This window comes from Impatiens glandulifera, chromosome 8 (assembly GCF_907164915.1).
Source record: "Impatiens glandulifera chromosome 8, dImpGla2.1, whole genome shotgun sequence".
NCBI classification, from domain to species: Eukaryota; Viridiplantae; Streptophyta; class Magnoliopsida; order Ericales; family Balsaminaceae; genus Impatiens; species Impatiens glandulifera.
In genome coordinates this window covers 10,620,854-10,692,942 of record NC_061869.1, presented here as the reverse complement: position 1 = coordinate 10,692,942, position 72,089 = coordinate 10,620,854, and the positions used below count along the sequence as shown (strand labels likewise).

Genomic DNA, 72,089 nt, shown 5'->3' with positions numbered 1-72,089 from the left:
AAGAACTTTCGGTTTTACCCGAAGAGGAAAACCGAGAGTTATTTACAAAACTTTCGGTTTTCCTCTTCGGTTAAAACCGAAAGTTTTGTAAATAACTCTCGGTTTTCCTCTTCTTGTAAAACCGAGAGTTTTCCACTAACTCTCGGTTTTCTCCTTTTCAAGAAAACCGAAAGTTATATTAAAACTCTCGGTTTTTACCCGAAGAGGAAAACCGAAAGTTTTGTAAATAACTCTCGGTTTTCCTCTTTAGGATAAAAACCGAGGGTTTGTCATATAACTCTCGGTTTTCTCTTTGGCTTAAAACCGAGAGTTTTCTAATATCTCTCGTTTTTTCCAAAAAGAGAAAAACCGAGAGATTTCAATATTACTTTCGGTTTTTTCCCCTAAATTTTTAAAAATGTGCGGATTATTTTGCTCGCAACCAAAACCTAACCAAAACTTGTTCAGCCAAACCAATATATTAATGATAAAAGAAATGCAGCATACATTAAACGATCACATTAATTGATCGTGAACATTACAAAATTCGAAACCAAACAAATATTCCGAACAATCTGTTATAAATTTAACTACTATAATGAAAACATGTTCATAATCGAAACAACCTTAGCTTGTGGGGGGAGGAGGTGGTTGTTGCGTCATATATAATTCGATTCTCTCCATTCTCGCGTTCATCTCTAACTTCTCCCTCTCCATTTTTTCGGTAATCTCTGACTTCTCCCTCTCCATTTTTTCGGTAATCTCTAACTTCTCCCTCTCCATTCTTTCCACAATTTCTTTCTTTTCCGATTGCAATTCTTCCATTTTCTGCCTTCTTTCTTCATCTCTCTTCTCCAGTTCCTCCAGCTTGAGCTTCATTATTTGATTCTCTTCTAACAATCGCTCACTGTTTCGCTGTGAACTGTTTCCACTACGACGATCCTCACGAAAGTGTGTGGGCTGGACGCCTGATCCCATTCCGAACACTACCCCGTGTTTTTGTTGTCCGAACACCCTCTCCGTCAATTCAAAATCCGATATTCCCGGTTCGTTACTAACAACCTCTTCCATCTCAGCCTGCACAATTCAAATAAAATATCATTTCTATAATAAAAAACTAGACTTATTCAATTCACTTACAATTTTCTCTTGCACGTGTTCGCCCGGGACGGGTGTTGGGTTTTCTTGTGTCGGTTTTGGTGTACGGGTCCTCTTGAATACTTCAATTACAGACGGTGGCCGTCCCATTTCAATCGCCTGTTGAAATAAATGATTTATATAATTAATAACAATCTACATATTAAGTTATTACAAATAATGTACTTACCAACTCGTCTTCAATTTGTGCAAACGGTCTACTTCCCGTTCGATGCGGGAATTTTAGATTCTTCCGATTCTTCATATTTGTAGAACTGTGTCTCTGTATTTGAAATAACAAATGAAGTTAGATTAATTAATATCAACTTTTATTTGAATTATGAAACCGTACCTTAAACGTTTCTGTGAAGAAATGGTTGCGACACACAAACTCCCAATCATCTCGATCGTAGTCCGGTGGAGGATTAGCCAGTACCGCCGCCTCGTCTCCTTTGTGGACGCGGATATAATTCTTGTTCAAATCCGACCGCCATCTATCCCATATCTGATTGGCGTGTCCCAACCCGGTCTTTCGAAAATACTCAATGTCGCCATTAGTCGCTTCGAACGGATCCTGAAAAAAATAACATCCAAATGTTACAAATAATTATTTAATGACGTAATGTATATTAATCAAGTTATAAGTATTACCTTGATAGCAGTCCACAGTGAATCCAATTGGTCTGCACTTAAAGCCTTCCACTTGAGAAGACGGTGTGAGACGGCTGCGGGGTCCCGGATAATCGACCCCACATGTCTAGACCACCTTGTCCTTCCCACGTCTGTACCGCCTGGCCTCCCATCCTTCTCTCTAAACGTTAGAGGGATCCTCGTCCCCGCTAGCCTCTTAGACAGCGCAATATTCTTGTTCTTCCCCCGTCTTTTACGGGCAGAAGATTCTTCAAAATTATCAAAATCTTAATTAAATATGTCAATCAATTGAAACACTAACTAATTTGTAAACGAAATACCTGTCGATGATGGGTCGGGAGTGGTCCCGTGCTCCTCCTCGTCATCCTGCTCCTCGATAGGCTCCTCAAGACCCTCGTCTTCAGCCTCATCGGTAGGCAGGTTATCAGCGAATGTGCTCTCTATATACTCTGCGAAGTCATCAATATCGTCTTCAGTCTCGTATGTTCGGGGAGGCGCAGTAGCTATCGGGACCACAGGAATCGGTGGTTGGTCTCTCGAAGACGATCCTCGTTGCTTTAACGACTTAGATTGGGCAAGTAGGTTTTGGTAACTCTTATCCAATTTCTTGGGTGTCTTCCTCATACTCTTCCAAGTTGTTTTAGGACCTTCTGACATTCTTAATTCACACCATTAATAAAAATGAGTGAATAATTGAAATAAAGTAGTAATAAAAATGAATATAAAGTTAAAAACATTATTAAATCTACCTAATTAATTAATCTGAACTATATGTTTGTAAACCGCGGTTTTATTTTTGTCACAATCTTCCAACCGGGTCGGGCTGACATATCAGGGGCGTAGAATACTTGTTTTGCTTGACTCGCCAATATATACGGGTCTTGACTTTGGGTTTTCAAAATTCGGTTTACATTTACACTTACGAAGCCATATTTGTCCACTTTCACTCCTAGTTCCCCCGAGTGTGTATCAAACCACTTACACTTGAATAAAACAACTCGTTTGTGAGAATAATATTGTAATTCGATTATATCCGTCAAAACTCCGTAGTATGACATAGTTTCAGATCCGTTGTACCCCTCAACAACCACCCCACTATTTTGAGTTGTCAAACCTTCGTCGTGTTTTTCTGTACATAATTTGAATCCGTTTACTTTACACCAAACATACATAGACGAGTACATACTTGGACCTTCTCCTAAGATCTTGAGGTCTCTTGATATGTCGTTCATTTCTGCTAAATGGGCGACCTATATACGTATCCGAAATGAAGTTGTTAATATGAATAAAAAGAGTTAGGATATATGGTTTGTAATTTACTCACTCGATGCTTGAAATATGCGGCAAACGTTTCTCCACTGGACTCGTTGTTATAATCTCTGCAAATAGATCTCATGCTAATTAGTAACACTCTTTAATTCTAATTAGTAACAGCAACATTGAATCTTACATGTAAAAAGGTTCTGCTTCGGGACAATTTTTCAAAATGTAAGAATGAGCTGTCACTCGATCGATATAATCCAAGTTGTATACTTTTCCGTTAGATAGGTCTTCCAATGATGCAAATATTGAAATGCCCGAGATTTCAGGATGTGCATTTTCTTGATCTTGTTCCTCCATATACCGGGCACATAAACTAATACTTTCGTTAACAAGATAGCTCTCGCTTATAGAGGCTTCTGGGTGGTTATTATTCCGCAAATATCTTTTCATTGTACCCATGTAATGTTCAAACGGATACATCCATCGATACTGAACAGGTCCTCCAAGCAAAGCCTCAAATGACAAGTGAACCGGGAGATGCATCATGATGTCGAAGATTGACGGCGGAAAAATCATTTCAAATTTGCAAAGTGTCAATGTAATATCCATGTACAATTGTTCCAGGTCCTCTTGAATCAACTCTTTGAAGCACAACAACCGAAAGAAACGAGACAAATTTACTAACGCATCATACACATACTCTGGAAGCAATCCACGAGTTGCTAAAGGAATTAGATATTCCAAAAAAATGTGACAATCATGACTCTTTAATCCCGAAAGTTTTTTCTCTTCCAAATTTACACAACCCCCGATATTTGAGCAAAACCCATCAGGAAACTTGAGATCTTTCAAGAAGTTACAAAGACGTTTTTTATTTTCGGATGTCAAAGTGAAAGGCGCTTCTGGATAATGAACAACTCCTTCATCATTTATAGGATGTAACCATGATTTTATGCCTAAGAGTTCTAAGTCTTTACGAGCTTTATGACCATCCTTAGTCTTCTCTTTCACATTCATTATTGTTCCCAACACGCTATCACAGATATTTTTCTCAATATGCATCACATCCAAATTATGTCTCAATAATAGCGATTTCCAATAAGGTAGACGGAAGAAAATGCTAAGTTTGTTCCAATTGTCTCCCCGCGTTTCATGATATATCTTGGTTCTCTTGCTCATATCCGCACTAAGAATAATGTCTTCTAGGTCTCGTGCTTGCTCATAACTTTCTTGCCCCGTTAACAATCTAGGGGGATCCCTATAATCAGTTCGACCATCAAACGACTCTTTATCCCTTCTGTATTTGTGCTTCGGTGGAAGGAAACGTCTGTGACCCAAGTAACATTGTTTGGAACCATGAACCAATCGAAGGGATACCGTGTCGTTGTTACAACAAGGACAAGCAAATTTATCTTTCGTACTCCAGCCTGATAAATTCGCGTATGCGGGAAAGTCGTTAATGGTCCACAACAACGCCGCTCGCATGTTAAAGTATTGCGAGGTGTGTGCATCAAACGTTCTCACACCTGTTTGCCACAGTTCATGCAACTCTTCGATCAATGGCTGGAGAAATATGTCAATTGCATCTCCCGGACTCTTTGGACCCGGAATTAACATAGATAAAATGAAATTGCTAGAATCCATGCAAGTCGTGGGTGACACATTATAAGGTACTAGAATTACCGGCCAAACACTGTATGATTTTTTCCCATTTGCAAATGGTTGAAACTCATCGCTTGATAAACCAAGTCTTACGTTTCGAGATTCTGAAGCAAAATCTGTATAATTTTCATCAAACGTCTTCCAAGTTAAGGAATCAGCGGGGTGTCTCAACGTATCACTGTCAACTCTTCCTTCTTTATGCCATCTCATCATTGGAGCCGTTTTTGAGGACATGTATAGTCTTTGCAGTCTTGGTATTAAAGGGAAATATCTCAACACCTTTTTTGGAATGAATTTCCCGTTTTGCTTCTCCCGAACTGTCCCACTTGTTTGGTCGACTTTCCATCTTGAAAGACCGCAAACTCTGCACGAATCTTCATTTATGTCGTCCTTCCAAAATAGCATACAGTTGTTCTTACATGCGTCTATCTTCTCATATTTAAGCCCGATATCAGTAATGAATTTTTTACTTTCGTAGTACGAGTTTGGCAATTGAGCGTCAATCGGTAATATGGAGTCTTTAAGCAGACGCAGCAACATATCGAACGAAGAATTCGTCCATTGACATACATTTTTTATGTGAAGTAGTTTCAGTAGTGCCGATGATTTCGTTATTCGAGCACCTTCATACAATGGCCGTTTGGAATCATCAAGCAATTTATAAAATTTTTGCGCATCTTCGACTGGTTCATCGTTGCTCGGGACGTCATTAACGTTGGGGAACATATCGTTTATAAATTCGTGCATATAACGTTCTTCGTTGACCTGTTCATTAACTGTATTATTCATCTCCTGTCTCGGATCGTTGAATTCCGGCACGGCATCCTCCGACTGATCATCGTCGTCATCATCATCGTAGTCATCGGCATCTTCATCGACATCTTCATTAACCACTTGAGTAGTACGTCTCTTTTCTCCATGAAAATACCAATACTCATAATGAATATTTATTCCATAAACGATGAGGTGAGTCTTCACTTCGTCTATTTCCATAAACGGCGTGTTCAAGCATTTCACGCATGGACATTTCACGGTTTGTCGGGATGTATTCCTAACAGCATACTCGAGGAATTTGTCAACACCTTCCTCGTAATCTGGATGATCTCGACGTAAGGTCATCCAGTTTTTATCGGGTACTTCCATATTTCTAATAAAATGGAAAACAACCCGCATTATTAATTACTTATATTTGTCTAAATTAATTAGGCATACATAATGTTAACATAATTTCTAACTTATCTTTCATTATCAAACCAAAATTCCACATAAACCAACAATAATAAAACCTAACATAAATCTAACTTAAATCTAACATACATATATTCTAACATTATTTCATTCATACACATTTCAAAACAATAAATTATAATTCAACACGTTAATTTGATACACATTTCAAACCTCATCTAACCTAATCTAACATAAATCAAACATATTACCTAATCTAACATACTTCAAATCAAACATAAATCTCGACTTAAATCTAACATGAAAATCTAACATGAAAATCTAACATAAATCCAACATATTACCTAATCTAACATAATACCTAATCTAACATAAATCAAACTTAAATCTAACATGAAAAGCTAACATAAATCTAACATTAAACTAAACCTAACCATATAATAAACCAACAACAACTAACCTTGCACAAAAAGAGCAACGAAGAAGCGAAGCGGATGTAGATCGACGGGCGGGCAGCGGGCGGCTGAAATTCGTAATCCAAACCTAATAACATTAAATTACACCCAAATCAAACCAACCACAATCAAACCAAAATCAAACCAAAACCTAAATTAAACAAAATCTAACCTAAATGAAACCACAATTAAACCCAGATCAAACCAACCACAATCAAACCAAAATCAAACCAAAATCAAAAACCCAAACCTAAATTAAACAAAATCTAACCTAAATCAAACCTCAATTAAACCCAAATCAAACCAACCAAAATCAAACCAAAATAAAAAACCCAAACCTAAATTAAACGAAATGTAACCTAAATCAAACCTCAATTAAACCCAAATCAAACCAGCCAAAATCAAACCAAAACCTAAATTAAACGAAATCTAACCTAAATCAAACCAAAATCATTTCCAAAATCAAATCCAATAACACAATCCAATACAATTTCTAAACTTTTTTAACAAAAATATAAACCTAATTATCCAATTCTAAATTCAAATCCAATTCATACAAATTCCTAAAATCAAATCCAATTCAATTCTAAATCAAATCTCTAAAGTAAATCAAATTCAAATCATACCTAAATCAATTCTAGCATAAATCAATTCATACAAAATCCTAAAATCTAACCTAAAACCAATCTGTCCTAAAATGAAACTAATATATATAACTGAAAATAAAAAACTAACTAACCTTCAAATGTCTTCGGCGGCAGTCTTCAAACAGCGGCAGAGGAGGTTGATTCAATCGGCGTCGCGGCGGAGGAAGTTGCTTCAATCGGGCGGTCTTCAATCCGCGGGATGGTCGTCGTCTTCGGCTGGAGAGCGGACGGTCTTCAATCGGAAGGCTTCGTCGTCTTCGTCTTCGGAGGTCTTCAATCGGCGCGGGAGGGACGGGAGGGACGGCGTGGAGGAAGAAGAGGATAGATGAGAGCGGGGAGAGAGAAAAGGAAACGGGGAAGAAAGAAGGGTTTTATTAATTTAAAGGTGATTCCCGAGGGTTATAACAAAACCTCTCGGTTTTTTATTCAAATAAATTCCGAGAGTTAAATATAAAACTCTCGGTTTTTGATTGTTGAATTCCGAGAGTTTATACTAAAACTCTCGGTTTTATATATTTTTTTGTTATTTCCAATTAAATTTAAATGCCCAAAACCGAGAGTTGTATATTAAACTCTCGGTTTTTATTTTTTATATTTAAATTTAATTGCCCAAAACCGAGAGTTGTATATTAAACTCTCGGTTTTATATTTTTATAATTAAATTGATTTTTATAAAAACCGAGAGTTTTTGGTAAATCCCTCGTTTTATATGCATATTTCCGAAAGTTATATATTAAACTCTCGGTTTTACAACATCACAAATGATTTAAATTATTTGGTTTCTCACTTTCTAATAACGTTGAAGATCATTAATTTAACACATTTGATATCCTTAAAACATTTCTCAATCCATATGATCAAACATTACACAAATACATATGATAATCAAACATAAAATTCATATATATACACTTCTATATATAATCAAACACATTCATAAACATTTTAACATTAAAGACAATCTAAAATTTTAAAATTAAAACACACACTTGATTATATTACTTAGGAGTCTAGATTGGAAGGTAGAAAACCAATTAATTTAACAATTTTGTGAAATGATAATTCCGAAAGTTATATAATTCACTTTCGGAAATATCATCAAAACCGAAGGGTTTATATAAAACCCTCGTTCTTGAGGATTGTCAAAACCGAAAGTTTATATAAAACTTTCGGTTTTGATGGTTTATTTCCGAAAGTGAATTATTTAACTTTCGGAATTAGCACTTGAAAAATTGTTAAATTCTTTGGTTTTTCACCTTCTAATGACCTTTGACAACATTAATTTAACACATTTGATGTCTTTAAAATATTGCACAATCCATATGATCAAACATTACATACATTCATAAGATAATCAAACATGAACATTCATATAGACTTCTCTATAATAATCAAACACAATCATAAATATTTGAACATGAAACACAATATAAATTTTTTAAATACAATACAAAATTGATTATATTAGTTAGAAGTTAAGATTAGTGGGTTAAAAACAAAATAATATAACAAACTAGTTAGTGTTAAAACCGAAAGTTATAAAATTAACTTTCGGTTTTGATGTTTATTTGCGAAGGTTTTAAATATACCTCTCGGTCTTGACCTTGATCAGAAGTTTTTTGGGAATTCTTAAAACCGAAGGTTTATTTGAAAACCTTCGGTTTTTACCCTTCCCCATACTTAGAAAAAAATTAAATTTTTTCACACATGGGTCAAAACCGAAGGTTTATTTGAAAACCTTCGGTTTTTACCCTTCCCCATACTTAGAAAAAAATTAGATTTTTTCACACATGGGTCAAAACCGAAGGTTTATTTGAAAAACCTTCGGTTTTTACCCTTCCCCATACTTAGAAAAAAATTAGATTTTTTCAACACATGGGTAAAACCGAAGGTTTATTTGAAAACCTTCGGTTTTTACCCTTCTCCATACTTAGAAAAAAATTAGATTTTTTCACACATGGGTCAAAACCGAAGGTTTATTTGAAAACCTTCGGTTTTTACCCTTCCCCATACTTAGAAAATTTTCAGATTTTTTTAATGTAAGGTAAAAACCGAAGGTTTATTTGAAAACCTTCGGTTTTTACCCTTCAGATTTTTTTAATGTAATGTAAAAACCGAAGGTTTATTTGAAAACCTTCGGTTTTTACCCTTCCCTATACTTAGAAAAAATCTAATTTTTTAATGTAAGGTCAAAACCGAAGGTTCATTTGAAAACCTTCGGTTTTTACCCTTCCCCATAGTTAGAAAAAAATCTTATTTTTTTAATGAAAGGTCAAAACCGAAGGTTTATTTGAAAACCTTCGGTTTTTACCCTTCAGATTTTTTTAATGTAATGTAAAAACCGAAGGTTTATTTGAAAACCTTCGGTTTTTACCCTTCCCTATACTTAGAAAAAAATCTAATTTTTTAATGTAAGGTCAAAACCGAAGGTTCATTTGAAAACCTTCGGTTTTTACCCTTCCCCATAGTTAGAAAAAAATCTTATTTTTTTAATGAAAGGTCAAAACCGAAGGTTTATTTGAAAACCTTCGGTTTTTACCTAAAAAAAATGGGTCAAACCCGAAGGTTTTCAAATAAACTTTCGGTTTTGGCGATGCGGTTTTTAGAAACAAAAACATAATTAATTAATAAAATATATTCAACCAAACCAAACAAACATAATAACAATAATTCATAAATATTAAAACATAACTGTCATAAACCCATAATAAATCCATAATAAATCTACAAATTAATTATTAGATGGGGTGGAAGGAGCGGGTGGTTGATTCAGTCGACTCCTCAACAAGACAAGTTCTTGTTCGAGATTCTCTAATCTCTGAGACATTTCGGCCCGGTCCGCTTTGATTTCACTCAGCAAACGACCTCTTTCGGCATCCCTTAGTCGGATTTGTTCCATTTCCAGCGTCATCTTTCTGACCTCTTCCTCACGTGCCGCAATTTCTGATTGTGTTATCAGATTCTGGTAACACAGATGCAGTTTCTCCGGTGTACGCCGAAGTCTCTTCCATGTCGAATCATCACCCATATCCTAAATGCATTTCAGATATATGTATATATATATATATATATTCATCAAACAAAATAACGTAAACTAATATAAATCTAGATCTATAATATATATATACAAACTTAAGAAAAATCTAAATCTTACAATAAACAAAACAACAAAAACAAATCAAACAAATTACCTGAAGAGAGGAGAAGAACCCGCGGCTTGGCTTGGAAGAGGCAGGCGGCGGCGGAGGCGGAAGAGAGAGAAAGGAGAGAAGCGGAATGAAAAAGAGAAGGGTTAGGGTTTGTATTTATAGAGGTCGAGGCCGAAGGTTTTCATAAAACTTTCGGTTTTGATATTAGTCAAAACCGAGGGTTTATTATAAAACCTTCGGAAAAACCAATTTCAAAAATTTGATTTTTTTTTTAATGAGCAAAACCGAAGGTTCTTTGTAAAACTTTCGGAAATGAAATTTTCAAAAAAGGCAAAACCGAAGGGTCTTTGAATAACGTTCGCAATTAAAAAAACCAAGGGATTTCAAAACCGAAGGTTTTTCCTAAAACCTTCGCAAATAACCCACACCCAACACTTAGAATTTTTTTGGGTTTTTTGGGAAGGTAAAAACCGAAAGTTCTTTGTAGAACTTTCGGTAATAATTAATAAACCCGAAGGTTTTACACCCCACTCGGAATCTATTTTTAATCCCGAAGGATTTGTTCCTCTCGGGAGTATTTAGGAGAGGTTTACAAAACCTTCGGAAAAAACCGTCGGTAAAGCTCCTTTTTTTACCAGTGTTATCTAAGTGTTGTAACTTAGACAAATTACTACCTTAACTTACTAAGAATCTAAAATTAATTATTTCCCAAAACTCAATTATTAAAATAATTTTCTTTAAAATATCGTGAATGAACCCGAAAAATTATTGTGAGAAATTTGTATAGGCTTAGATTTATTAAAAGTATAAACTATAAAATTGGGGTGGGGAGGGCAAAATGAATGTCTACAGAATGCCCATCTTAGACAAAATTTGTAGAAAATAAAGCTAAAGAAAAAAAAGATCCTAACAATTGTGGTTCATTCATCAATATGCCAATAAACAACTAACTAAAATGAAATGTTAAGGTTAGGCCAATTGAATATGCTAAGGTTTGCACGCATCCTGGACTTATTTAAGAGATTGTCATATACGGTTCTTATAAAAACAAGGCTTCTTTAAGTCATTAGGCGAACCCAAATTCATTTGGTGTATGGCCATTGTTTATAAGTGGCAAAGTGTAGGCCATACACAATATCTTGATCAAATTAAAGTTCTAAATCTAATATCATTCTTGGCCGATAATGAAATGTGACAGTTTAAACTCCAGCTAGCTGAAAAGAAAAGACAAAAAAAATTCAAACAAATCTATTAGTCCACAACAAATTTTCATTATGTAGTTCAAAATGTTTGTCCTACTTATGCACCATTTGAAACTTTAGTAGGCAGGCGTAAGGCGTAAGACGATTGGATTTCTTCCCACTAGGGTGAGCATTGGGTGGATTAATTCGTAATTCAATTCAATCCGAATCTAAAATACTAATTCAGATTGGATATTTCAGATTGGATTGAGATCGGATCGGATTGAGTCTGAATCGAATTAAATTCGAATTATATTAGGATTATCCAAACTATCTAAATAAAAATTTATTTTTTAAAATTATATTTCACCTCGATATAATATATTTTTTTTACTTATTTATACATCATTTGATCATATTTGTTTTCTTAAGATTCAAATTATAAATAAACAAAATTAATTATAACATTACAAATTTAATACTATTTTTCTTATAATTAAACATATTGAACATTATATATAAAATAAATTAAGTAATTAGATTTTCTTAATCCAAGAGGTGAGCATTTGACGGACTAATCTGAACCGAATCTGAATTACAAAATTGGATTAACTATTTTTGGTTTGGATTAAATTCGGATTGAGTCCGACCTAAAAGCAAAAGGAAAAATAAAAGGAGTATGGAGAAATTGACTGAAAGGGCTGCCACTTCTTCAAGTTTTCCGACCGGTCACAACTTTGCTGATGCAAATGCGTTGCCTTCAATCCAACTGTTGCATCGAGTAATCACATGGCTAGTCTATCAACCGGTCGCGCCCGTCTCCCGACTCATCTCTCAACCGGCCATGACTCCCCTCCCCTAACTGGTCATGTAGCCTCCACCCCGACCAGCCTAACTATAGTTAACCAAACCAGTAGCCTCCACCCCGACCGACCTGGCTGTAGTTAACCAAACCAGTAGCGCTACTCTTTCGACAGGCCATGTCGCTGCCACCCAGACCGGTCACGATATAGTTTTTTCAGCCGAACTCACCTCAGCCACTACGACATGTCACAACATCCCCACCCTGACTGCTCAAATCCCCGATAAATCGTGGACCATGAGACAAAATGAAATCGCAAATCTGGAGGGCATTCAGAACCAAATTCTTAAGTCCCTCGCCCAATTACAAAATCATAAACTTATCATGACCAATGAAAGGAGCGAGCAAATCATTTTCTAATTCAAAATTCGATTCGAGCAAGATTGGAATTCATTCGACAAAGTCGAATATGAGGAACTCGTTCTATGGTCGGTTAATGTCATGAAGGAGTTCTACAAATGTCCCCAAACCTATGCCTACACTACATAAACAAACACAAACTGAACATGGCAAACCAACAAAGTTTGTGGCAAAAACGGGACAGTTTATAGAGGTAATCTCAATGTAGATCCTAGCCTAAAAATTAAAATGCTCGAACACCCGCTCTAAATTAAATTCCCCCTGGAAATTGAAGAGGGATGCGTCAACGATTGGAAGCGAGTTGTCGTCGGTCACTTCATGGCACCCACAAGTCCCTATTCCGAGCAATCAAGGTCGCCCTTTTCCGACAATGGAGCAAAAAGGGACTCAAAAAAATCAAAGTCAACAACTTTGGTTATTTCTCTCACTTTTGGCACGGAGCCCGAAGCCCAAGCCATTGCCGACTTAGATTTTACCTTCATGTTCAGCTAATGTTTCAAGCTCGCCAAATAGAAGGAAGAAATGAATATCAATAGCAAACCGCCACAATCCGAACAAGTATGGGTGAGACTGAGAAATATCCCACTACACCTTTGTAATGCTAAAACACTTGCCTACCTCACCAGACTCATTAGAAAGCCGCTTAAGCTCGATCCCGACTTTGAATCGTTTGAATGGGTCACGTTTTCCCGCATTTGCATTGAGATCGACTCAACGAGTACAAAACCATAAAAATTCGAGCTAAGATGCCAGAATGGAAACATGACTACCATTGAGGTCATGTATGAACAATCGGAAAAAGAGGACGGAGAAAAACAAAAGAAGCCCGTGGCCACCCCCGAACAAGAGAATGACAAGGTGGTCAAGAAATCTTATATCGAAATCCTTAAAACAAATGAAAGCCACAACGAACACGTGAACGAGAACCAAACCGATCCCGATCCCGATCCCACCAAGCCTAAAACTAAGGCCCTTTTCCCACTAATTGGGTTCGAAAAGCCTAGCGTCGACGTGAATGATATCGAAAGCCAAAGCATCTCAAAAAGCATGAGCTACAAAACCAAAGAAAGCTGCAACGTTGTCAAAAACCACCTTAAGGGAAACAACTTATACGCTTAACTCCAAACTAAAGCCCAAAAGGAAAAAAATAACAAGAGAAGCTAGCGAAGACGAAAAAGCCGGAAATTTGTCCAGAAATATATCCCCAAAAGACCCAAGGGTGACATGAAGTAAGGAAAGAAAGAACAAAGACAAAGACAAGAGAGACAAGTCCGAGGAAATCAACTCATATTGTCTTGTTTTAGTTGATTGATTGCTAGTTTCATTTCTTGTTCACTTTTGTACTTTGATTTGATGTCCGTGTGCGTTTCTTAGGCCAATTGTGGATTCCTCATGGCCATCGTGGGTTGACTTTGAACAAATTATTGTAAGCTCAATTTCAGCTTTTGTACTCCTTTTACCCTTTTCGGGTCTTTTTAATTAATGGCGTAAGCTATTTCTCAAAAAAATTAATTCGGATTGAGTTTGTTTCGGATTAAATTTGAATAATCCAATTAATTTAAAATTATTGAATAATTTCAAGTTAACATTTACATATATAAATATTTTTTAGTTTGGATTGTCCAAACCATATTCAATTCAATCCATATTCGATCCGTATTAATTAGTAAAATGGTTTGGATTACGGATTGGATAAATTTAGTTTGAATTTCATACGAATCGGACAAAATGATTGGTTTTACCTGTTTGCTCATCCCTACTTCCCACATGTGATTGATACAAATTTCTTAATATGCATATAAAGATTATTATCTCTTAGAGTTTCAGATTTCATGGAAGACATTAAATTATGAAGAAAGATATGAAAAAATAGATGTAGGTCAATTAGGAAGGTCAAACAGTCTCCAACAAGTTTTGAGATCTAGAACATACTCCATCTGTCCCACTTTATGTAATTTCTTTGACCAAAATATATGGTGTTTTTATCAAAATTATTCACTTGAAGTGGGATAAGGAAGTATTTAAGAAGAGAGCAAGAATAATAATTCAGAAATAAACCTTCAACATAGAGTCTTCAAAACTTAACCATTGGATTGTAATTTCTCTTCCAAAGGGAAAAATGTCATCATAGTTAAAAAAAAAACAGAAGAAGAAGATTTGTAAACTTCAATACCTGTCATCATCGTTCATTGTGAACTTTGTTTGAGAGTGGTCGAAGTAAGAAGACAGAGTTGTGGTCTCGAGACTCGGCTAAATGTCAAGGTTCGTCGTGGTAGGGTTTTGAGATTTGACGCAATGGGGCTCGGCTAAACATCAAGGTTCGTCGTGGTAGGATTTGAGATTTGACACGATGAGGCTTCAAGGTTATGCAATGAGAAATATCCAAACATCTCTCGTAATATCCTCTCCCATTGCCCTCAATGCTCTCGCCAACTCTTACTCGTCTTTCGTCGGTTCCTTTCGACTCGAACTTATCGAACCCGCTATAAAACCACTACTCCAATTCCTCATAAATTCCTTAGAAAAATCGAATCCTTTAGAGAACAAGAATATTGGGCTTAGTGAATTATGGCAACATGTAAAAGAAGTAAATTATTAATGTCTCTCAAAAGGTAAAGATTTTGTTATTTAGAATTTTAAATAAATATATAATATATATTAATTTTAAAATAATATGACATATCAATCACACATATCATCTCATTTTTAATAGAAAACTTAACGGGCTTGAATGTTTTGTCCAACAGTGACATAGATAACATTAAGCTCAACTACAATTGTATGAATAAACAAAAATTAGTTCAATAATATACGATTAAATAATAAAATTGACATTCTTCTTCAAAGCTTGGTCTTTGGTGGGCTGCCTTAATTGGCTATGATTATGCCCATGTTTGATTAATACAATAATTTTATAATAAATTATACAAAATAAATAAAATTAAATGTACATGTCTGTATAACAAATAAATTGGACTAAACTAAATATTAATCGAACTCATTATAAACAATTCAAATAAATTAAATATTTTAAGTTTAACTAATGAATTGAAATAAATAAATTTGATATGTAAATTTCATATTAAATATAAAAAATATTTTAATAGTTTATAAAATCAAATAACCCAAATCAAATAAGTATAAGAAAATTCTAGAAATCTAGCTGACGAGTGTCAAAATTAAATAATAATTTTGTGTTTCATATAAAATACATTTTTCTTTGTATCTTCTTTTCTTTATTAATTTTCACTCTCACCCACCATCACTTCATCTTCTCTCTATTCATTTTCAGTCTCTCCATTTCCCTGAAGTCTCCTCCTTTTCAGGTATCCCTAATTTGATTTTCCTTTTTAGCTGTTCTATTCAATCTTCTGTAGAATTCATCAAAGGGTTTCTTATTTGATACTATTATATGATAAAGTACAAGATCTGTGTCACAATTTGGTATGAACACTAGTTCTTTTGTTGAGTAGGAGATACCCTTTGATTAAAGTTCGTGTATTTGTTTGTTAGTGGTGGGTGTGAGAATTGTGATGGCTTCCAAGAGGATCTTGAAGGAGCTCAAGGATCTGCAAAAGGATCCTCCTACTTCGTGCAGTGCAGGTAGCTTAGTTTTCGTTTTGGGTTTTCTTATGCACTGATTCTTGTTGTGTTTGAGATGTTGATTTCTCACTTTCTATTTGAAGGTCCTGTGGCGGAGGACATGTTTCATTGGCAAGCAACCATTATGGGACCAAGTGATAGCCCTTATGCAGGTGGTGTCTTTCTGGTTTCCATTCATTTCCCACCAGATTATCCATTTAAGCCACCCAAGGCAAGTTCTGTTTCTTTGTTGTTCAAGTTATCTATCTTAGTAGTCATTGTTTAGATCTGTAGATTCCTCTGAAAACACACATGAAACTATTTCTAGCTTTCTAGATAGAGTTTTGACTGATTTAAGTTTCATTGAAGTTTGTTAACAAAAGACTAGAGATCTGTATAATAAATGCTCTTGTTTTCACAAGCAACTTAGTGTTTTCTCATGTGATAGAAATGATTTCTATGTGATGGGTTATATAATTGTTAAACTTAGGAACTAATATTTGTTTGCTTTGTTCATGGTGTCTTAACAGTGAAGTAGTAATGATTTGGTTTCAAAGTAAACAGCATGTCAAGATACTTCAAATTTCTATATTAGATGGTTCAACTTTGTGTTCTTGGTGGATTTACTTTTGGATTGCTTTTTATAAGCATTTGTGTTATATATGTATGAATCTGCTGTTGCATTGAAGATGCATGGACATAAATTTAATTGACGTTTCAGGTTGCTTTTAGAACCAAGGTTTTCCACCCAAACATTAACAGCAATGGAAGTATTTGTCTTGATATCTTGAAAGATCAGTGGAGTCCAGCATTAACCATATCTAAGGTATATTTGCATCTTCACTTGAATCTAATTATTGTCAGGCTTATAATTTATTTTGTCTTTGTTTTATATTTTAGAGAAAAGTTAAATTTGATAGAAATTAGAGTAACACCAAACTCTGTTTCCTGTATAAATGAATACAACCACTCAACCAGAAATGCAAGAACAATTCTAAATATCAATGGAAAAAACTAGAAACAATAAAGGGTGAAAAAACATCTCCACTACTAACCCATAAATAATTGAGAAGAAGAATAAGTATAAAACTGAAATTGTGTTTTTGAATTGGATTTGAAAGTTACATCTCTGCCTTGTATATAGCATTTTCAAAGTAAAAAAAGTAATTAACTGCTACAAAACTAAGTAACTGATAATCGGGAGGTTCCTCAAACCATAGCAATTGCATGAAGCACCTAATAAGGGCAAGCCACAAATATTTCTCATGCTGTTTGGAGATTCTTCAAACCATATAAATATTTTGCCAATCCTTGATGTCAAGAACCATAAACCATTTTGTATAAGATATTCAACGTTGAGAGGTACCAATCAGTTTTTTTTAGGGTCTTTTGATTGTCATCCTTAATCATAGGTTTGTCTAGTTTTGATTTCTAACCCTCTCACTTTTGGGATTTTAATGAAATGGTTCTAACCGTTCCCCCCCCAACCCAAAAATAAATAAAATTGAGTGGTACCATAAACTATTTTGTATAAGATATTCAACATCGAGTGGTTCCTCTTACCACAAAAAGTGTCCTAAAATTGGCCTTGAATCAAGACATGACTGAAACATAGGTTCGTTAACTAATATTCGGCCTTCAAGACTCCTGAAAAGCATCAACTGTAAAAGTGACGTGAACTATGTCTCAGTTTGCTTGACCACATACATTAGTATCAATGTAGGTTGATTGGTCTTCCTTCTAGTCACCTAAGGAAAGCGCAATCTAGTTTTCCACGATCAACTTTGGGGTTTGCTAGGGAATAACCGATAAAATTGCACTACCATAGATTTCTACCCCAAAACCGAGGTCGTCGCATTTTGTCTCATTTGTATGTAGAGTTTCAACTTCTTCACTGTAACCATAGTTGTCAAGAAGAGTCTCATTTTCTTCTGATTTTCAATCTCCCATTGGTTCTCTTATAGACTTCTATTCTTACCTTGCGAATTCCTTATTGATATGCAACACAATCTCCCATGGTTCTCTTAAAGACTTCCAATATTGCCTTGCGACTTCCTCAGTGATTTGCAAGGACATAATCACGTCAGTGATTTGCTTACAACACTAACATTCAAATCTAGCTTCAATTTCTTTTGATCATTCAACGGATCACCAATTGCACAGGGCCCGAATTCACGAACACTAATTGTTTTAACTCCCTCCATTTCATTTCTTTATACGGGTTTCTCTTGATCAAGTGTGAGCAGAACCATCATCGCGCATTTCCCATCGGACGAGTTGTTGGAAGCTGAATCTGTTTCTTTAGGCTTATTGTCAGTTTGAAAAAACCTTTCCAATCATGGACATCTCTACTGTCGAATTTAGGAAACTCCCTCTTTATCAATCTCATTGAGGTTGGTACAGGGTTTTGTGGTTATCTCTTTGCATGTTCACTTTGTTGTTTTTCCTATTATGTCATAGCTTTTCCTTTTCTCTCAGCATCAATCAAGATTTTAACTTTTTCCTCATCATCAGTTGAGACTTATCAGCAAAATAAGGTCTTATAGAAGATGAACAATGTGCCCTCTTGTTCTCGTTCGGTTGTGTCGTCTTCTATCACCAATAGTCTGGTAGTTTTTCGGGGTATCTCGCCACATTGACTTTTCATCATCGGTTAACATAAACAAACCTGTCCCATAATAACTATTTGGGAATATCCAATCAATGACATCTTTAGGTTTTAGCTCAAGCTCATGTTTGAGATGGAGATCTTCATTTGTAACTTTTTTTCTCTTCCTTGTGTTGACCTACAATACATAGGCATGATAAATATTTTTGTCGCTTAATTAGCTCCATTGTTTCTTCTATTGTAAACTGATGCATTTTAGAATCAAAATCAGATTTCATCACCTTAAGTTCCTTGAATGTCTACTCTATTCGGTTCAACCTTCCAACATCATATCCTTTGTTGTTGAAACCCCTTGCACATCATTTCTTTCTAAATAATAAAAAAACTAACTAAACTCATGTACCACAGAAAAAAGAATACAAACTCTATTCATGGAGATTTGACTAAAATGTTACACATGATGATTGTATATTGATCTGATGATGCCCATGAATTCTTTTGATTTGTTTTATTGGTGTTTGTATTTAGGTTCTGTTGTCCATCTGTTCCCTACTAACGGACCCAAACCCAGATGATCCTCTTGTTCCAGAAATTGCTCAAATGTACAAGACCGACAGGACCAAGTACGAGGCCACTGCCCGAAGCTGGTCTCAGAAATATGCCATGGGATGAAACAGTAAAAAACCTATGTGCCTGGTTGTTTCATGTCTATCTGTCCTTTAATATTTTGTCTGAAAGACTTGTTGTTTTGTCTCTGCAGCCTAATTGAGTGATTGCCTTGTTAAATTATCTTTTGTGTTGGTTATGATTTGTGTATATTGATTCAGTATTTTAGAGTATTAATTGAAATGGTATTAAATCTATCCTACTTAAGGTGCATCATGCCTGTGCAAAATTTTCAATCTTTTATTCAAAGTTCAAAATTTTCTTAAAAAGATTTTAGGTGAAACATGTCATTGTCTAAACAATTCAATCTTATTGTTAGTTGTTAAAAATATGACAAATTGTTAATTTATTTAGACAAACAGAGCATTACTGTTCTTTATTCAAAGTATTTATTTTCTACATTCATTAGATATTTTCTAGTCAAGAATATACCTTCTTTTTTTAAGTTGTGAATAAGGAAATTTACAGATAATTTTTATATATTGAAATTACTGTACAAAAAATATTTGATTTTTTTTTTGATATACAAAAATAATATTTATAAATTAAAAATATATAATACATATAAATAATTTCATTTTATTTTAAAAATTAGATTTACTCATTTTTTTCAATAAAATCAATCTTAATATTTTAACAAATATAAACCTTAAATCTAAAATATTTATTTTGTTCTCTAACTTTAATATATTTATTTTATTTTTGATGTTAATTTAATTATAAAAACTTAAATTTTAAAAATTAAATCAAAATATAATTTAATTTTAATATTATTCGGTATTAATGGTGTAATATCAATATCGTACCGAAATCATAATATACCATTAATATTCGGTAGAATCGATATGTTATTTGTATCACACTAAAATAACGGTACGATAATGATATATTTTTTCCTATAGAGAAATTTTCGATACAATATATGATATGGATAAAAAGATTACGGTAGTATTCGTATTAACTCACCTGGTTGTAAATTTATATAAAATAATATTTTATATATTGAGATATAAATTTAATTCATATTTTCTCGTTAAAATACATTATCAACTTGTTTTTATATTTAGTTAATAATATTTTTATGGGTCTTGAGTCAATTATAATTATAATAATAATAATTATTATTATTATGAATGGACATTATAATAATATGTTATATCTTAGCCTCATTAATGTTTTGAGTTCGAACATCTAGTTTGACTATAGGTTTAATTTGTGGAGATGAGTTGATTTTTCTTTTAAACAAAATAAAAAATTATAACTAAACTTTAAATTTAGACGAAAAATGTTATTGAATATATACGGTTTAAATTGAAAAATGTTATTAAAAATATATGAATATGTAAATTTAAAAATATTATATTTTTTAAATTAATATTAGAATAAAATATTTAACAATATGTTATAGATATATAATTTTTTTCAAATTCAAATTTAATAAAAGTCAAATATTTAAAAATTGACAAATCTATTAAGTTGATTCTCAACCATAAAATAATAAATTTATTAATGGAAAGAGAATATGTATATGATTATAATTGATATATGTGAAATTTGAGAATAGATATGATTGATGCAGTATTTAATTATTATAGATAATGTCTAATTGATTACATAGAAATTATTACTATTATTTTAAAATTGAATATTAATATTTTATTTTTTATTATTTTATTTAATTAAAATTATAAAATATTATTATTTTTTTACATAATAGTCATTTTAAAATGTACAAAATATTTAAGTATGTCATCATTTAATAAAATATAAAAAAATTACAAATAAAAAATAAAAAAGTATGAATCAAACATAATAAACACATTCAAATTAAATATTACTTTACTTAATAACATATATTATAACATTTTTAATAACATGTTTTATTAAAAATTATTCATATTTAACTTTTCTTATATATAATGTGATTCATTTTTCCAATTTAGAGAGGAAAGAATAATTTATTAGTAACCGATATTCTAATTAATATTCTGAAATTATACCCATGAACCAAACATCATACTTTATTTTACTTTGTATGAGCACAAAAATCACATATTAAGGATGACCTTGGTATATTTGATTTCACGTCCAAACATCTTTAATTGTATTTTTTTTTTAATTGAACATGTACTAGTTATTTATTTCAAAATGCAATTGTACTTTCCTTTTTCCAATTAGTGAAATTTCTTTTTAATCTATATATCCTACAATTTGTACTTGAATTATTTTTTCATCCTTTTCTTTATAAATATTTTTATTTTTTTGAATGATACTATATTTTTTAATTATCCAACAATTAAGGGCGAATATTGAGTTACTATTTTAAAATGTATAACTATAGTAGTACTACTATTTTTAAAATATAGTAGTACTATATTTTTTAATTATCCAACAATTAAGGACGAATATTGAATTACTATTTTAAAATGTATAACTATAGTAGTACTTAATTAGAACATTTTTAACCTAATTTGATTCCAAATGAATATTCACTTAGTATATATAAGTAAATCCAATCTAATCCAATCCAAAAAATAATACTAATAAATAAATAAAACTGTAAAAAAGTAGTTGTTCTTACTAAACCATCATATTTATTGTAATGTCCAATTATAGAACAATATTCCTTGTTAAAATAGTTAAAAAATATTTATAATGTTGAAACTATCTTTTAAAATTGCACATTAGAACTATACTTCGTGCCCGACTGCCAACCTTTCGGGATAACATTTTGAGCAACAATAGACTTTCCCGAACTTGTGGTGAGTCGAATCGACAATGGACCAGGCATGAATGAGTTGACGCCCCATGTGGCTCCAAAAACCAAACGGGCAGCCATAAACGGGTTGGACCCTTGTTGAATCTCCACATTTTCTAGGTCACCGTCTCCACCTACTTCCATAATATTTACCGCTATATAATATGGATTCGATCCATTATCCACTACAAATTTTATTGTTTCCCCATTATATTTGCATGGAACCCTACACACACAATTATATATAATTAATAAAATTTTCATGATTTTATATGTTACTTTATTATTATTATTAAATACTTTTGGTATTCGATTTGAATGCGACCAGCACCGCGGAGTTGATTGGAAGACCCATTAGATGCAAGGGCTCCAAAAGAAGTACCACTAAGATCAAATTGATAAGGATCACACCCTGGACATTGATCAGAAACAACCACATTTATTGAATTTCCAGAGCATGCTGAATGTGACAAGCATTTCACCTGTGTAAATATTGAAAAAAAGAAATCAATCTCTTATAAACATTCGCACTTAATTTATTTAACTCGATAAAAATTAACCTCATAACATGCGCCGCATCCTTTGCCACCTTTATATAGGCCGTTACCAACTGCGGTTATATATTTTCCATATATCGATTCAACAGCGTCACAAAATCCACACGCTCCACCTGTGCATTATAAATTATGTGATAAAACTATTATATGCCCAAAATTTGAAACATGAAACAATTTTACTTAGTGAAAAAAATAAAACATGGATTTATTACCGTCGCTCCCTGCACCATCGGGAGATCCATACCAAGTGGCTTCACTATGAATTGCTGATACATTAAACACGAATGAAGAGAGAACGAAAATCGAAAATACTAGTTTTATTCGAAAAGACATAACTACTTTGAACTATTCTTTTTTCTTCTTTTTTATTGATGGAAATTCTATGTGTATGGCTTGATTGTATTGAGCTTTGGAAGATTTAAATAGGTTAATATATTTATATATAGTAATGTTCAATTAGAATATCTTTAATGAATCTTTTTTTCAATGTACGTATATTGATAGTATGGTTATAATATTTTTAAGTGAATTTATTTTTTCCAATAAAAGAAATATTAACTTGTATGAATCCAATAAGATATATAAAATTATTAATATTATTCATTTTACATAATATATTTTGTTGATAGGAAATAAAAATAAAATATATATAACTTTCTTGATTCATCATAAATGTAAATGAAATCATATAAAAGCTGAAAACAAGTTTTTGGTAAATCATAACATAATAAATAAAAATAGTTACATAAAATTTTCATTATTATAGTTACAAGTTTAAACTAAAATTTTGGAAAAATTTAAATTAAACGTGGTCGGCAGGATTCGAACCTGCGCGGGCAAAGCCCACATGATTTCTAGTCATGCCCGATAACCACTCCGGCACGACCACATTTTGAAATTTATAAAACTATTATAGTTCTAGTTGACTAAAATGAATTCTTAGACTTTTTGCTATTTAAGTTTCAATTTCAATCTTTAGTTGTTCTTTTCTCTAACTTTGAATATGCTCATTTTGAGTTTTTCAAACCTTCTAATTCAAATATTTTACTTTTCATGGTCATAATTTTTCTTATGAAAAAGATAATCTTGAACACAATCAAACATTCTTTGTGTAACAAAAATCTTCTAACACAATGAAATTCTCTAGTTTCTTATTAAATTCATACTTTTCTATACAAGGTATTTATAAGTAAAATAAGAATACTTCTTATTTATATATTAAATAAGAAATGAAATTTTAGTAATGGAAATAATGTCATATATATTTATATATATTTATATATATTTATATATATTTATATATATTAGTAACTAAAATACATTATATAACATAAAAATAAATATTTATCTCAATTTCATATTTTCAAAAAATTAAAAAGTCTAAATGACTTTTCAAAAACTAAAAAATCTGATAACCGAATGAATAACTTACCGTTTTATTGGTTAAACGGTTTTGGTTAACCGATATTTTACCGGTTAAACAATTTTATTTTCGATTGAACTATTTTTTTAGCAGTTTAATTGCTAAATCGGTAATTGATTAATTAATTATTTATATTTTATTATTTATATATATATATATATATTTTTTTTTTTTGTGTGTAAGTATTAGATATATTATAAATAATATTTAATAATCAATATATGTATTAGCTATTTTTTAATTTTAAATTCTAATTTGTATTTATTTTTTTAAATATATAATTTATATAAATATTAGTTTACAAATAAAAACTTTTTAAAATATATTAGATTGTTATATTAATATAATATATTATAACATATTTATAATATAGGGATGAAATATTATTATAATATATTATATTATAACATTATTATAATATTCTATATCATATAAAAAAATAATAACATAATAATACGGCTTAAACAAGGATTTTGAATAAAAATTATTTAATAATTTTAATATTTAATTTAAAAAATTAAATTATCAATTTTCGGTTAAAACTGGTTAACCAATCGGAGCTAGTAGAACTTGAACCGGTAAAACCGATATCAATATTGGTTGATTAACCGATTTGTAAAATAAGAGGTAAAACTGGACTTAACAGAAATCGATTAACCGGTTTAACACCCAACTTTAGATAATATACCTTTTAAATACTCACAATATGGAGTACAACTTCTTAATAAATGTTAGATAATTCATTAATTGAGATTATTGTTGTACAACATATGCTATATTATGCTTGCTCTAATTTAGATATAACTATGTTTCTGAAAATTTTCTCGACTTATTCGGTTCATAATAAATTTCGACAATTTTTCATGTAGTTTGATATCTCTATACCAATGATCATTGGTGTTTTAACAAATATACATCCTATTAAACCAACATCATTGATAAATACTATAATTATCGTTTCTAATTTTGAGAATAAAAAAAAAAGTTATAATTTAAGTTCTTTTGATTTTAATTTTGAATATATATATATAATAATTTGTTTTTTAGTACATGGATACTATTGGTATCTAATTAAATTTTGAGATTGAATTTGATTTTTTTTTAATTATAAAATCTTTGATTTTGAATCAATGAATTTTATAAGGATTCATAATAATATTTTGTTTTTTATTATATGAATACCGTTACATTTAAAACCAACCATATATATATATATTTTGTATAAGAGTTCAACCAATAAATATATTAATTCTTCCTTATTTTTTTTTAAGTTCGAAGAACAATAGTAAAAAAAAGTTAATATTATATTGAATTTTTATAGTTAGTATGGAGTAATAACAACATTTTAAAAAGTGGTTGACATCCGTTGACAGAATCTCCGTAGACATTACTCAAATATGAAATATCAGTCATTTTTTCGATTGTTATTACTCAATATATATATATATATATATATATATATATAATAATTTATATTCTTTATTAAATTTCAAATTTAATTATATATATTATTTAATTAAATAATATATAAATTTATATAATATTTTTAAATTTAAAATATATTATCATATATCAAAATAAATATTAATATAATTTAAATTTAATAATACATTTTTTGGTATGAATATAGAATTTATAAATTATTAACTAAATTTATAATTTAAAAAAAAATATAAAAATATTCAATATCTAACTATTTTAATAACGATTGATATTGTCTCCTATATATCCCTTCAATATCAATGGTTTTTAAAACGGTTGATATTGATTTCATTTATATCAACCGTTTCAAAAAACGTTGAATATTGATGTGTTATATATATCAACCGTTTCAAAAAATGTTGATATTGCCCCCTCTATATCAACGATTTTTAATGTGGTTGATATAGATATGGTCAATATTAACGATTTGATATAAAGTGGTTAATATCAATCGTTTTAAAATTCCGTTAATATAGATGAGTTAATATCAACCATTTTAAGAGCGATTGATATTTACCCCCTTTATATCAACAGTTTTTAAAACTGTTGGTATTAAAACTGTTGGTATTACACTTTTAATATCAACAGCTGAACAAACTGTTACTATTTTTTGTTACTATTAATGGGTTTTTTATTAGTGAATTTAGTAATTTTTATATTTTGTTTGATATGACGTTATGTTTAGTCGGATCAAATTTTTCGTCTTAAATTTTTATAATTTTAATAATACTCACATCTTTTGGTAGGTCGTTTACTACTCATATCTACCGATTGTTTTGGTTATATTTTTCGAGTTTGTGTTCATCCTCTTCTTAACATTAAAGGGGACGAAGTTACTATATCTGAATTATTTCTTATTTGTTCAATAATGAGTTATTTGAATTGATTTTTCTTTTGAAGGACCTCCTACAAGTATCATCACTTGTTTTTTTTATGAGTTTCTCATTATTTTGACCATATATGTAGATGATCAGTTATCATATTATCATATGACAGAATCTTTTCAGCGTTGTTTATCAAACCGGGGCAATGACAATTTTTACTACTGCCTAGAATATTGGTAGAGATTCTTCTAACATCACCCCGCTATAGTGTCCGATAGAAAGAGTTGATCTAATGGACTAAAATGTTACGGGGATTCAATTCATATCAAAAGTCATTAAATGTAATAGTGAATTATGGTCGTGGAGTGTTATGCTAGTTCTCCATAATTTAAAATATATATATATATATATATATATATATATATATATATATATATATATATATATATTCTTCCCGATACTATTAAATTGGTTTGTTCAGCTTCCGATTTGGTTATCAGTTCCTTATTTGCTATACTGAAACACCGACCGACCAAACCATCATGTTATATTTTGGGAGTTTATAATTATTGTTCAGCATTTTTATTATTATGGATCGATTTAATTACCACATTCAACTGATTTTAATAGAGACTTCGAACAATTCGATCTAATATTTGGCAATTGGTTTGTCGAGCACAGTCAAAATAAAAAGTTATTCAAAGATTGAACAATTATGTTGAAAGTCTGGCATGTTTTAAATCTGATATATTAGAAAGAAAACGAATATTCGATAGACTTACTTGCAGTATGGTTAAAAACATTTTGCTTATTCAAAGAAAACGAAAATATTAATTATAGTTAGAAGACTTATTTGGTTTTTCCAACAACTTTTTTTTTTTCTTATTCAATATTTTGAATCAATCTTAGAACATCTTATAATCCATTATAGTTTCTTTATTCGTAGCTTGGATGTTTTTGAATTGAATTGTTTGATGATTCATGTTCGTTGATGAAGTTAGGTTTACGAACTTATTTTTATCCGTCAAATAGTCGTTGAAGTCAAATAAGTTATTATCTTTTTGAACCTCCTTTTGAATTGAATGGTCTTGGATGTTTTTGAATCGAAATATTTGATGATTCACCTTTGGTGTTGAAATTAAGTTTACAATATTTTTTTTATTCGTCGAACAAGTTTTTGAAGTCGAATAAGTGGTTTTCCTTAGTTTTGATCTCATTTTGCTGCGGTAATGTTAAATCCATAAATACATATAGCATTTTTACAAGGAAAATAAGAGTACTGTTACGTTACATATGAATGAGCTCGTATTATTATTATTATTATACATATTATTTTAGATAAAATTACATAGGTGCCGTGATATCCAACCTGGTCGGCCAAGCTACTCCCCCACCCCCAAACAATAAAATTGTAGTGTCACCCATATAATTTTAATCTACGTGTCAACATTAATATAATGAATGTATTTTACTTTTATTGTTTTGTATATATTAAAATAAATATTTAATTTACTAGACTATTTATATTATAAATTAATTTAGTTTGTATAGTATTTTTCTAAATTTTCAGATAACTTTTAAAGGAAATTTGACGAAATGACCTTAAAAGGGGTTAAATGTGCTGGTGATTTTTTTTTTTAATTTTTTTAATTTTTTTTTTTATTTTATAAAAATACCTCTTTCGCGTAACGCGAAGGGGAGGATCGTCACGCAAATGAAAGGATCGTCACGCGAAGGGAAGACATGTGAAAAGTCCAGAATGATCGTGCACTTTGCGTGACGATCATGCCCTTCGCGCGACGATCTTACCCTTTCGCGTGACAATCCTGCCTTTCGCGTGAGACGAATAATTTCGTCAGAATATTTTGAAATGATAATTTGCACAATTTAATTTATGTGGTATCACTAGCGCATTTAAAGATATTTTTAGGATCATTTCGTCAAATTTTTCCTTTTTAAATAGATAGTGTTAGATTTTTGTTTTTATGTACTAACAAATAAATTTAAATATATCCTTTGTTAACTTTATTATATTGTAACATGTTTTTAATAATTATAAATATTTATTATTTTAATTTATAATATTATCATAATTATAAATTTTTATATAAAAAATATTATAGCATTATTATTAAATAAAATTCTATAAAATTAAATTATTTTAAAAAAAACTGAAAAAATAATATTAAAAAGTATTTAAATTAAAAAGATAAAAAATATATCATTTTTATAAAAAAATTATTATTATTATTATTTTTGTGGTTTATAAAAAAAGTAGTGACGTGGGAAGATTTTCTACACCAATATTTTCTCGCGGATTCTACGAATGGATCCGAACTAAAACGGGCGGAACGATCCGATCCGATCCATTCCTATTCCTACCCTTCTTCTTTATCTTCTTCTCCTCTCCGGCGATTTCTCCACCAGCACCGACGAACGCAGACGCACTTTTAGCCGTCGACGGTAAGCGCCAGAGAATTTCTCTCGTTATCATTGATTGATTGATTGATTGATGCAACTTTTTCTTCTTTCTTTTTAGTGATTAAGCTTAGTTTTCCAATACTAGGGTTTGTGTTTCACCTGTAATCATCTGTTTCTGATAACAATACAGTTCTGTTTATCTTAATCTGAACATTCGCGGTTTTGATTTGATCAAAATCCTATCTGATTACCATAGGAAAGGGCAAATCCTTTGAAATACAGAATACTATGTGGTTAGAAGTTAGAACCCTAATTCTTGATCGATCCAGACCTGCCAACATTAGGTTTTGCCATATCTTTTGAAAATTGACATTGTTATTGATGCTAACAGTTAGTTTTTCTTCTACTGCAATGTAGGATTGTTCTTAATAGGATGTTAGCAATCAATTTTGTATGATTTCCTTGTGTAGAATCAATCTGTATGTTCTTAAATCTTTACTTATGTTGTTTTTTATGAACAGGAAAGTGAGAACTATGTCGTACTTGCTGCCTCATCTTCACAATGGATGGGCCGTGGATCAAGCAATTCTTGCTGAAGAAGAACGTCTCGTTGTGATTCGGTTCGGTCATGATTGGGATGAAACTTGTATGCAGGTCTGTATCTATCTTTTTATGCCCCCTTCGATTTTTTATTGTGTTGCTAATTTAGGTTTTCAGTTATTATCACGCGGTTAGATTTAGTTTAGCTAGTGATTGGTTATTTGTAGGTGGATGGAGATATTCTAATAATCAACCCTAACTCTTTTGATCAAATTGTTTGGATAGTCAAATGGGATGATATAAGATTCTCAATTTGATATATACACTGTAATCTTGGTTTCTTGCAGTTATTATGATCAATTTTCTAATACTTTTGGTATCGAATTAATCCAGATGGATGAGGTTTTGTCCTCGGTTGCAGAGACAATAAAGAACTTTGCTGTGATATACCTTGTGGACATAACCGAGGTGCCAGACTTCAATACTATGTACGAGCTGTATGACCCTTCGACAATAATGTTCTTCTTCAGGAACAAACACATTATGATAGATCTTGGGACTGGAAACAACAACAAGATCAACTGGGCGATGAAGGATAAACAGGAATTTATCGACATTGTTGAAACTATCTATCGTGGGGCAAGAAAGGGTCGCGGTCTGGTTATTGCACCCAAGGATTACTCCACTAAGTACCGTTATTAAGCTACTGTTACTGCTGCTTTGCAGTTTCTACTATGGGTGAAGAACTTATTTGAACTTATCTGATATTTCGAGTAATGTTTCATATCAGATTATTATTATCCTATTCAACAAGTGAAAGTGACAATGTTAAACTTTGGCCTTAAACTATTTGGAGGTAAAATAACTTCTGTTTTGTCACAAGATCTGTTTGGTATATGAACTTTTTCTTTTGCAATTGTTTCAGTTCCATTTCGTGAATCATAACCTTTTCTTGTCTGAATTTTTCTGCATGTATGTTTTAGGGTTTGCTGGTATCGAGTCATGTCATTTGAACTACTTTAGTGAGCAATATTTGGATGGTTGAGATTGAGTGTTCTTTCATAAATTGTGATATTTTCTTATGTAGATCCTTAAGACTTCACCATCTTCATTTTATACCTAAACTTAGCTTAGACATCATTAACATGATTAAGACTTAACACCATTTTCATTTTATCCCTAAACTTCAAACATCATGTAGTAATTGTCCTAACAATATAAGTTAATTCTGCCTAATTTTTCTAAAACTGAGAGTTAATTATACTTATATAAGAAGTCATTTCTCTATTGGAATCTACTTTCTTATTTGAATTTAGTCTTAGAATATCGAATAATTGATTTTTTCTAGAACGCGGGGTTCTGTAACTTTTTTGGAGTGTGATTAGTCTATACGGGTTAAGCTGATATTCCGCAACCAATTTAATCGTAGAGAGGCCGAAGATATTCATATTTTTTTATAGCGAAGTTAGAAGAGGGGATTAATTGATTCATTTTAACCTATATTACAAAAGTATTAAAATTTTTATTTTTTCTGAAATCTATGGTGTGAGTAACATATCAGTTTCAAGACAAAAACCTATTTACAACGTCTTTCCTACTATTCTATTATATCCATATTACTATTTTAAGTATTAAGTGTTTATTCTTATTTGTCATTTGGTCATTCAATTATTTATTTTGTGTCTCTATTGCATTTCTTTTAGTTTGCAAGAGATTGACTAGCTTCTTGGTACAAGATAAATCTGATGAGTTTTTAATTGTTTTTTAAGTTGTTTTTAAGCTTTTAATTTCTTATGGCATTTATGTATATATTTTTTGGTTTTATATATGTTTTATTATTAAATTTATTTTTAATCGTAAATGATAAAAATCATAACTAAGAGAAGAAATATCACAAACTCGTTCTTTACACAAAAACGTTTTAAATTTTGATGTTGAAGAAGAAAGTCCGATTAGAGCTTCCCATATTAAAAAAATATTAAATTTATTTTTAATGCGAATAATAATTGTTATGGAGAATAATATTTTTCAATGCAAATAAAATAGATATATAATTGTTTTTAAATAGATACTCTTTTCATGATAAGATTAGATAGATTATTCAAATAATATAAATTTATGAAAGGTTAATGGTATGATTGATTAGAAAGAAAGAAAAAAAAAACATTACAATTTGGGTAATAAATAAATTAGAGTAAAAGCTGATTTTGTTTCTCACCCTAAATTTATTAGAATAATTTAAATAGGTTTTACTAATGTTTTAAACATTTGTTGGTTTTAAATATAAATTTGATTTAGTGGTAACAAATAACAATATTGGATAATATTGCATCTTAATATAATATAGTACATATTCTATTGATATAAAATGATAATTAGTCCCTTTAGTTAAAACATAATTCTTATATCACTTAATTTTTAATTTCTCATTATACCTTTATTAATATTATATAAAATTTATTATCATAATATATTAAATATATTTTATTTAATTTTAATATTAGGTTAAATTTAAAGATAGAATGTTTATATCAAATTTAGTACCATTTTAAAAAATATATAAAGAACTCTCATTTTAAAACGTTTCTAAAATTTAGTACCAATTTTTTTTTTACTTTTTATATTTTTTTTTTATCTTAACTATTTTTTTATTAGCTCAAGGCTTTTTTTAGTTTTTGAATTGATTTTTTTTATTTAATTTAAAAAAATATATTTTAAGTTACTTTTTTTTCATTCTATAACAAAATTTTATTTTAATTTTTTAAATAAATATCTTTAAATTCTAATTTTAATTTATATCACAATTATTATTTTTTATTTCAAGAACTATTTCTTCAGAGTAATATCTACTTATTTTTTAAAAATATATTTAGACCTCGTGTAACTAAAGGAGTTAGACCTCGTGTAACTACGTTTCCTTTTAAACCGCATCTAAAGGAGTTAGAGCTCGTTTAACTACGTTTCCCTTTAGACTGCATCTAAAGGAGTTAGACCTCGTCTAACTATATTTCCCTTTAGACCGCATCTAAAGGAGTTAGACGACTCCGTGTACTTGCGTATTTCAGACTTCGTCTAAAGTAGCAAGACGTATATATGTGCTTGCTTCAGACCACGTCTGAAGTAGCATAATCCTTTAGTTTTGTGCATGCACAAAACAATTTACTTAACTTAGTTTGATTCAGACCATATAACCAAAACCATGTTGAGCATATTCTCTTACGTTAATTAATTATGTCTTTCTTAATCAATTTTTCTCTTTTCTTTGTTTTATTTAACCTAACAATTTCCCCCTTTTGATGATGTTAAAACTAATTAAAAGCAATTGAGTTAATAACACAAATAAATTTAGAATACGAACTAGATAATTATCTAGAGTACTTAAATAAAATAAAAATACACAACGTAAGATGATAAATTTAAGATCCTTCCCTTTTGACTCTTGGATATGTGTTTGAAGAATTGATTCCCCGGTTAAAAGGTTGTGCAGTCGACCTATTTCTCGACCACCACCACTACCGCCTCTATCTCCTCCACGACCGTTTCCACGACCACCTCGATCAGATTGGCAGCTACAACGACCGCCTTGAGCAGGTTTTCTTTTGGACCGAGTGTCGTGAGTGTTGGACCCCCCTCTACTACTACCTTCCCCATTTTAACAGCATCAACAATTGTCTTAACGGCCTCAACAACAACCTTTTCTTCGGCCTGGAAACGCCTAGAGACAATCTCTACTTGTTCTAGGCGTTCAACTTCTGCACTTCTGAGCAATTTTGTAACCTCCATCATTTGAAGACTTACAAATTCAATCATAGCCATTGTCTCATGGTGAAGCTCGAGACTGAAGGACTTTGACTCGGCATGATGATCCGAATTTTTTTTGTGCATATTCTTTTCCAACTTCTTATACTGAGTGTGGAGAAGATTTACTTATACGTATTTCTCAATAGATTTTTCTCGGTGCCTTTTTGAGCAACAATTATGGCAGTATAGGATTTAGTGTTTGCTGCAAAATCCCTTTCAAGATTTTACAGTCTGGAGGACATATCTAATAGGTTCTGTTGCATCGTGGCCAACGCATCCATAATGGTCGTGCGGAAGCTCGCATCTTTAAGAGAGGCTTCCTCAGATGAAGGAAGGGTAAATGATACAATATACGAATGAGCTGGAACAGAACGAATAGGATTGGCATGCATGCTTGATAGTATCGATTGTTCTAGTTCTCTGTCCGAGGGAGGTGCTAGTGGAACATTTATCATAGCCCTGGAGTTATTTCTGTCTTCTTTGATCTCAACACAAACATGTCTTTAGATCGAAGATGATGTCCAAGAAGATGTTCATGAAGGGAACAGACTGTCCTCACATGAGATAAATGATGAGTGGTTGGAGGAGTGTGCATTCTTTCTTCAGACGTCTTTTCTTCGGACGAAGAGGAGGACTTAACTTTTTCAAATTCAGGAACCCTTTGAGAACGAGTACGTCCCCCCTCAAGAGATAGGGTTTGTTCTTGTTCAGATGGATTCGAGGGTTCCCCCTCAATAAACGACGACTTCCTTTGTTCAAATGTCAGGGGAACTTCAGACGTCTCTTTCTGAATGGACGGCGTCTTCTTAACTTCAGGAGCAACAACAATCTACTTAGTGATAGGAATTTCTTGTTGAGCTTCAGACGGAGGGGGTGTCTGCTTAGTTCTGGCGATCGGACGAAACTCGCCTTGCGGAGAAAGTATGTCATCAACGTGTATAATTGGCTCATCTTCATCTTGGCAATTGAGATCTACACCCAATGGTTTTGTTTGAAAGATATCAAATCGAGAAGACTTAGTACCATCGACGTATTGGAGGACAATTGAGCAGTATGACTCCATGAGCAAGTCGAGGCGGTTAAGAACCTTCTTCTCTGTTTGAGCGGACTTGTCATAGGAGTTAAAATTAGCCTTCCTCTTTTCGAGTAGATAAAAAAGAGCATGTCCCATCGCATTAGCCACGATGAATTCTCTCCGCTTGAGAGCCTCATGAACACTTGTTTTTGCCCACTTAAGAATAAATTTCTCCGTTTGAACTAGTTCCTTGCACTCTGTCACAACCTTTTTGCTTGTAATAATTTCGCCGTATGGATAGTGGAGTCTTTACTCATCCAAGTGTCGAAAGCTTCGATCTTCTCGACTGCTTTCACCTCAACATCCTCCATGATGAGGTCGAAAATTATATTGGCTTCATATGTGTATTCAGAAGAGTCATCGGCCAAACCTTTTCCTTTATCTTGAACTTCGAAGGGTTTGGGAGTGGGCATTAATTCTCTAAAAGTAATTCCTAAAGCCCCGTGGGCTGCTCCCAATAATTCGAATGGAGAGAGACCTTTTTAAAACACACCTTCTAGAAGCTCAGTTACAGTCACAGTTGTTTTCTGAACATACGTTTCTTCAATTTTCTCAGCACCAAACGCCGCAACATCCGTCTGAATAGGTTCTTGTTCAGAAGTAGTAGCAACAGTAGACGAAGGAATTGCTACCTGCTCTGTTTCAGTCGACATATGAGCATTAGCAGCAACTGCAGCTACTGTTCAGCAAGGAGAACATATGTGTTTTCCATATGAATATTCTCATAAAATTGACTAACTGGCTCAATAGTTGGTCTATTAGCTTGTTTCACCACTGGAACTTCAACATTGGGCTCTACGTCCATAGGGACAGAAGGGGATACCTTAGATGTCGACTGAACACCAGCATGGGTAGGCGACTTTAACAACCTTTCTTGCTGATTGTCCAGAACATTTGTCAATGGTTAACGTCGGGAAGCCTTAGAAGATGTCCTAACAATTGTAGACACCTCCGACTTATCAGCAACGAGAGCGGATGCCACTCCTCGCTTTTTCATTGGGCTGGCTGATGGTGACAGGGAGATCGAGGATAAAGGGACAACGATGATGGGGGGTTTTCTCTTGTCTTGCCCTTTTAGGGATGGAGTCAACTTCTCCAGAATCCCTAATAGGTGCCCTCTTCTGGTTGTTGGAGCTCGCGGTGGACTCCATAGCAGAAGGCCTAGCCCTCTTAAAAGTAGTTTTTAGACTAGAGGAAGCCAGACGCTTGGACCGAGTGATCGACTGACCACTCGTTTGAGGAACAGAGTATTCAAGATTCAACTCCTTAGCGAGTTTCATCCTTACCAAGAAGCTCTTCATAGAAACGTTAGTAAATATTCGATAGGGGTTAACAACCGCACCCCGACCCATAGGAACTCTCAGATGCTCCAAGAGCCAGCCGAGTTGGACTGAAAAGCCCACGCTCTACTTGCTCGGTGAAGATACCATCTGGCACAATGTTGAGAACAGAACGGATGCCCAATTAACTAACATCCCTCTAGTTATAGTCACCATGTACTCAAATATGTCTTGAGTATAGAGGTCAAAGGACCCTGCCCTTCCCTGAAGCGACTTAGCAATAATGTCGTTCAGAATGCAGAAATGGTATTTTAAAACTTTCTTCTTCCCGTTGATGTTAACCGAACCGCCGATGTCCGAGAAGACGGTCTGCATCCCTGAAATAATCTCGGCCGAAATCGCGACGTCAAAGATACGACGCTCCGATGGAAGTTTGAAGAACTCGGCGAATACAGTTTCAGAGAAAGAAATTTTTGATCCGTTCACCGTCACTTCGATAGAATCTCCAACCACTTTCCCTAACTTGAATAACTCTCGGACTTCCTCTTCATAGAGAACATAAAGACCGCTAAGGAACTTCCTGAGGCTAGATGCCTCTAAAGTCTTGAAGATATCAATAATATCTTGCTGTTCAAGAGTATAGATAAATTCAAAGTCTACCTACATGATGTTTTGAGACAGGGAAACAATTTTCTTAGTAGACATCTTGAGTTTGAAGAAAGGATGATGAAGAAGTTAGTTTATGTTTAGAAAGAAGGTAGAGAGAAGATTAGGGTTTTTCAAGGAATTCTAAACGATGGCGTAAAAAAGACTTTTTGGCATGCATGAAAATCTTAAATAGAATGTGAAAGGTCACGTGCCTAAAAGACATAATTTGAAATACAACCATCACTTAATTTAAAAGCGTTTTTCAAGAAAGGTCATCATTAAAAAGTCTTTCATAAAAGCTTTAAAAAGTGTAGAAAACTGATTTATCAAGTCGTAAAAAAATATTAGTCATGTTTTTAACATTAAAAGACACATGTCTCAATGTTATTTGACACATGGAAATATTTATCAGATTTTATTTTATCTAATCAATATATTATCTCCAAATAATTTTTAAAACAACAACTGTTTTTATTGTTTGAGCGGGAAAATAAAAGTGACAACGCATATTAAAATGACAGATGTCCTCAACTCGTCCGAAAATGAGGCGTCTAAAGGCACGCGTAGTTAGACGTCTAACATGCTATCCGTATACCTTGCGTCTAAGCTGGGTAGACGTCTTGTTTAGACGACGTCTAACTACGCTCATCTACAGACGTCTAATCACGCATCTGTTTAGAAGGCGTCTAATCACGCTCATCTACAGACGCTTTAGATGTATGTCTCACATATAAACGTCTAACCAAGCTTAATTTGCAAGTTGCTTAAGCAAATATTCGTCTAAGTATATAACTCCTTTAAACGACTAATTAGATCGATTAAGACCTCCGTCTACACACGTTTGTCTAATCATTTTAATCATCAAATTCCCCCTAAATTTATGCATGTTCAATTAAAATAAATCAATTGAGATTCACAAGACCCAAAATATTTCTAAAATAAGAAAACATAGTCTCGGAGAGTGGCTTCGTGAACACGTCTACCACTTGCTGATCTGTTGGGACATATTCTAGACGAATATGATTCTAACTGACATGCTCCCAAATTCCTCCATGCAGCTGATCTATTGTACCTACAAAATACATATTTACAGCTTTTTGGTACCCACATTCACTTGGGTCCTCGGTCAATCAGTCCCTTAAGAATCCATATTTGAATTATTTTGATGGATTTCCCTTGTTGTGTTGTGATTAGTGCGTATGATTTAGGCTTGATAGGCGTCTTCCTGCTAGAAGCTAATCCATTAACCTTAGAGGAAGATTTTTGTTTAAAACTCATTGAATTCCTGTCAGGTTTTGGTTTTCCATACTTGTTGGTTGCTTCCTTTCCAAGTTTCAGCCAACTTACAGTTGACTTAACATAAATTATTTCATCCTTTAAGGTTAAGTCCTCACAACTTGGATCAGTTCCTTTATTAGTTAAACTACCCCTGACAAATCTTATAGCCTTAAGCTTGTCTTCCACTAGGTTTAACTTCTTTGACGGCTAATCTGTGATAGCATTGTCAAATCCTAAACCGGATTTGCATCCGGCGGGCCTCAACATACTTATCTACTGTCTAACTACATCTCCAGATTTCGTCTAGGAACTAACCACATATGTCAAACGTTGGTTTGAACATTTTCCTTAAGCTTCTCATTCTTAGATGAGAGCTCAGTCATTTTGTTTTCAAAATCTTTTGGTTTAGAGGTTTGAGATGAAGAAAAGTTACCAGTTTTATATTTCATTCTCATTTCATTACATTAGTCTGACAACTTCTTGTACTCAATGATCATATCATTAAGTGCAATAGTCAATTCATCTCTTGTGAACTCTTCAGAGGAGAAGTCAAATACCTCAGATTCTTCCTCTGCCATGAAGCATGTAATGTCTTCATCATCGCTGTCGCTGGATGATGAATCATATGAGTCGCTTAGAGCCCACTTGGCCTTGCTATCAGCAGCCATGAGAGCCTTCAACTCTTTGTTGTTCTTCTTCTCATCTTTCTTCTTTTCATCTTTCTTTGGCTTCCTGTATTCCGCTTTCAAGTGTCCTAGTTTATCACAGTTAAAACACTTCAAGTTAGCCTTATAATTACTCTTATCATCATTATTATTATTTGAAGAGCTTGAGTTATAATTTCTCTTCTTCATGAATTTGCCGAATTTCTTCATGAAGAGAGTCATGGCATCGCTACTGATCTGTTCGACAACAGTCTTCATATCAGTGGCAGCAGGTGGCTCCTTAGCGGTCACCAATGCCTTGGTGGCGATTGTAGATGTGGAATGCTCCTCTTCATTCCTAGAGTTTATCTCAAACTCGTAGGCCTTCAGATCGGCTAGCAAGTCAAAGAGCTCCATCTTGTTGAGGTTTTTAGACTCCCTCATCGCCATCGTCTTAATATCACACTTCCTGGACAAAGCACACATGACTTTGATTGTAACCTCTATGTTGCTGTAAGTCTTGCCCAATGTGAAAAGAGTGGTGATAATCTTGCTGAATCTCTCATCGAATTCAGTCATCGTCTCTCCAGGAAGTATCTTAATGTTATCAATCTAATGTGTGACAACCATGAGTTTTTTCTCTTTGGTTTTCTCATTTCCCTCGCAGAGTTGAGTCAGCCTCTCCCAGATTTCTCTGGCAAAGTTGCATGATATGATATAGTTGAACATATTATCATCCAAAGTTTTGTAGAGAATGTCTTTGGCCATGTTGTGAGGTTGTTCTTTCTTTTATCTTCACTGATCCACTCAGATCTAGCCTTCTCAATCTTTATCGGACCTCCGACGATGAAAAACCACATGTCATCATCTATGGAAGCTAGATGAGCATGGACTCTCGCCTTCCACACGACATAATTTTCCTTTGAGAACATGGGAACCTTGTTGGTGACATCCATAGACATGATTCAGATTCTTATTGGTGCTTGAAAATAGAAAATGAGGCTCTAATACCACTTGTTAGGATTGATGCTGGCAATAGAGACTAAGGTCGGACTATTGTGAACAGCTTACGATATTCGATTCGATAATAATCCTGTGAGGGATTAATATCTGTTTCTATTCTTTGCAAATCTTTACAAACTCTTGAAACAGATTCAAGTTCGGAACTGTTTGTTGGATTTGAAGGTTCAGACAAATGAATGCAAATGACATAAAGTAAAGAACACAAGGAGTTTTATGGATGTTTAGAGATAAAACTCATACGTCAACCCTTCTTCCACAACTGGAAGGATATCCACTAAAGCCTTTGATTCGAGTACAACTCACTCTACTAGCTAACTCTTTATTGAACAAAATACCTTTTGTTCAACTTACAAAACTGAGATTTCTCATAGAAAAGACAATATGCAATTACAATATGATCACATAGTGAAATAATGAGTAGTTTGTGCTTTTAGCTTGAGAGTAGTTTTCTTGAAGCGAGTATGGAAGCAATTCAACCGTTGTCCTTGGGCTTCTATTTATAGTTGAAGTGCACCAACGATCGAATATTCTTTGTGGACACGTGGCATGTGTCCGTTAGACGGTCGCCTATAGTACGAGAGTATAGTAGACTCTGAACATTTGGATTGTGGCCGTACAGAACAGGTAGTGCGCTGAATATCCTCTAATATTGTCTTGTATTGGTGAGGTACCACTAGTAAAAAAACGCATATTAAGGAGGATAGAAACTCTCGGAGAAAGCCGCTGTGCCTTCGGTGAAAGACCTCACCGAGAGCGATAAATGCCCTCACGGATTCTCAGTGATGAATCTCTCGGTGAAAAATAAAAGGATCTTTACGAGGGCATAGGTATCCCTTAGAGATAAATGTCACCGAGAGCATTAAAAGGCTCTCGGATATACTTATAAATAATTAAAGAGCTTTCCCATTGCTCTCGGAGATCATTTTCTTTTATTAATGAGAGCTTTCAAAGGATTTGATTAGGAAGAAGAAGAATAAGCAAACCTAGCCAAATTGAATATGAAGTAACTGAAAGTACTATAACACAACTAATCAAGCAATCTGGCTTAACACTACAAGGATTTTGTTAGGATGAAGAAGAATAATCTTTTACAACAAGTCAATTTTATACCAATAGCAATCCACTATATCATAGAAAAACTAAATACATAACTATCAAGAGTACCAATTTCTACTAATTAAGAATATATTATTTTGAAGGAATTACAAATAAAGAATTGCAGCAAGATAGAAGAGCATAATCATCTATCAAACATTTTATACTAATTGCGACTACTTCATATTACTACTTTATACTAAAAATGAAGCTTCAAACCCATAAACCCTAATATAATAATTTCTGCTCAAATGTGATAATTTATAGGTTAGGGTCTATGTTAGATTTTAGAAAGAACAAACAAACTAACCTGGGCGAAGGTCGTCGGCTGGTCGAAGGACCAGTAGAATCTGTGGCCGGAGCGGTGGAAGGAGGACGAACGGAATCGACAAAGGCTAACTGTGGACGGGCGGAATCGATAAAGATATATTGTGGATGGGCCAGTAGAATCGATTAAGTGAGAACGAGCGGAGATATATTGCGGATCAATGGCGGAGATCTGTGGCGGAGATCTATGGAGAAAGAAGGGGATCGAAGCAGGATAGGCGAAATCGAGAGGAAGAAGAAGAAGAAAGAAAGAAAGGAAGGAAGAAAAAAAAGGGGGGTGGACTTTAAATTAAAAGCCTTTCACCGAGGGCATAAACGCGGGCCCTCGGAAAGACATTTTCTCTGAAAGATGAGGATAAAAGCCCTAAGAAATGAATCTTATCTGCGAGAGATTCATGAAGCCCTCGGTGTCCATATTTATCAGCGAGGGAATCAATTAAGGGAGAACAGGCGAAGATATATTGCGGATCTATGACAGAGATCTGTGGCGGAGATCTGTGGCGGAGATCTATGGAGAAAGAAGGGGATCGGAGCAGGAGAGGCGGAAGCGAGAGGAAGAAGAAGAAAGAAAGAGAGAAAGAAAGGAAGAAAGAAAGAACAGGGGGTGGGCTTAAATTAAAAGACTTTCACCGAGGGCATAAACGCGGGCCCTCGGAAAGACATTTTTGCTGAAAGCTGATCAGGATAAAAGCCCTCAGAAATGAATTTTATCTGCGAGAGATTCATGAAGCCCTTAGTGTCCTTCATATTTATCAACGAGGGAATGAAGATGCTCTCGGTTATAATTATTGTTGGGTGTGAATGCAATTGGAGTTTGTCTCAGTCCTCTTATTTATCGATTCCTTTGCACCACTATCTCACACAAATGAGACAACCCTCTCACTAGCATCCAAACACCACAAAGGAATTTGACTTATGCCTCCCACCAAGAGAGTAGTATCTATTTATATTATTAGGTCAAGTCTAATAAGCGGGTTATTAGAGATTGTGCCACAATTTTGGGCCAACTAATACCCAACAATCTCCACCTTTGGCCCAAAATAGTGCAAAACACAATCACGGAATCACAAGACACATCATCGCCAATTTATCACCACCTAGGAAACAAAGAGAATACCCAAGGTAAATTCGTGTCACAAAGACTAGGGCAAAGGCACAAAGCATGCAAAAATCACAAAGATCGGACACAAGAGCACAAAACATGGGAAAATCACAAAGATCTAACGCAAGAGCACAAAGCATGCAAAAATCACAAAGATCAAATGCAAGAGCACAAAGCATGCGAAAATCACAAAGATCAAACGCAAGAGCACAAAGCATAGGAAAACCACAAAGGCAAAATCACAAAGCATGCCATGTCCCCAAAGGACGAACCTCAAAGAGTTTTCCCTAAGTCAAAGTATAAAATCCGTTGATACGAAATAAATTTTTCAGCAGGTAGACACTTAGTACCAATATCAGCAGTATTAAATCCTGAAGGAATTTTCTCTAACTTAACAATGCCCTTTCAAACAATATCCCGAATGTAATGAAACCTAACATCAATATGTTTAGTTCTATCATGAAAACAAGATTTTTACATAGTTGAATAACCGATTGATTATTAGAAAACACAACCATATTTTTGTTAAGAAAACTAATTTCAGACAAAATAGCCCGAAGCCAAATTGCTTCCTTAAAAGCTTTAGTGGCAGCTACATACTTAGATTCTGTAGCAGATAAAGCAACAATGGGTTGAAGTTGATACTTCCAACTTATGCAAGAATCACACAAAGTAAACACATATAAAGTAGTAAACTTTCTATTATCTCTATCATTAACATAATTGGAATCTACATAACCAACCAACTTTGTACCTACAGAACACTTAGAGAAAGTTAAGTCAACATCAACAGTGGTTTTTAAATATCTCAAAAGCCATTTCAAAGCATTCCAATGAGGCATACCAGGGTTAGACATAAATCTACTCAAACAACTAAATGTATATGCAATATCAGGCATAATACTAATCATCAGATACATAACAGATCCTATAACATTGGAATAAGGTACATTCTTCATTTCAGTTATTTTTGTTTCAGTCTTAGGAGACTAATCCTTACTTAACACAAAGTGGGAAGCAAGAGGCACATTCACAGATTTAGCATTAGACATAGAAAATTTACTCAAAATTTTTGCAACATATGCACTTTAATTTAACACAAGAGAAATTTTTGTTCTATCTCTAATGATATTCATGCCCAAAATCTTCTTAGCATCACCTAAGTCTTTCATGTCAAAATTTTCACAAAGCGATTTTTGCACATGCATAACAGACTTCAAACATGGGCTAACAATCAACATGTCATCCACATACAATAAAAGAAATACATGCATAGAGTCTATATTCTTGAAGTAAAGACAATGATCAGAAGAACTTCTTTTAAACATCAAAGATTGCATGCACTTATCGAACTTGATATTCCATTTCCTAGGAGATTGTTTTAAACCATACAAGGCTTTTTTTAACAAACAAACATGATCAGGCAACTGGGGGTCAACAAACCCCTCAGGTTGATGCATATAAATATTCTCATCAAGTTCACCATGTAAGAAAGCAGTAGTAACATCCATTTGCTTCAATTCCCAATCAAAATGAGAAACTAAAGCAAGCATAATTCTAATAATAGTGAATTTGACAATAGGAGCGAAAATTTCAGCATAATCTATTCCCTCCTTTTGAGTAAATCCCTTGGCTACTAACCTGGCCTTGAATCTAACTTTTTTAGACTCTTGCTTCACCTTATACAACCACTTGCAATCCACTAAGGATCAATTATGAGTTTTAGGAACAAGTTTCCAAGTATCATTGATTCTTAGGGAATTCATCTCATTATTCATAGCAACAATCCATTTAGTAGAAAACTTAGACCTCAAAGATTCTTTGTAAGAGTTAGGCTCATTACAGTCTAGGGATTCAAACATGTTAAAAACAAATTCAAACATATTGCAATCATTCAAATTATCATACCTAAATCTAGCAGGCATTCTAATATTTCTTCTACTTCTATCCCTAGCAAGTTGATAGTCATGCAAATCATCAGACAAATCATGTGAATCAGACAACACATTTGAATCATTCAAATTATTAAGAAAATCATGTGAATTAGACAAAATATTTGAATCATGAAAATCATCAATATCATGCACATTATCATGTTCCACCTCATTGAGAACATTCACATCATGTTCAACAGGTTGATCAAAAACTACAGGCACATGCTCCAACTTATTAGGAGCATCATTAACAACAATGGGGGACATAGACAAGCAAGGAAAATCATTCTCATTAAAGACAACATCTCTACTTATCACAATCCTAAGCCCATGTTCACTTCTATCCCAAAGCCTATAACCTTTTACCCCTTCAGGGTAGCCCAAGAACACACATTTCTTAGACCTAAGCTCTAACTTGTCAACCTTCTGATGCACATAGACAACACAATCAAAAACTTTCAAGTTGCTCAAATCAAGAGGTTTACCTAAAAACACAAATTCAGGACATTTCCCTCCTAAGGGAACACTAGGGGCCCTATTTATTAAATAAGCAGCAGTATGCAAAGCATTCCCCCAAAAGTTCTTCTCTTACCTGTTTGATTCTCAATCAAAATCTTCCACTCTTTAAACTTTTCAAAAACATCAGACTTATGTTTTAATAGTAACACCCAAACTTTCCTAGAATAATCATCAATGTGGATAAAAAATATTGGTTCCCTCCATGTGTAGCAACACTAGAGGGACCCCACACATCATAATGTAAATATTCAAGGATATCAGTACACTTAGACACATTTGGGTAAGAGGAGATGGGAAAACTCACCTTATGTTGTTTTCCTAACACACATGATTCACAGAAGGGGATGGGGGACAATTTATCACTACCAAAGTGACCACCTTTATGCAAAATTTCTAGATCTTTTTTACTCATGTGACCTAATCTATTATTCCAAAGAACATATTTATCACCAATCACAGAGTTCACAGAGTCACAAGTAGTCTCAACATGACACACATACAGATTGTTCATCTTTTTTGCAGTAAGATAACAAGAGACCCACGTAAAATTTTCATAACACCCTTCCCCCACTTTCCCTCCAAACCATTATTCTCAAGAAATGCACAAGACAATAAATTATTACGCAAATTAGGAACATGCCTCACATTCTTCAAAGTAAACACAGAACTACAAGAAAACTTTAGGCATACATCACCTATTCCTAACACATTGCAATTTTTCGAATTTGCCATAGACACAAAATCATGTTCAATCTCTTTATAGTTCGAAAACAAATCTCTAAATGGAGTCACATGGAAAGTACAACCAGAGTCAACTAGTCAATCAGATTTGCACAAAGAATCAGATAACACAGAGTTCAAGCTAGCATAATCACATAGATTATTAATCATAAAAATATCACCCAAATTTCCCTCACAAACAGCCAGATTAACATTTTCAACATGCTGATTTCTCTTAGGTTTTGGACAGTCCTTGATAAAATGACCAGACTCATGACAATTATAACACTTTCTAGCACTAGACCTAGACTTAGATCTGCTTTTACTAGCAGGATGAGATTTCTTACCAGAACTCTCATTATTGACATTCTTTTGGGCACTCGACTTACCTTGAGATATACCCCTCACATGCATGACTTCCCCACCAGACTGTTTATCCCTCTCAGAGTGTCTTAAATCTAACTCCTTACTCTTAAGACCATTAACAACAATATCAAGAGTGACACTATCTATTCCATACTTAATGGTAGACTTCACATCATTAAAAGAATCAGGAATAACATTCAACAAGACAATGGGGGCATACTCATCAATGTTCTTATCACCACATAACTTAATATCAAAAATAAATTTAGTGAAAACATCTAGATTATCTTTAATGTCCTTGGACATATCCAATCTAAATTTGAAAAACTTTTCAAGTAAGAACATTTTATTAGGAAGAGAAGTTTCAGTATAAAGTTCAGATAATTTATCCCACAAGGTTTTTGCACACTCTAAAATACCAATTTTTCTCATCACAGAATCAGATAAATTCAAGTATATAGATGCACAAGCATTTTCATTCATTTCACTATTTTTCTCAATGGTATCAGTAACCACATAAACCTGACTAACAACTTTAAAATATTTTTTCTGAATCAAAACACATTTCATTTTTTGTTTTCAAATGCTAAAATCAATTTTTCCGTCAAACGGAACCATACCATATTGATTAACACCAAATATGCTATCAAACAAATCAAAAGCAATCAACAATCAATTGGTAGAAATTAATAGGAGGGTTCAAGCTATGATACCTTGCGAAACTCAAAGAAAGTTTTGACTTACCCACCCCGCTCGAGGATTTGATGCTTCGTCTTCTTAGTAGCGGCACGACATCGGCACAACGACGAATTTGATTCTCAACGGTCGCGACAAACGCTACACCGACAACGGTTGAACATGACAACAACGACTTCTTCTCTAGAGGCGACAACGACTTTTTTCTTCCTCTAGTAGCAGCAGAAGTAGAGAATAAAAGCAAGAGGATTAAAGAAGAAACAAAGGATAGATCTACGCTTATTGGTGAAGATAACTTATATCCTCCAACCCAATATCAAACTTCAATTACAAACCCTAAACCCTAGCTCTGATACCACTGTTGGGTGTGAATGCGATTGGAGTTTGGCTTAGTCCTCTTGTTTATCGATTCCGTTGCACCACTATCTCACACAAAGGAGGCAACCCTCTCACTAGCATCCAAACACCACAAAGAAATTTAACCTATGCCTCCCACCAAGAGAGTAGTATCTATTTATATTATTAGGTCAAGTCTAATAAGCGGGTTATTAGAGATTGGGCCACAATGTTGGGCCAACCAATACCCATCAATTATATTTCCGAGAGCATTTAATAGCTTTTGGTGAGTCTCCTCAGTAATTACATATTTTTTACTAGTGTTTGTGGCAATTGTTCATACGTTGTTAGAGCTGAGTGAGTACATGGTTAGATGGATGCTTCCTTCCGACGGCTGCTGAAGCAATGCATTAGATGTTGGGCCTTATGGGTTCAGCCCAATTAGGCAATATAAAAACCAAATAAACCCTAATTTTGTTTCTCTCTCTACCACAATTTTAGTGAGAGTTCTGTGAAGAGATCAAGAGAAAAAGAGTGAAGAAAATACAAAGGAAGAAGAAGAGAAGAAGATATAGAGGAAGAAGAAGAGAAGGAGAACAGAGTATCACCTTCTTTGTCTTGATTACCCTCAGGTTCATTTCTCTCTTATTTGTAAAGGGAATTTCATGTTTTCTCAAACCTAGATTTGTTTGGGTTTGAATGAAATTAGTTTCTCTGTATGTATACCTCAACTTTAAGTTTAAAGTTGAGAAGAACAATTGTATCGGTTTCTTACTGATTAGTGAAATCTATTGTTTTGCCCCGTGGTTTTTTACCCTCCGTGTTGAGAGGGTTTTCCACGTAAATCTGGTGTTCTTTATTAGTTTGCTAATCTTCTAGTATGATTTGGTTGACTTGTGAAATTAATCAGATCAATTGATTTCAATAGGAAAGTATTATTCAACTTGAAATTCCTAACCAGTGGTATCAGAGCCAGGTTAGGTTTACTTTCTATTGAAGAGTGCTTTTCTCAGGCTCAGATGGAAGGCAGTAGCACTATGATCAGGCTGACAAACAATAACTGGCAGATTTGGAAATCCAAAATAGAGGACATCCTTTATTGTAAGGATCTGTATGAGCCAGTTGAAGGAGATAGTGCAAAGCCAAAAGAGATGGCTGAAGCTGATTGGATAAAACTGAACCGGAAAGTAGTCGGCACAATCAGACAATGGCTTGATTATAGTGTTTATCACCATGTAACAAGTGAGAAAAGTGCTCATGAGCTATGGAAGAAGCTAGAGTCATTGTATGAGCAGAAAACGGCAGGTAACAAAGCGTTTCTGATCCGAAAGTTGGTAAATCTGAAATTCAGAGAAAGCACAGGTGTTGCAGAGCATTTAAACGAGTTCCAGAGCTTGATTAATCAATTATCAGTGATGGAGATGACCTTAGAAGATGAGCTACAAGCCTTATTGCTATTGGGATCATTGCCTGACAGTTGGGAGACATTGGTTATGACAGTTAGTAATGCAACTCCGAATCGTGTGCTTACTATGAGTATAGTTACTAGCAACTTGTTCAATGAGGAGACAAGAAGGAAGTCAACTAATACAAATAGTGCACATGCCCTAGTCACAGAGAACAGGGGAAGAGCTGAACACCGACAACAATCAAGAGGCCATAGCAAGTCAAAAGGTAGATCAAAATCTAAGGGAAGAGAATGTTATCATTGTGGTAAAGAAGGTCACATGAAGAAAAATTGTAGAGCCTGGAAAAGACTACAGAATGAAGGCAAAAATCAGAAGAAAGATGATGGAAACAGAAATACCACAGCCACAGTAACTGCAGAGGATGTAGTTATTCTTTCTTATGAAAAGGAACAATATCTACATGTAGAAGATCACCAAGGAGTTGAGTGGATAGTTGATACATGTGCTTGCTATCATGCTACACCGAATAAAGAGTTCTTTACCACGTAGAAGGCTGGAGATCTTGGTATAGTGAAGATGGGTAATACTAGTCACTCAAGCATTGTGGGTATTTGTGACATTTATTTGCAGACAGAACAGGGGCATCGGTTAACATTGAAAGATGTGCGGTATATTCCTGATTTGCGTCTAAATTTGATATCAGGTGATGCATTGGACAAAGATGGATTCAAGCATTATCTTGGTGGTGGTGAATGGAAACTCAGTAAAGGATCAATGATTGTAGCAAAAGGGAAGTCGTGGCACTCATTGTACAGAACACATGTGAATGTACTCAAAGATGATCTGAATGCAGTACAAGCTGAATGCTCTCTAAATCTGTGGCATCAATGCCTTGGCCACATGAGTGAGAAAGGGCTGCGAATTCTGGTGAGGAAGCTGCACATCCCCTCAACCAAAGATGAGGTTCTCGATCTATGCGACTACTGCCCATTTGGTAAGCAACATCGAGTCTCTTTTAGTTAGACATCAGAAAGAAAACATAATGTGTTAGACTTGATTTATTCTGATGTGTGTGGTCCTTTTGAAGTGGAGTCATTGGGTGGCAATCGATATTTTTTAACATTTATTGATGATGCGTCTAGAAAGGTGTGGGTTTATTTTATGAGAACAAAAGACCAGGTATTCAATTACTTTCAAGAGTTTCATGTCATGGTAGAAAGAGAGACAGACAGTAAGCTGAAATATCTTCGCTCTGATAACGGGGGAGAGTATACCTCCAAGGAATTTAAAGCATACTGTACCAAATATGGTATTCGACATGAGAAGACAGTGCCTGGAACTCCGCAGCACAATGGTGTGGCTGAGAGAATGAATCGCACCATTGTAGAAAAGGTGAGATGCATGCTGAAGATGGCAAAGTTGCCAAAACAGTTTTGGGGAGAAGCAGTTTGCACAGCCTGCTATCTCATAAATAGGTCGCCATCTGTTCCTTTGAAATTCGAGATACCAAAAATAGTATGGTCTAAGAAGAATGTTTCATACTCACATCTAAGGGTGTTTGGATGCAAAGCATATGTGCATATTCCAAAGGAACAAAGATCCAAGTTGGATAATAAAGCAACTCCATGTATTTTCCTTAGATATGGAAATGAAGAATTTGGGTACAAATTATGGGACTTAGAAAAGAAGAGAATTGTCAGGTGTAGAGATGTTGTGTTCTTTGAAGGTCAGACAGGGATAAGTCCAGAAATCAACGAGAATTCAGAGAGGGTTGATGAGTTCATAGAACTCATACCAGTTCCTTCATATGTACAGTCAGCAGTAACAAATGAAGATGAACATGATGAAGAAGTTGCTGAAGAAACCTCTGACATGAATGGTAGTAATGATGATGATATTGTTAATGATGCTTCTATGCAGGGGGAGCAACATCATCAAGTGGAGCCAGAAGAGCCCCAAGTAAGAAGATCAGAAAGAGAGCACAAACCTTCTAAAAGATACCCTTCTTCAGAGTATATCCTGTTGATAGAAGAAGGAAAGCCAGAAAGTTTTTAGGAGGCACAAGCTCATAAAGACAAAGTTAAGTGGCAGGATGCAATGAAAGACGAGATGAAGTCATTGCAAGAAAATGACACATATGAGCTTGTGGAGCTTCCTAAGGGCAGAAAGGCCTTGAGAAATAAATGGGTGTTCAAGCTAAAGAGAGATGAAAATGGAGAACTTATGAAGTACAAAGCCCGACTGGTTGTAAAGGGTTTTGGACAGAAACAGGGCATCGACTTTGAGGAAATTTTCTCACCAGTGGTAAAGATGACTTCCATTCGTGCAGTGTTAGGTCTAGTATCTGGCCTAGATCTTGAACTTGAACAACCTTGATGTAAAAACTGCATTCCTTCATGGTAACCTTGAAGAAGAGATCTATATGGTGCAACTAGAGGGATTTGAAGTGAAAGAAAAAGAGAACATGATTTGCAAATTGAAGAAGAGTCTATATGGTTTGAAACAAGCCCCGAGACAGTGGTACAAGAAATTTGACTCCTTTATGATGAGTCATGGGTACCAGAAAACCAAGGCAGATCCATGTGTTTTCTTCAAAAGATTTCCTAATGGAAAATTTATAATTCTTTTACTTTATGTTGATGATATGTTGATTGCAGGACAGAATGCTCTATTTATAGCTATGTTGAAGAAAGAGATGTCCAAGACATTTGAAATGAAAGACATGGGTCAAGCACGCCAGATATTGGGCATGAAGATTACTCGTGACAGAAAGGCTAAGAGACTTTGGTTGTCACAAGAGAAGTACATTGAAAGGGTGCTTGAAAGATTCAACATGCAAGGAGCAAAGAAAGTAAGTTGTCCACTTCCTAGCCATTTGAAATTGAGCAAGAAGTTGTGTCCATCAACAGAAAAAGAAAAGGATGAAATGTCAAGTGTGCCATACTCCTCAACTGTAGGGAGTTTGATGTATGCAATGGTTTGCACTAGGCCAGATATAGCTTATGCAGTCGGTGTGGTAAACAAATTCTTTTCTAATCTAGGAAAACAACATTGGGAAGCAGTGAAATTGATTCTTAAATATCTAAGAGGCACTTCCAATTTGTGTTTGAGTTTTGGAAATGGTGAACATGTGCTAGAAGGTTACACTGATTCTGATATGGCTGGAGATCTGGATCACAGAAAATCCACTTCAGGTTATGTGCTTACTTTTGCAGGGGGAGCCGTGTCATGGAAATCCAAATTGCAAAAATGTGTGGCTTTGTCAACCACAGAAGCAAAATACATTGCAGCCACTGAAGCTGGTAAAGAGCTATTGTGGTTGATTAGATTTCTCTTGGAGCTTGGTATGCAACAAGAAGATGCAGTTATTTTCTATGATAGACAGAGTGCTATAGATTTGATCAAGAATGCTACATATCATTCCAGAACTAAGCATATTGATGTGAGATTTCATTGGTTAAGAGATGCAATAGAAAGCCAGCAGATGCAGCTGAAGAAAATTCACACTGATAAGAATCCATCAGACATGTTCACGAAGATAGTTCCAAAAGACAAGTTTGAGCTTTGTTGTCGGCTTGTCGGCGTGAATACCAAGTGATGACTTGAAGATCGGTGGGCTGGAGGGGGAGATTGTTGGGCCTTATGGGTCCAGCCCAATTAGGCAATATAAAAACCAAATAAACCCTAATTTTGTTTCTCTCTCTACCACAATTTTAGTGAGAGTTCTGTGAAGAGATCAAGAGAAACAGAGTGAAGAAAATACAGAGGAAGAAGAAGAGAAGAAGATATAGAGGAAGAAGAAGAGAAGGAGAACAAAGTATCACTTTCTTTGTCTTGATTACCCTCAGGTTCATTTCTCTCTTATTTGTAAAGGGAATTTCATGTTTTCTCAAACCTAGTTTTGTTTGGGTTTGAATGAAATTAGTTTCTCTGTATGTATACCTCAACTTTAGGTTTAAAGTTGAGAAGAACAATTGTATCGGTTTCTTACTGATTAGTGAAATCTGTTGGTTTTGCCCCGTGGTTTTTTACCCTCCGTGTTGAGAGGATTTTCCACGTAAATCTGGTGTTCTTTATTACTTTGCTGATCTGCTAGTATAATTTGGTTGACTTGTGAAATTAATCAGATCAATTGATTTCAATAGAAAAGTATTATTCAACTTGAAATTCCTAACATCAGACGTTCTCTTTAGACTGCGTCTAAAGGAGTTAGACGTCGTCTAACTACGCTTCCCTTTATACTACATCTAAATGAGTTAGAAATTGTCTAACTACGCTTCCCTTTAGACTGCCTCTATGAGAGTTATACCTCGTCTAACTACGTTTTCCTTTAGACTGCGTCTAAAGAAGTTAGACCTCGTCTAACTACGTTTCCCTTTAGACCGCATCTAAAGGAGTTAGACCTTGTCTATATACGTTTCCCTTTAGACCGAATCTAAAGGAGTTAGACCTCGTCTAACTACGTTTCCCTTTAGACCGCATCTAAAGGAGTCAAACCTCGTCTAACTACGTTTCCCTTTAGACCGAATCTAAAGGAGTTAGACGACTCCGTCTACTTGCGTACTTCAGACTTCGTCTAAAGTAGCAAGACATCTAAATGTGCCTGATTCAGATCACGTCTTAAGTAGCATAATCCTTTAGTTTTGTGCCTGTACAAAATAATTTACTTCACTTAGTTTTATTCTGACCATATCCTCAAAACCATATTAAACATATTTTCTTACATTAATTAATTATGTCTTTCTTAATTAATTTTTCTCTTTCCTTTGTTTATTTAAAAAACATTTGTATACAACATTACAATGGCATAACAAGTTATATGAGTTTCAATTATTTTTTATTATTAATTAATTATATCCATATATACTAATATGATAATAAACAAATATATAATATAATATTGTAAAGGAACAACACGATTGTGTTTTTATTTGTTGTATTTATTGTTTTTAGGCAGTTATATATACCTTATTTTTATATCATAGGATGATAATTTGTGTGTTTAACGTGTTTCATATTAATGTATTATATCCTTAAATATTAATGTATTAATATAAATTAATGGATCATTTTAGTTTACCTATAAATCTAGTAATGATAGTAAATGGGAATTTAATGTCAGTAATAGTGTCAAAATTACATTACATTATTTATTAGACTTAAATCTATTTTTTCAAGCCTTTTTACGTGCTTTAACATCATTCTAACACTTTTATTTAGTATTATAATTTAAATATAATTAATTTAAAATGAATGATTATATATATATATATATATATATATATATATATATATATATATATATATATATAAAAGAAATAAATATTAATAAAAGAAAATTATTAAATTTATTTTATTATTTGAATATCTTAAAACAAGATTATTAATTAAAAGAGTTATTAATTTATCGATTAATTAATAACTCTTTTAATTAATAAATTTTTGTCGTCTCAAGTGTATTATTTTATAGAGTTTCTACTATACTTTACTAAGAGATAAAATTTCAATAGAAATTTATAATGAGCATCCTAATGCATTTTGGGATAGAAAGAAACATATGATTTCACTACCTTACGAAGATTATTTTAATGAAGTGAATATTTCTACAAAGGCAAGACCTTGCCAAATGAATTCGGAATATTTAGAATTATGTAAAAAAGAAATAGATACTCTTTCACAAAAGGGCTAATAAGTCCATCACAATCCCTTGGTCATGTACAACTTTCTACGTGAATAAACACTCAAAAATTAAAAGGGTGTACCAAGATTATTAATTAATTATAAACCCCTCAACAAGGTATTAAAATGGATTAGACATTCAATTCCTAATAAAAAAAAATACTTACTAGACAGACTATATGATAGTCTAATATATTCAAAATTTAATTTAAAATCAAGATATTGACAAATCTAGATTGAAAAGTCTGATAGGTATAACACAGCTTTTAATGTCCCTATTGGACATTATGAATGGATTGTTATGCCATGCAGATTAAAAAATGCTCCATCAGAATTTAAGAAGATAATGAATAATATTTTCAATCCTTATTGTCTATCTTGTCAGATTCCATTATGAAAAATAGAACGAATCCCAAAAGAATTATGCAACAATCGCCAAAGAAATACTCGCTATAGTAAAATATGTTTTAAAATTTCAAGACGATTTATATAATAAAAAATTTATTAAATTAATAGACTGCAACACATCTAAATTTATGTTTCAAAAAGACTTTAAACATGATGTTAAAAAAAAATGTTTGTCAGATGGCAAGCTCATTTGAACCCATTTGATTTTGAAATAACGTATAAGAAGGGAAAATATTATAATCACTTTATTTTTTGACTCGTCAGTTTTTAAATTTACAGGAATGAGCATACAGAGTTATGAATCGTTCTCTAATAGAGGAAGGAGACCCTCCTCTTTTAGAGGAAGAGACGAGGCAGTACACCAACGGTTATATCTCTATATGGGAAACAAAAGCTCATAGCAATGAATCTCTCTCATGATCCCAAGAGTCAAAAAGATCAGCCCACCTATGCCAAAATGCTTGGAAATAATGAAACCGAATCCAATAATAATGGATTTACAATAAACGAATACATATTTTTCCTAGAAGAAAAAGACCTCAGATGGAAAAATGACTCATGGACAATAGTACAGAGGTATTTGACAATTCGTCCCCACCATCAAGGACTTATAAATCCCGAATGTTTTACGAACAAATACTTGTTTCATTTTTCAAGTCTAATAACGTGTATTAATATCATTCTAACACCAAACTTTTATTCAGTATTATAATTTATATAAGAAATAAGTATTAATAAAAGAGAACGACTAAACTTATTTTATTATTTGAATCTCTTAAACAAGTTTATACCCACCGATGTCTTAATTAAACTAACTTTAAAATTGAACGGAGGAAAAATAAGTTGCACCAGGGTGCCAACCAACTGGTATAACGTTATTAGCTATGACAGATCGTCCACTGCTTGTGGTGAGACGAATAGATAAAGGACCCGGTACCAAGGAGTTGATACCCCATGTAGCCCCGAATATCTGATGTGCAACTCGAAACTCGCCCGATCCTTGTTTAATCTCTACTTTACTGAGGTCGCCATCTCCACCTTCTTCCTCTATATTTACGGCTATATAATTTGGGTTCGAACCTTTATCGACTACAAATTTTATTTTTTGCCCATATTGACATGGAACCCTGCACCCATACCATATAAATTGTCGAAAAATATCAACACATGTAAAAGAAAAAGATCAATAAATAAATATATATATACCGTTGATAATTTATCTGGATCTTCCCAGCAATACGGAGTTCAGCAGCCTTCCCATTAGATGCTAAGGCACCAAATGCGGTGCCACTCAGATCAAATTGATCAGGATTACATTCTGGACATTGATCGGAAACAACTACCTTTATCGGTTTTTTTGAACATGCTGGGTGTGACGAACATTGCACCTATATACAGATATGTTGAATAAATAGATCTAAAAGTTGTTTCATCTCATATGAACAACATAAAAAAAATGAACCTGATAACAAGCACCACATTCTTGGCCACCTTTAAATAATCCATTACCGACTGCGGTTACAAATTTTCCATAATTTGACTCGACAGAATTACCATATCCACATGCTCCGCCTTTATATATATTACATATAAGACATAAATTTCTTCGTTTTAACAAATTTAATAACATATGTTGTAAATAAAAAATGATTTTTTACCATCAGTACCAGCACCATTGGCAGGTCCATACCATGTGGCTATAGTAGGTGATGCAGATACACTAAACATTATTAAAGATAATACAAAGATGAAAAATGTTAATTTTACTTGAGAATACATGACTAATTTCAACAATGTTATTTCTTTTTTTTAAAGAAAACTCTATGAATATGTATTAATCTTCTTAGATTTTATTATTTTGCGTAGTAAAATTTTGGTTATATAGGCATTTCTCTAATAAAAATATTGTATGAATCTTATTCTTTATGAAAAAGGTTAAACTTTTCCAGAGTAATTTCTTAAAAAGTAAAAAGTAAAAAGTAAAAAGTAAAAAGTAAAGAAGAATAAAATTATATTTATCTAATCTCTTCCTTAAATCATTGACTTCTACTTAAGTCATTCATTTATCTTTCTTATAATTATATCTTTTTTTTATTATATTAATAAATTATATATTCTACAAAATATATATATATATATATATATATATATATATATATATATCCCTTATATATATATATATTATACTCTTTCATTATTAATTTTATATAAATATAATTTATCACTATCTTCATCTGTTTTTGTTAAAATTAAAAATTAAATTTTGAATATTTAAAATTGATTTACTGCATGAGACTATATGAGAGTTGAGTACTTACAATTGTAAAAAGTGATAGTTAGAGTTTTAAGTTTTCATAGTAAAATATTTTTCATTTAATATCATTTTCTCATTATATAATATTAGTACGTGGTCTGTGCATTTGTACGAATAATTATATAAAAATTAAGAAGTAAAAATATAATACAATTTTTAATTTATTCTCACATATATATTCAAAATAATCACATCTCTCGATCCGACAATCCAGACATATTGATAATTAAACACACATATATATATATATATATATATCACTGTTTAAATGAAAGACTGACAATTCATCAAAACAGAAATTTCTTGAAAATATAATTCATATCTGCTTTTTTATCATTAGTTGTCTTGGAAATGACCATCATCCATATCTAAATATACTTAGAATGAAACCAGATACACTAACCGATTTCTTGGCTATTTAATAGCTCATCCATTCTCATCTTAAATCACATTCTCTATCAAACATAAGAAAATCCTCAAGCAATAATGTCTAGTTTCCTTGCCAACAAAATTCTTCTTGCCGATTTTGAATCGGTCTCACATTCTGAAGATGTTGAAATCCAAGCGCTTTTTCTGTCCATTGAATGTTTCGTTTTAAGACCTTTTTTGGAAGATAAATACATCATAGTCTATGATGTAGTTACTGAATTTTTGAACACCGCTAGAGTCATTCGGGAGGATCTTATCCTTGCCGAAGTCCAAGGCAAATCATTCATCTTTAGTGAGGTAGATCTCGCATTTAGTTGCGGACTACCTACTGAAGGTCTCACTAATTTCAACTTCTCATCGATGAGATGCGCCACCACTTTTCTAGTTCCATAACTCCGGTCAACACTTATGGAGCCAAAAGTTCCCTCCAAAGTGAATTTCAGATTCTGAGTGAGATTCTAAGTAAGAATATTTTTGCCAAGGAAAACACTCGATCCTAAACCTAGAAGGTCTTCGAAATGATGGTTGCCATCATTGAAGGCACTCCGGTCAACTGGTCCAGGATCATCTTCAACAACCTGAAGAAGATGATGTTTTCCAACAAAAGAGGATTTGCTCCTTAGCTATGTGGTCTGTTCTTTGACATTGATGTCTACCTCGGTCGAGGAGCCGCCCTCTATCCTAATCAGCTGCTGATGAAGGAAATGATCCAGGCATACATCTACCGGATAGACAGACCAAGTTCTAGAAAAAACTCCGGCTATTGGACCATCTCACTACTGGTCCTAGGGCATATGTTTGTGTATTTCACAACCATACCGATTATTTTGCTTCAATATCGGTTATGTATTTTCAGCTTTATAAAATATCGGTTTAATGAAACTTCGATCAAATATTAAAATGATTAACTTTAAAATCCATTTTTCTTAACCGGACATACTCTTAGGGAGAAGCTATTGCTTCTTTTACCATCGGTCATCTCCAAAATCTGTCATTTTCAAAATATAGGTCATTTTCAAAATATTCCCAAGCAAGCAAATTTTGACCCGTTATTGTGTTAGTCTACTTTGCACCTTCCCAAGATATTCTTCTAAAAAAAGAAATATTTTGTCTAAATTTCAAAAAACTTTCATTTTGGGTAATTTGATAAGATATGTCATAACGGCTAAAACTTTTCATTAAATGAAAATATTAAATTCTTTTGAAACCGTTTTCCTATTTAAAGAGCCGTCTCGTACAAATCAAAATCACAACATCTTTTGCTTATCTCTCTAGATTCAAACTCTCCTTTTCTTAACTCGAACTTTTAAGATGAACTCCACTCTTAGAACCTCACTAGTCATCAACTTTGATTCAGTACTATCTTCCGGAGATAATGAAATGAGAGAGATTGTTTTTGAGTCTCTCGTCAATACCGACTTGCGGAAATTTCTAGAAGAACCCGAATCCATCATGGATTTGGAAGTCACCGAGTTCTTCACTCATTCTGTCATAACGGATGATGGAAGAATCGTCGGCGTCATAAGAAGAAGCTTCTTCTTCCAAATCACTAAGGAATCTTTTGCTTAGTTCTTCGATCTGCCATCCGAAGGGTTTTCGGATTTCCCCTCCCATCTCATCAATGCAAATGAGGAGTTTGGACACTTTTTCTCCAATAGTCTGAGTCCGGTCAACAACCACGAACTCAAATACAACCTCGCCCCCCACATCCAAATCTTGCACGACATCATTCAACGATCCATCCTGGGACAGATACCTAACCAGTTATATACCAGGAAGGTTTATGAGATAATGATCTCAATTGTCTGTAGCATGCCCATCAACTGGGCTTCGATCATCTTCAACAACTTGAAGATGATGATTCAATCTTCTCGAAGGAGGATCGACTATGCGCCCCAACTTAGCCAGTTCTTTCGATCTGTCAATCCAAATCACGGACCGAGATCCCTAGTGAGTCTGGCCTACATTCTGACCGAAGAATCAGTGGAAAGTTGGATTCAGATGATAGAATCTAGATCTTAGACTTTATCCTTTAATTGTGTATTTATATTGCTTTGATGAACAACCGATCATTTTGATGTACCATCGGTTATTGAAATTGACCGGCCCATGTCTGCATCTATAAATTGAACCGTCTGCTTTAAATGCCTTTGTATCATTTTAATTCGATTTATTTAACAAATGTTACGAATATTAATATTTTACCGCCTATTTTTACCGCCTGTTCTTACCGCCAAAAGTTGCTGCCATTGCTTTTGGAGGGAAAACTTGACGCCTTTTCATAAGAGGTGCGACAGTTTAGTGACTCAAATTCCACACCGATCACATATATAAAGGCATTTTGTGTATTATTTTACTCACAAACTTATCATCTCTCTTAAACACTCTCTGCATTCGCACTTTCGTGTTATCAAATCTCTTAGCCTTTCCAGATTTAACTATGGGACGTGTTAACACACTCTTCGTTCATATTGTTCAGGTCGATTTTGAGGAAATCAAGAACAACGGAACGGCTGAAGTTCAGAAGGTCATGGATTATGTCAAGGATTCTGGGCTGGAGTTCTTCCTTGACGGTAGTCCGTTCATCATGTACCAGGATACTGTTAAGGAGTTCTTCGAGAAAGTCGAAATCAAAAATAATATTATTCATTCGATGGTGGGCGGCAAGAAAATTGAGTTATCGGAATAGGTTTTCGCCAAGACTCTTCGTCTTCCGACGGAGGTGCGCGACTTTTCGACCGATTTATCTAAAGAAACAACCCTAGAAATCCAGTTGATGATCTCCAACACCAGTAAAACGTTGGAGTTCACCCATAAGAAGGGCTCCCTACGGTTCGAGTATTGGCTGCTATGCGATATTGTATCCAAGTCGCTCCAGGATCGGGGCGGTAACTTTGATAGCATCACCCGGTCAAAGTTTGAAATGATGGTTGGCATCCTTCTTGGTGACCAAATAAACTGGTTCGGTATCCTGTTTGAGATCCTGTGCGAGATGGTATCTCCAAACAAAGACCGGTCTCTAGGCTATGCTATGCAGATCGGTAAGATTCCGCTTCATCTCGACATTCCGAATGGTACAGGTATTCTTTTGCCTAAAAGCAAAATTTTAAATTCGGTCAACATTGGGAAGAGTCTTGTTAGAGCTAGTAAGGCTAAAGCAACAAAGGAAAAGGAACCAAAGCCTAAGAAGCCGAAGGTTAAGGAAACTAAGGAAACAATCAAGAAAGGAAAAAGGCCGGTTACTGAGAAACCGGCTAGCGAGGCAACCGACAGCGAGGAAATGGAAATCTCCATACCCCCGGACAGGATAACCGCGAGGTCAATCCTATCCCCACTCCGGTCGATCATGGACTCATGCCGAGTCTGTTCCTTCTTCGGCTTCTCCTCAGAACTGAGCCGAGTCTACGGCCAGCGTGATAGGCCGATCAAAATCTAAGGAAACCTCCATCCTTTAGGTAAATACTCCTAATCCCACTACTATTCCTGCATTTAGGGATTCAGTACTTTTGTTTTTGATACTCCTATTTTTATAAAAAAAATGTTAGTAAAAATAAACTCAATAAATATAACCTATCATCCATATATATTAATATTTTTTTATTAAATATTTCATCTAAATAATTTAATTATTTATAAATAAATTCAAATAAAATAAACCATTCCCATCTAAAAAGTCATCTATAATTATTGAGATTTGCATTAAATATTAATATTAATTATGAAAACTATTTAGGATATTTAAATTGTAAAAAAATATACTTACATTGAATATGTTCACGGATAATAAATATTATTATAAATAAATCATTCAATTTCATTCTAATTTATAACTAATTAATGGAAATAAAATTAACGGATAATAAATATTATTATAACCTTCAATTCATATATATTAATAATTTATCCAAATAATTAACATCAAATAAAACAAACCCCTTCATTCTAATTCAGCCATAATTTATAATTAATTAATACAAATATGGTGGAAATTGGATTATAAGCATTTCGACACCAACAAAAAAAATGAGTTTCATTCTACCAAATTTTAGAAAAATTGTTAGGTGGTACAAGTAAATTCATAAACAATGGATACTTTATTTTTATAATAATTATTATTATTATTATTATTTGTCATATTTTAACTTTAATGTTATATTGTTGATTGTTCAATATCTACTTTATTTTGGTATTTATATATGTATTTGTCTTTCCATTTGATAATAAACTTATTTATTTTTCTTGTCACTATTCTATATTTTGGTGATTTAAAATTGAAATAATAAGATGTTTATTGAGAATGTTACCAAACTCTTAGCCTTTTGATATTATACTTTTCATTCTCTAAGACTTTTTCATCTATTCTATTTAAAATGAAATTATCTGCAATAACATAAAAATAGAAATAAGAGTTTTGTTTGATATTTATAGTCTCAAATTGGTAGGAACTTTAAATGATATATATAGTCATAAATTTTGAGAAATTAGAACTTCTGATTCCTCGTGTTGTGTCCAATTACAATCCTTACAACCTTAAAAAAATATAGTAAAAAATATTGTCAAACTATCGATATTCATTCCACTTATTATTTCATCTTATATTTGTTTTTATGTTTACAACTTAGATTAACTATTATAATATCTATTTATATTAGAATCTCAAAAAATAACACAAAAAAATCTATTTAAATGGTAAATTTAAGTAGCATGGACAACTACGAGCATTTGGTGGTTGTTCAAATTTGATAGCGATATCTTTAACTATGGCATCTCTATAAATAGTAATAGATACACTCACAAGAAAGGAAACCGCAAAACACTTACCCCACACCATGCATCCTCCTAAAAACAGATTCATGAACCATCGCTCACGGTAAACAAAGAATGTTCACAATAACTTTTTCACATGATTGATATGCCACTTCATATGCTACATTCAATGGGGCAATTGGATATTTTTTAGGACCAACTAGACAAATACAACCCATATTTTCTTCAATCATATTAACCTAGAGACTTCCCTATTCAGAATCAAAACGAGCACACCACTTTGACAGGAAGGCCTTATTAAAAACACATAGATTGCAAAAACCCAAATTTAATTTTTCTTTTTCGATTTTCTTTTTTTGCATGTTTTTTAGTTAATATATGTGTTAACTTACATTCGTACAAACGCATGGACTTTTTGTTAGTTATATATAATGATACTTAATTTTCAAAGTGTCCGGATTGTCGGGTCGAGAGTAGTGGTTAATTTGGATATATATGTGAGAGTAAATGGATATTTGTGTCAGATTGTGGGTTGACCCGCCCATAAAATTAAAACGGTTAAAAACAAAGTTAAAAATACTATAGGTATGTTTCAAACTTTCAACCTAACAAAACAAGTACAACTCTTTAACCAACTAGGCTAATAAGACTTTATATTTTAAATTTAACACCAAATTTGATGAACGCGATATTTTTAACAATATAAGTTTAACTTTTTAACTAACTAATCTATAATATATAATGATATTTAATTTTAAGTGTCCGAATTGCCGAGTATAAGTTCTACTTTTTAATTAACTAATATATATATATATATATATATATATATATATATATAATGATGCATAATTTTCAAAATGCTCAGATTGCCTAGTCGAGAGATAAGGTTAATTTGGATATATATGTGAAAGTAAATTAAAAATGCTATCACATTTTCACTGTAATTTTTTTTTTCCGATTTTTATATAATTACCCATTCAAATGCACGGACTACATGTTAGTTTACTTTAAATCTACAATGTAGGAGAGTTGATAAACCAAATAAAGAGACAATCATAATACAGACTAATTTTGATAAATCAAATATTAATTACTAAAAGAAGACCTGTTAAATGAGAAGAAATATCTTTTCCAGACAATTGGAAAATCTAAGTTGTCCATGTACAACCATAGGTTTAGAATTATAATATTATATTAGATATTTCTTAGAATAATGAAGGAAATATAGAATTCAGATTTAATACAAATCTGAAATTGTGTCATTCACAAAAATACAATTTTGTTACATCATATATTTCACCATTCGACTATAAAGTTGAATATCCTTCAAGGACATCCACCTCTCAAATAAGAGAAACCACATTTTTGAATGATTCAACTCCGATTACAAAAAAGCTCTATATTAATATACAAAATATTGTTAGAGAAAATAACACCCACACTCAAACCTTAAACGGATTAGAACCGACAATGTCGGAAAAGGACTTTTCTATCTAATGAATTATTTCAATATAATTTAAAGATCCGAGTTATACCCAATTCAGGAAATGGTTTTTTTAAAGTTTTCATATTTCAAAAATACAACAATTTGAAAAAAAAAAATCTATGAATTCTGCACAGGAAAAAATTATTTAATTCCCTTTACCTCATAGTTTATAAGCATTTATGTAAAAAAATATATGGTTGTTATTGAAAGAAATTATAGGCTAAAAAGAGGCAAAAACCTACATAAGAATATATCCGCCTCAGTAAACTTTTCATATTAAAAAAAGTGGGAAAATTACACATTTTGAAGCATTTTCAAAACTAATTGAAAATGATACACTAGCAGTAACTTGTAAACATATTAATAACATGTTTGAACATCAAAATTATATAAATTTATTCCTAAATATTCTAGGAGAATACTTACAATTCATTGATAATAAGGTTGAAAATATAATAAGTTCACTAAATGAAATCAACCCAGGTGTCATAAGAATAGCCCCAAAAGAAAAAAATCTTGCCCAAGCTTCCAACCTCCGCCAATAATATCTGATTTCAAATTAAGCCAATGCACTTGAAAAAATTCTTGATGAAAAATTTAGCAAACTGAGCATAAAAACTCTAGATAAAGAATTACAATTTAAATTGATTTAAAAAATCAGATAAAAAATAAGTCTTCAAAGACTAGATTAATAAAATCAATAAATGGGCTGATAAACTCATTCAAAGAAAATTCTATTATAGAAGACCGACCCCAATGGATGTCTTGCATGAAGAATACACAAATACAATTGATATCAGTTATTCTGGTAACAAGATATATGAATTGAATATTGATGGTTATTCAAACAAACAAATTTATAATACAGTACATAAAATGTTAATGTACTCAACCATTTGCAATAATAGTAACAATATTGATAAAACTATAGCTACAATTATTGTTGTTGGGTTTATAAGACAACTAAAGGGATGGTGGGACAATTATTTTTCCCAAGATGATGGAGATTCAATCATTAACAATGTAAAACAAGAAAACAATAGTCTTGTAGAACATGTAGTTTATACACTAGCAGTTGATATTTTTTTTGGGAAAATAGTTTAGCGCTATTTCATTAAAAAAACTCAAAAGTGAGCGAGAGTCAAAATCAAAGTTAGACAATTTCTAGTTTTGATTAAAGGATGAAAAACATTGATCCTAGAGTATATGATTGGAAACAAACAAACAATAAAAGTATAGAAGACCTATAATTTTAAAATTATGATTCTGTAGTGAATTTTCTCTTTGACTACTCACACTCTACTTAAAAATCCCAATTTGTATTTGTTGAATTCCAGCGATTATATTTACGTCGCATCCTCACATATTTTGGCTCTAGACTTTACTATTGGTGATTGAACTGTTGCATATGATGATTTTTGTTTGTGAGCTGCGCATTCATTGGCTTCAACTTTGTTTGAGTTACTCCGATCTACTTTCATAGTCTCCTCTTCACTTTCCTCCACTACTTTTTATCACTTCCTTGCAGTTAATATTAATGAAAACTTCACAAGAAGGTTAAGTAATAATCGTGATACCATAAGAACATTATTACAAAATCTAAGGAGTAAAACACTTCCAAACTTTAGATGGTATAAAGATAACTTCCTTAGTAAAGTCATTGAACTCCTAGAATGTAATAATGTACACTAAAAATCAAAATTTATTGACGGACTCCCAAGCCCTATTTTGCTGATAGAGTTAGAAGAAATCTCAAAAATAATTATACAATGATACCATATGAAAACTATACATATGGTGCATTAGTAGATACTTGTATTCAAGAAGGATTAGCCTTATGTAATGAGAATAAGCTAAGTCAACAAATTAAAAGACATAGTTTAAATGAAAGAAAACAATTAGGTCAATTCTGCTTACAATTCGGTCTAGATAACCCTACATTTAGTAAAGATAGAGGGTCAACATACAATAAATTTTATAAATATAGAAAATCCTCCTAGACACATTTAGAAATGAAAAATCAAAGGAGGGATGAAAAATCTCAAACAAGACAGAAGAATTTAAAAAATAATAGGAAATGTCACAATTGTGAAAAATTTGGACATACATCAATATACTGTTGGACAAAGAAAAAAATTAATAATCTTGAAATCCTAGAAGGTACAAAACGATTAATTATTCAAACTCTTCAAAACTCAGAATCTGAAGAATTCGAATCAGATTCAACAAGTAGTAATTATGGATTAGATGTTCTGAACAATGAGAACATTTCTGAATTTAGCTCAGAATACTCCGAATGTGATCCATGCCAATCGGGACTAAGATGTCCCAAGAAAGAATTTAATAAAATTGACCAAAATCAAAATATCAAAAAATCTGAATTATATATAATCATATTTCAATTCTCAGATATGACAATTCATGTTTTAACCTCTAATCATGCTTTTGAATGACTAAAAAAAATTAAGAGTTCAGAATTAAGAATGCAGATCATAAATCAGTTCAATACTGAAAAAGGAACTTTGTCCTTTAGAGAAGAAGAACCATAAGACAAGATTTTAAATTATAATAAATCTTATAATATGACTGAGGTAATGAACCAAATTAAGAACAAATACCAGAACAAAGAAGATATTATATCTATCTAAAACCTTTACATAGAAATAAATAATCTTAAAGAATAAATTAAAATATTAAAAAATAAAATATTATACATGAATCAAGAATCACTAAATTTGTGAATAAAACTCAAGAAAATAATCAAACTTATCATAAAAAAAATAGAGAAAATAGAAATTAATGAAAATATTTTCTCAGACAAATTCTTATCCACAATAGAAATAGTCAAAGCTCAGAAATGACACATAAAAATATCATTTCTAATTGATAATCATTATACAAATCCGTTTACTGTTCGAGTTGATAGCGGAGCAGATCTAAATTTTATACAAAAAGGATTAATTCCTACAAGATATTTTTATAAAACAATGCATACACCTTGGCATGCAGGTGGAAATAAACTCTAAATCCAATATAAATTTTTTAAAGCATACATATGTACTGATAATAAGTGCATTGTTCAAAGTTTTATACTTGCTAAAGATATCTCTAACCAGGTCATAATTGGTACCCCATTTTTAAATACTATTTATCTAATTAAGAAAATATATAGTAAGATCATTACAGGAACTTTTCAAGAAAATGATATTTTTCTAGAATTTATTATTGAACCATTTACTAAAATGTTACATAGTATATATGTAAGTATCAAATCAAAATTAAATATATTTTCTAAAACAAGAAATTATTATTGTAATAATTGATGAACAATTAGGAAGCCCCAGATTACAAGAAAAAAAAATACTTTCTTATGAGATAAAATCTCAATAGAAATTTGTAATGAGAATCATAATGCATTCTAGGATAGAAAGAAACATATGGTTTCACTACCTTATGAAGATTATTTTTATGAAGTGAATATTACTACAAAGGCAAGACCTTGCAAAATGAATTTGGAATATTTAGAATTATGTAAAAATGAAATAGATACTCTTTCACAAAAGGGCTAATAAGTCCATCACAATCCCCTTGGTCATGTACAGCTTTGTAAGTGAATAAACACTCAGAAATTGAAAGGATTTACCAATATTATTAATTAATTATAAACCCTTAACAAGGTATTAAAATGGATTAGACATCCAATTCCTAATAAAAAAAATACTTACTAAACAGACTATATGATAGTCTAATATTTTCAAATTTTGATTTAAAATCAAGATATTAACAAATCTAGATTGAAAAATATGATAGGTATAAGACAGTTTTTAATGTCCCTATTGGACATTATGATCGGATTAAAAAATGCTCCCATAATAAATAATATTTTCAATTCTTATTGTCTATCTTGTCAGATCCCATTATAAAAAATAGAACGAATCCCAAAAGAATTATGCAACAATCGCCAAAGAAATACTTGCTATAATAAAATGTGTTTTAAAATTTCAAGACGATTTATATAATCAAAAATTTATTAAATTGACAGACTGCAACGCATCTAAATTTATGTTTCAAAAAAACTTTAAACATGATGTATCAAAACAAATATTTGCCAGATGACAAGCTCATTTGTCCCCATTTGATTTTGAAATAACGTATAAGAAAGGAAAAATATAATAATCACCTTGATTTTTTGAGTCGTGAGTTTTTAAATTTACAGGAATGAGCATAAAGAGTTATGAATCTTTCTCTAATAGAGGAAGGAGACCCTCCTCTTTTAGAGGAAGAGGCGAGGCAGGACACCAACAATTATATTTCAATATAGGAAACAAAAGCTCATAGCAATGAATCTCTCTCATGATCCCAAGTGTCAAAAAGATCAGTCCACCTATGCCAAAATACCCCAAAATACTTGGCGATAATAAAACAGAATCCAATAATAATGGATTTACAATAAACGAATACATATATTTCCTAGAAGAAAAAGACCTCAGATGGAAAAATGACTCATGGACAATAATACAGAGGTATTTGACAATTCGTCCTCACCGTCAAGGACTTATAAATCCCGAATGTTTTACGAACAAATACTTGTTTCATTTTTCAAGTCTTATAACGTGTTTTAATATCATTCTAACACCAAACTTTTATTCAGTATTATAATTTATATAAGAAATAAGTATTAATAAAAGAGAACGACTAAACTTATTTTATTATTTGAATCTCTTAAACAAGATTATAACCACCCACCGATACTAGCTAGCTAGAATAATGTCTTAGTTAAAATAACTTTAAAATTGAACGGAGGAAATATAAGTTGCACCAGGGTGCCAACCAGCTGGTATAACGTTATTAGCTATGACAGATCGTCCACTGCTTGTGGTGAGACGAATAGATAAAGGACCCGGTACCAAGGAGTTGATACCCCATGTAGCCCCGAATATCTGATGTGCAACTCGAAACTCGCCCGATCCTTGTTTAATCTCTACTTTACTGAGGTCGCCATCTCCACCTTCTTCCTCTATATTTACGGCTATATAATTTGGGTTCGAACCTTTATCGACTACAAATTTTATTTTTTTCCCATATTGACACGGAACCCTGCACCCATACCATATAAATTGTGTCGAAAAATATCAACACATGTAAAAGAAAAAGATCGATAAATAAATAAATATATATATATACCGTTGGTAATTTATCTGGATCTTCCCAGCATTACGGAGTTCAGCAGCCTTCCCAGTAGATGCTAAGGCTCCAAATGCGGTGCCACTCAGATCAAATTGAAAAGGATTACATCCTGGACATTGATCGGAAACAACCACCTTTATCGGGTTTTTTGAACATGCTGGGTGTGACGAACATTGCACCTATATACAGATATGTTGAATAAATAGATCTAAAAGTTGTTTCATCTCATATGAACAACATAAAAAAAATGAACCTGATAACAAGCACCACATTCTTGGCCACCTTTAAATAATCCATTACCGACTGCGGTTACAAATTTTCCATAATTTGACTCGACAGTATTACCATATCCACATGCTCCACCTTTATATATATTACATATAAGACATAAATTTCTTCGTTTTAACAAATTTAATAACATATGTTGTAAATAAAAAATGATTTTTTACCATCAGTACCAGCACCATTGGCAGGTCCATACCATGTGGCTATAGTAGGTGATGCAGATACACTAAACATTATTAAAGATAATACAAAGATGAAAAATGTTAATTTTACTTGAGAATACATGACTAATTTCAACAATGTTATTTCTTTTTTTTAATGAAAACTCTATGAATATGTATTAATCTTCTTAGATTTTATTATTTTGTGTAGTGAAACTTTGGTTATATAGGCATTTCTCTAAAAAAATATTGTATGAATCCTATTATTTAGGAAAAAGGTTAAACTTTTCCAGAGTAATTTCTTAAAAAGTAAAAAGTAAAGAAGAATACAATTATATTTATCCAATCTCTTTCTTAAATCATTGACTTCTACACTTCTTAAGTCATTCATTTATCTTTCTTATAATTATATCTATTTTTTTTCTTATTTTATTAATAAATTATATATTCTATAATATATATATATATATATATATATATATATTATACTCTTCCATAATTAATTTTATATAAATATAATTTATCACTATCTTCATGTGTTTGTTAAAATTAAAAATTAAATTTTGAATATTTAAAATTGATTTAGTGCATGAGACTATATGAGAGTTGAGTACTTACAAATGTAAAAAGTGATATTTAGAGTTTTAAGTTTTCATGCTAAATTATTTTTCATTTAATATCATTTTCTCATTATATAATATTAGTACCTGGTCCATGCAAATGCGCGAATAATTATATAAAAATCGAGAAGTAAAAATGTAATACAATTTTTAATTTACTCTCACATTTATATTTAAATTAATCACATCTCTCAATCCGGCAATTCAGATATTTTAACATGTTTTGACACGTTTTTGACACGTTTTCATGTTTTTGACACATTTAACACGTTTTTAACACATTTAACACGTTTTAACACATTAAACATGTTTATCAGTTTTTGACACGTTTAACACGTTTTTGACACGTTTACCATGTTTTTGACACGTTTAACACGTTTTTAATGTTTTGACACATTTAACAAGTTTTTCACATATTTGGCACGTTTTCATGTTTTTAACACGTTTAAAACGTTATAAACACATTAAACATGTTTAACACGTTGACACGTTTCACATATTTTTTTACGTTTTTGACACGTTTGACACATTTTAACATGTTTTTCACGTTTTGGCACGTTTAACAAGTTTTTTACTTATTTGGCATGTTTAACACATTTTTGATACGTTTAACATGTTTTTACGTTTTTGACATGTCTAACACGTTTTTAACACATTAAACATGTTTATCATGTTTTTGGCATGTTAAACATGTTTTTGACACGTTTAACACGTTTTTACGTTTTTGGCACGTTTAACACGTTTGATAAATCTTGGCACATTACTACATTTTGACATGTTTAATACATTTTGGTCCGTTTAACACACTTGTGACATGTTTAAAATGTGTTAAACTTGTCAAAATGTGTGAAACATACCAAAAACGTGTTAAAAAGTGTTAAACGTGCCAAAAATGTGTAAAACGTACCAAAAATGTATAAAATGTGCCAAAACGTAAAAAACGTGTTAAACGTGAAAAACGTGCCAAAATGTAAAAAACGTGTTAAACGTGTCAAAAATGTGTAAAACGTGTTAAATATGCCAAAAACATGTTTAACGTGTAAAAACGTGAAAACATGTTAAATGTGTGAAAAACGTGTTAAACATGTCAAAAACGTGCCAAAAACATGAAAAACATGCCTAAAACATGAAAAACATGTTAAACTTGTCAAAACGTGTGAAAATATGTTAAACGTATTAAAAATGTCAAAAACGTGTTAAACATACCAAAAACGTGAAAAACATGTTAAACGTGTGAAAATGTGTTTTAAGTGTGAAAACGTGTCAAAAACATGTTTAAACGTGCCAAAAATGTGAAAAACGTGTTAATCTTATCAAAACATGTGAAAAAAATGTTAAACATATTAAAAATATCTAAAACGTGTTAATGTGCCAAAAACGTGAAAAATGTGTGAAAAACGTTTTAAACGTGAAAAACGTGTTAAACGTGCCAAATAGTAAAAAACGTGTTAAACGTGTCAAAAATGTGTAAAACGTGTTAGACATACCAAAAATGTGTTTAACGTGCAAAAAATGTGAAAACATGTTAAACGTGTGAAAAATGTGTTAAACATGTCAAAAACGTGAAAAAACGTGTTAAACTTGTCATAATGTATGAAATATGTTAAACGTATTAAAAATGTCAAAATCGTAAAATATGTTAAACGTGTGAAAATATGTTTTAAGTGTGAAAACGTGTCAAAAACGTGTTAAAACGTGCCAAAAACGTGTTAAACATGTAAAAAAACGTGTTATACATGTTAAACATGTCAAAAACGTGTTAAATGTGTTAACATGTCAAAACTTATTAAACGTGCCAAAAACGTGAAAATATATTTAAGAAGTTAACATTTTGAACCGATATTTTATTTTACAAACATAGGAATTTGAATTTAATTACAATTCTATCATTTTTCCAAACATAGGAATTGGAATTGAATTACAATTCTATAATGTTTCCAAACATAGGAATTGAATTCTAATTCAAAGCCAATTCTCATGGAATTGGAATTAGAATTCTAATGCTAATTCCAATTCCAATTTCCCTCATCAAACACACCCTAACTTCTTTTGATTTATTACTTTTGTTCTCCCCCTTCCCCATAATGGCAGAGACAGAGTAATAGAACAAATTAATTGCAGAAACCCTAAGAGATAATCAAAAGTAAACCGCAATCGAGGGCAAAATCTAACGACGCTTACAAATGTACAAGAAACCCTAAACTAGCAACACTTAATGAACGGCGCAAGACAATACCGGGATGCCCGTGTCGATCGTCCCGTGCCTCCTTGTGCCTATTGTGTCGTCTATGTCGATCGTGTCGTGCCGCTTGTGTCGATGGCGCTTCCTTTGATTAATGGTAATTTCGATGTCGATTTGATGACTTATGGTGCAAGACAATATCGTGTCGTATGTGCCTTTCTGTCTGTGCATATCGTGCCGCTGTACCAATCTTGTTGTCTGTGTCGATCGTGTCGCCCGTGCCGATCGTCCGCGTATATTGTAATATTATTTAATATATGTAATCTCAATATATTATATTTTATAAGATATAAATGTATTTTTATTTTAATATAAAGTATTTTATTTTTCAAAACTATTTTGCAAGAAGACTCAAGAGACTGTCCATTGATACTTCTTCAACAAACTTACATCTCGTTTCGAAACCCTAAATCTCGGTCAGGTAAAACCCTAAATCTTGTTTAGTTATTGCTCTCTTTAAGCACTAAATCTATATAGTAGTTGTTGACATAACTCATTATATATCACTAAATTTTAATCACTTATATGATTATTTCTTTTTACAGAAGGAAAAAACTTATCAAGAAATTATTCTTTTAACCTCCAACTCTTAAGGTAAATTATATTTTAGTTCTTTCTAATTTGTTTAATTTGTTTTTCTAGCGCAATTATTATATTATTATTTGAGTATACTATAACTTTATTTTAATCAATGTATGTAGTAATACAAGTTGTATGATCGAGAATTTTTGATTGAGATGACCACGCATATTGCTGAAATTTGAGATGAACACGCATGACGCATGCTGCTGAAATTTTATGTTTTATGAGCTATATTTTGATTTATGGTTGTCTTTTTTTTTATTAATATGTAACTAAGGATA

General features: G+C 32.6%; 4 protein-coding genes and 1 non-coding gene across 5 annotated transcripts; 2 read left to right on the top strand and 3 right to left on the bottom strand.

Annotated features, from left to right (window-relative positions):
- The first annotated feature begins 15,759 nt into the window (after positions 1–15,759).
- LOC124912113 (ubiquitin-conjugating enzyme E2-17 kDa-like) lies at positions 15,760–19,592 on the top strand. The gene is made up of 5 exons (XM_047452673.1): positions 15,760–15,860; positions 16,048–16,137; positions 16,221–16,348; positions 16,838–16,942; positions 19,253–19,592. Exons 2-5 carry the CDS (start codon positions 16,068–16,070, stop codon positions 19,394–19,396), a joined length of 447 nt encoding a protein of 148 aa, XP_047308629.1. The 5' UTR covers positions 15,760–15,860; positions 16,048–16,067; the 3' UTR covers positions 19,397–19,592.
- A 2,469-nt stretch (positions 19,593–22,061) lies between these two features.
- On the bottom strand, positions 22,062–28,928 carry LOC124912964 (expansin-B15-like). The gene is made up of 5 exons (XM_047453594.1): positions 28,817–28,928; positions 22,918–22,971; positions 22,709–22,818; positions 22,449–22,630; positions 22,062–22,374 (listed from the first exon to the last, which is right to left on the bottom strand). The coding sequence occupies exons 1-5, from the start codon at positions 28,926–28,928 to the stop codon at positions 22,062–22,064; spliced, it is 771 nt and encodes a 256-aa protein (XP_047309550.1).
- TRNAS-AGA lies at positions 23,513–23,594 on the bottom strand. The gene has a single exon. It is a non-coding gene; the product is annotated as a tRNA-Ser (tRNA).
- Positions 28,929–29,375: 447 nt separating the features above from the next.
- LOC124911897 (thioredoxin-like protein YLS8) lies at positions 29,376–30,311 on the top strand. Its single transcript, XM_047452427.1, has 2 exons — positions 29,376–29,509; positions 29,789–30,311. The coding sequence occupies exons 1-2, from the start codon at positions 29,390–29,392 to the stop codon at positions 30,095–30,097; spliced, it is 429 nt and encodes a 142-aa protein (XP_047308383.1). The 5' UTR covers positions 29,376–29,389; the 3' UTR covers positions 30,098–30,311.
- A 37,207-nt stretch (positions 30,312–67,518) lies between these two features.
- On the bottom strand, positions 67,519–68,437 carry LOC124912963 (expansin-B15-like). Its single transcript, XM_047453593.1, has 4 exons — positions 68,368–68,437; positions 68,172–68,281; positions 67,916–68,097; positions 67,519–67,828 (listed from the first exon to the last, which is right to left on the bottom strand). Exons 1-4 carry the CDS (start codon positions 68,435–68,437, stop codon positions 67,519–67,521), a joined length of 672 nt encoding a protein of 223 aa, XP_047309549.1.
- Between the last annotated feature and the right edge of the window lie 3,652 nt (positions 68,438–72,089).

What these genes read in the sequence shown, in the direction of transcription:
- LOC124912963 (XM_047453593.1), bottom strand. Translation starts at nt 68,437, where the DNA reads ATGTTTAGTGTATCTGCATCACCTACTATAGCCACATGGTATGGACCT. An exon ending in AATGTGGTGCTTGTTATCAG is followed by an intron (nt 68,098 to 68,171) that starts GTTCATTTTTTT and finishes ATCTGTATATAG; the next exon opens with GTGCAATGTTCGTCACACCC. An exon ending in ATCCAGATAAATTACCAACG is followed by an intron (nt 67,829 to 67,915) that starts GTATATATATAT and finishes GTATGGGTGCAG; the next exon opens with GGTTCCGTGTCAATATGGGA.
- LOC124911897 (XM_047452427.1), top strand. Translation starts at nt 29,390, where the DNA reads ATGTCGTACTTGCTGCCTCATCTTCACAATGGATGGGCCGTGGATCAA. An exon ending in GGGATGAAACTTGTATGCAG is followed by an intron (nt 29,510 to 29,788) that starts GTCTGTATCTAT and finishes GAATTAATCCAG; the next exon opens with ATGGATGAGGTTTTGTCCTC.
- LOC124912964 (XM_047453594.1), bottom strand. Translation starts at nt 28,928, where the DNA reads ATGATAACGAGAGAAATTCTCTGGCGCTTACCGTCGACGGCTAAAAGT. An exon ending in CGATGGTGCAGGGAGCGACG is followed by an intron (nt 22,819 to 22,917) that starts GTAATAAATCCA and finishes TATAATGCACAG; the next exon opens with GTGGAGCGTGTGGATTTTGT. An exon ending in ATTCAAATCGAATACCAAAA is followed by an intron (nt 22,375 to 22,448) that starts GTATTTAATAAT and finishes TTGTGTGTGTAG; the next exon opens with GGTTCCATGCAAATATAATG.
- LOC124912113 (XM_047452673.1), top strand. Translation starts at nt 16,068, where the DNA reads ATGGCTTCCAAGAGGATCTTGAAGGAGCTCAAGGATCTGCAAAAGGAT. An exon ending in TCCTACTTCGTGCAGTGCAG is followed by an intron (nt 16,138 to 16,220) that starts GTAGCTTAGTTT and finishes TTCTATTTGAAG; the next exon opens with GTCCTGTGGCGGAGGACATG. An exon ending in ATCCATTTAAGCCACCCAAG is followed by an intron (nt 16,349 to 16,837) that starts GCAAGTTCTGTT and finishes TTGACGTTTCAG; the next exon opens with GTTGCTTTTAGAACCAAGGT.